This window comes from Benincasa hispida, chromosome 1 (genome assembly GCF_027475165.1).
Source record: "Benincasa hispida cultivar pf3 chromosome 1, pf3_genome.v1.1, whole genome shotgun sequence".
NCBI lineage: Eukaryota > Viridiplantae > Streptophyta > Magnoliopsida > Cucurbitales > Cucurbitaceae > Benincasa > Benincasa hispida.
In genome coordinates this window covers 98,334,277-98,397,052 of record NC_143478.1, presented here as the reverse complement: position 1 = coordinate 98,397,052, position 62,776 = coordinate 98,334,277, and the positions used below count along the sequence as shown (strand labels likewise).

Below are 62,776 nucleotides of genomic sequence, written 5' to 3'. Positions count from 1 at the left end.
ATTAAAAATCAGATCAAGGATTGCAGATCCTACCCATTATACAAATTTGTGAGAGAGGAGTTAGGAACACGATTGCTAACTGGCGAAAAGGTGATATCTCCAGGAGAAGAGTGCGAGAAGGTATTTACAGCTTTATGTCAAGGAAAAATGATCGACTCTATCTTTGAATGCTTGAAGGAGTGGAATGGAGCACCAATTCCTATTTGCTAATAGTCTAATTCTTATACGATTCGTTGAATTGGCCGATGTACTTCAAATGGTTGAAAGATGTAATAACATTTGTATTCGCCTTTTTTTTTTAATAAAAAACTTTTAAATCATTTTTAATCACAACTGATACCATCTTATCGATGATCCAAGGCACGTGTTTGTAGTAAAACCCTTCAAAACAATTTATAGTTCGCGGCCAAATTATCTCCCTATGTAACTTTTATTTTTTACATAATCCCTGTAGTATATTTCAACTTCATTTGAAGTTTGTTTGAAAAAAATTCAAAGATCAACTAATAATTACAAAATGATCGTGGCATATAATTTAAGCCAGACTAAAAATTTTGGGCAATAATTGAAAATTGATGGACGTTGTTATAATTAGTTAATGAAATTTTCATTGTGACTTAATTATACTATTACTAACCATTTTTAATCACAATTTTTATATAGTAAAACAATATTTAGATGTCTATTATAAATATATATGTAAATATTGATACGAGAGTAGAAATTTAAAACAGAAATGAAAAAAATAATTATAAAATAATATAAAGTTTAAGAATATTTTGAGATGAAATGATGCGAAAATTATGAAAGTTTTGGATGGTAAAGAAAAAAGAACTCACATCCATTCATTTTAAGATGAAATGATGTGAAAATTTAATCAAAAAAAGTTTGAATGAGATTAAAATAAATATAGGTTTTTTTTTTGTGTTTTCTTCAAATTCAATTTATTTAGAAATGAAAGTCTTGGGCCGAAAATAAAGCTAAAGATTGAGAAAAGTTGAAAACTAGAAAAAAGTAGCACATAAAAAGGATTAATCATTTGTTTAAAATGACATTGGTGTGCGAAATTAAAGAATTGTGTGTAATCAAGACCATAAAATTTAATAAACTTGGATTGAGCTAACGTAGTTAATTTAAAAAAATAGAAAATTTTCCATATGTCAAAATTTCATCGAAATGGGGGAAATTGGAATATTCTCAAAATTTCGAAATTTCTCGAAATTAGGGGAGAAACAAAATTTCCACATCAAACTTTCGAGCCCTTCGATAACTCGATGGAAATTTTAAACCATGGATCGCAGATGGATTTAATCTAAAAATCATCCCACTACACCTGAGAATAAGTCTCGTCTATACGATTACGTTTAAAAATCATCCATGCATTAATTATCAAACATTTGTATACTTCTTTTGATGTCGGTTTTACAAAATGGATTATTAGAGTAATTGCGTGTGCGATTCTCGAAGAAAATTTTAACTTATTGTCTAAATATTTGATTATTTATGAAAGCTTAGGGATTTAATTTATATTGTTATAATCAAATTTTACACGAGATTTTCCAGATGAAACATAATCATTGGTGTAATTTGATACACTTATTTCAAGTTTGAAATTGATACAATTATTTGTTGAGAGGTTGAAATTGATACAACCTTTAAAATTTATGAGGGTATAAATTAATATATTTTTTAAAAAAAATATACCGACACTGATGTTAGTAATATACCAAAAGGTCTAGTATATCAATTTTATTTATTGATATATTAATGAAAAATACTTGGATGCAATTGGGTTGCATCCAATTAAAAAGTGTCACGTGGTATTTTTTTTTTTTTTTTTTAAACGGTTAAAAATAACTATTTTTCTTGTATATATGAGAAGGGATAACATGAAGATTAGACGTAGGTCTGCACCTTGTATATTAATTTGCATGGACACACTTGTTTGAAGGTTATTTTGTATTTTTCTCAATGTGTAGACACACTTACAATTTCTCATATTGATGGTTAGGTTAATAAATAATCACCCACCTCTATATAAATTAATCGAAATTATAGTAACAATAAAATTAAATCTTCATTATAATACAAATTAAAATAGAAATGCAAATCAGTTAAAAGGTTTAGGTCACCAACCCCATCTCTTTCCCTCTCATATTTGTCATATTTTTGAAAGTGATGATATAATTTTGTATAGTATTGAATGGGTTAAATTAATTAAACTTATGAGGATGTTCAAGGAAGGTGCTTCAATCATACTCCGCATTTCCACCACCATACATGCATTTTATTTAACTAACAAACAAAAATATTGGACTTTCACCAAATTCTTCAACTAAACAAAACAAAACTTGGTTGACGGAGTTTAAGTCAACAGAGGTAGTTGACAGAGCTCGAAATTGGTTGTAAGAATTGGTCGTGCGAAGGTTGCTGAAGCACAGAATTGGTCATCGAAATGGTTTTCGGAGTTCGGAGTTCGTCATCGAAGTTGTCATTGGAGGGGGTTGTTGGAGCCCGGAGTTAGTTCTCGGAATGTGATAGTGGACGATGGGTGAAGCCATTGAAAACGTTGGAAGAATGGAGAGTTAAAGTGAGTCGGTAAAATATACCTAGTCACCTCCACCAACATTTAAAATTGGTGGGCGAAACAATGAGTTGGTATATTATACCAACTCAAATCAACTCATATTGGTGAGCCAAACACCCCCTAAAATCATCTTTTGCTATAATTTTGTATCCACCAACATCCATCTCAGTAGATGACCTTTGTTTCCTTTTTTTTTTTTTTAATTGAATTTTTGTCCATATTTTTCACTCAGCTCTCGATGATTGTTTCTACCAAGTTGTTACTCTTTGAAAATTGAAAGGAGGGAAAGGGAAGTTTTCATCCCTTTTCTAACCTTTTTGTTTTATTAGTTTTTGTTGAAGCAATATGGTACGTATAATGTAAAAAAAAATTTAAAGGTAAAATAGATATTATTAAAAATTTTAAAGAAAAAAAGGGGGAATTAAAAATAATTCTCCCCTCACCCCTTTTATTATACTAGAGATTGGTATGGTTAATAAATAATCACCCACCCGTATATAAATTAATCAAATTATAGCTAACAATAAAATTAAATCTTCATTGCAATACAAATTAAATTAGAAAGGGACAGTTGCAAATATAGACATTAGACCCAAAATATTAGCATATATAACATAATGTAAAAAAAATTGCAAATATGGTCAAATTCAAATAGTCTATCATTGATAGACCATATTATTGGTAGTAATCTATAAGTGATAGATCATATCACTAGTAAAAGTGTATCAACGATAGAAGTCTATCGCTGATAGACTTATCTATATTTACAATTTTTTTAAATGGTTATTATTTCTAAAAAATGGTACCAATTACAATTACCTTATAAATGCAAATCAGTTAAAGTTCACCAACCCTATCTCTCTCATATTTTTCAAAGTTATGATAAGTATTCAATGGGTTGAATTAATTAAACTTATGTGGTGTTCAAGGAATGTGCTTCAATTATACATTTAAGACATGTTTGGATTGATTTTTTAAATATTTAAATAAGTATTTATAAGTAAAAAAAATGTTTATAAATACTTAAAAAAAGTGAATACAAACTCACTCTTATACTATCATCCATGCATTTATTTAACTAACTAACAACATACAACATATTGGACTTTCACCGAATTCTTCCATTAATTCTCTTTTTTAATTTTAATTTTTATCTTATAATTTTTGTTTATACACTCTTTTGATATTTAAAAGTTTATATTTATTGCATATTTTGGCTACTACCCAAAGTTTCCTTTTTCTATTTGTTTGATTATTTGATGGGAAATGTGATAAATGTTTGAAACTATTAAGCTAGGTTAAAATTTATAATTAATTGAAAAATTATTGGTAAGCACTAAAAATATTTTTAGGCAAGATTGGAAATAATTAAGTTTAAGTTCATGTTCGGGAATGATGGCTGAAATAATGATTTTAAAACAATAAATTTTGGAACAATTGGCTTAGTAAATTGATTTTTAGACAATCATATTAATAATGTTTGGTTCCAAATTTTAATTTTAAAGGCATATTTCGTATATTCACTACAAGAACTTTGGGCTTTAATGTCGATAGGAAAGAATGAAACCGGATGTACAACGTCGGTTTAAAGAAACGGATCTTTAATGTCAGTTTTAAACCAACATTGAAGATAGGCTACAATGTCGATTTAAAACCGACATTAAAGATCTCCATTTATTTTTTTTACTTTATTAAAAAATATCTCTTTCATTTCACTACCAAACCTTCTCTCTACTTTCATTTCTCTCTTAGCGAACCCTGTCTTCTCCTTGGCCGTACGAATCACCAGCGTTGTTCCGATTGTTGTCATCACTAGTGTTGTTTGGGTCTCTATCATCATGGGCGTTCTTTTGTTGGTTGGTCATCGTCGTGAGCATTCTTCTGGTGGTTAGTCATCTCGTGGGCATTCTTCCAGTGGAGTTAAGCTCGCCTTGGATCTGTAGATTTAGTTGAGTTCTTCCAATGGGTCCGTGGTGGAGTTCTTCTAGTGGGTCAGTCGAGTTCAGCTCGTTGTCTGTCCATTCATTTTATTTTTATTCTAATGATTAAGTCTCTTGAAATTTTGAAAAGTTGGAATTAAATTAGTTGAAGAATATATACATGGTTTGTAGTCTTGCTTGGTGTGGTTCAAGTGTATATCAAAATCATTTTCTTTCAATTATATATAAACTAATTTGGTCTTATTTAGTTGATTAAGCTTGATTGGTGTCGTTCAAGTGTTATTTCATTCATTTTATTTTTATTCTAATAATTAAGCATCTGGAGATTTGTTAATGTTGGAATGAAATTAGTTAAAAAATATGTACTTGGTTGATAGTCCTACTTGGTGTGGTTCAAGAGTATATTAGAATCAATTTGTTAATGTTTTAGGTCTTATTGTTGATTATGGCTAAATTTACAAGCTTAAGGTTACATAATTTTTCCTTGTTATTGTTTGTCTTTTTTGTAGGTTAAGTTGCATATTTTACAATCATGGATAAGTCATGGATGAAAATGAATAGAATGCCAACTGAGTATGGTTTAGGGGTTGAGATGTTTATTAAAAATGGTCTACAACATTCAAATATATTGAATGTCATGAGTTGTCCATGTTTGAAGTGTGTGGATGCAAAGACTCTAAATGTGAACACAATAAGAGATAACTTATTTTGTTTAATTGTATAGATCAAAGTTATCAGACATGGATTTTTCACGGTGAATAATTACCGATTAAGAGAAACAATGAAAATGTATCTACTAGTGAAAGAGACAAAGTTGATGAGAATGATGTTGATGTTGATGACATGATTGGAATGTTTGAGGCCGCACACAACTATTTTAATGAAAAATTCGATAATTTTGAAGAATTGATAGATGATGCAAAGAAACCATTGTACCCAAATTGTAAAACTTTGACCAAAATATCCACATTGGTAAAGTTATATAATTTGAAAGCTAAATTTGGATGGAGCGATAAGAGTTTCACTGAGGTTTTGGAATTAATTTATGACATATTACCTAGTCCTAATGAAATTCCAACTTCTACTTACGAAGCAAAAAAGATGTTGGGTACTCTTGAAATGAAGTACTAGAAGATTCATGCATGTAGCAACGATTTTTGCTTGTTTAGAAAAAAAAAAAAAAAAAAACTCTCTACTGCAAATGTATGTCCGATTTGTGATACGTCAAGATAGAAGCTTCATAAAAAATTAAAGGAAAGGGCTAAAAATGTCCCAGCAAAGATGCCCTATCGTGGAAAAAATAGACAATTTGTGGCTAGAGTTTGGGTTAAAACATAAAAATTTTCGTCTTGCTCTTTCTACAGATGGGGTAATTATAACTTTGTATTTAGTTTTGTGGTAGAGTATATTGTTATGTTTATTGTTATATTTCAGTTTTGAGTTTAGTGAATTTATAGGTGGAAGACAAAGATTGTTAGCTTGCCTGTAGTAACAAGCACGCATTATAATAAACAATTTTTTTTATATATTTTTTTTAATAAAAACAATGACGGACATTTCCTGACCCAACACGAGACATATAATGTTGTTTTTAACTTTTTGATCGATATTAAAAATAGATTGGACAATTTAAAAAATGAGGCATTTAAAAAAAAAGGGACAATAATTGAAAAAAAATTATAATGGGAAATCGGCACTGAAGATGGTGTACAATGTCAGTTTAAAACCGACGTTGAAGATGGTGTACAATGTCAGTTTAAAACCGACATTAAAGAGCTTTTATAACACGATCTTCAATGTCGGTTGTCAACCAATATTAAAGCCTTTTAATGTCAGTTTTAAACCGACATTAAAGAGCTTTTATAACACGATCTTCAATGCCGGTTGTCAACCAACATTAAAGCCTTTTAATGTCAGTTTTAAACTGACATTAAAGCCTAGAATTTTTGTAGTGATTTGAAAGTATTTTTAAATTACCATATTTGATTTCGATGATTTTAGAACTTACCTAATCCCTAAAACTTAATAACTTTATTATTTTTTTAAAAAAAATGATCCATACATAAGTGAATCAAATTTTAATGAAAAAAAAAAGTTGCCAAATTTTATGGGAATCACCCCACTAAAAGAACTTTTCAATAGATTATTAAAAAAAAAAAAAAATCAATTCTAATTTATTTTATATTTTTGTAAAATCAGTTTTAACATTTTTCAAACATTAAATCTTAAAATTAAGGAAAAATAACTTTTTGATCCTTAGGTTTTGAATTTCTATTTAATTTTCTAGATTTTTGGTTAAAAATATAAAATCTTAGAACTCATAGATCAAATTGCGAATGGCCCCGACATTCAGCTATGTCATCCTTACTCGCCTTGAATGTTTCTAGAAGAGAAAGTTGTCCCCGCTCTAAGCTAAGCACACTTAACTTTGGGGTTTTTATGATTGAGCCATCGTAAAAGAAGGCGCACCTTGTTGGTACAGGTAGTAACTTTCAATTCTTTTAAGCCTTTCTTAATCATACTTTCATGTCCTTAAGATCCCTCTCATTCAGATGTGATATCGATTCATTCATGTACCCCTCTTGAACTCGGGTCGTTACATGCCCACTAGCTTCCGCTTGGTTCATACCCGAACCACATCTTACTGGGAGAGGTTCCGCTCTGATACCAACTGTAACGACCCGACCCCCTCGGATTTAAGTTAGGCCGTTACTAAAATACATGCATACATGGCACTTAAAACGACATTCCTTTATTAAATGCAAACATCGAAAACAAGATTAGGGTACTCATAAATCATAAAAGTTAATAAATAAATATGAAAAACAATTCTTACTAACAAGTTCAAACATCAAAACTAACATAATGGAAATATGAAAAGAACTTTAAATCTGTTTATGCGGAAGCGTAAAAACTAGTCCTAGTGGCTCGATCACGAATTCCGCTTGTCCATCGCTGGAGCATCTCTACCCTTACCGCTTGTCCATCGCTGGTGCATCTCTACCCTTACTTGAAACAACAACATGAGAAAGAATGAGTATAAAATACTTAGTAAGTAACCCCACTATTGTGGTCAGGCTGGGCATCTATGTCCTCTAGATACACACCTATGGCACATATACACATGAAATAAGGAGACCGAGTCCTATCCTGGTGAATCTCGAAGGAAACACGAACTTGTGAATCCCGAAGAAAACACAAACTGGTGAATCCCGAAGGAAACACAAAATCTAATGGGCATCTAACTAATCAGTAAGGACAATCACACGATCTCAACATCAAAATCACCACCGTACGAATCTATGACACACATGTAATCCTCGATACCATAACTCTACCACATACACATATACCTCAACAGTATGTTCTACAACATTCAAGTATACATTAACATCATAGTTCTACAACATACATGTATGCCTCAACATCATCAGATCAGATACAATCGTATGGAAACACATACTATCTCATACTAGCATTCAAGTATCTATGTGTATATTTAAATAATTCAGATCTCCTGCCAGAACATACTTTGGTTCAGATCATACTATAATTTATCATGCTAACATTTGCCATAACATACACCTATCATGCCTGGCCCATGGGCAGTTCCAGTAGTAACTTACCTTAATCAAAATTCCACAGATAAAATAAGACAACCAAACGATGACCGTGATTTGAAGTAACGGCCCTAACATATGAATACTAGTCCAACAAATCTCATATTCAAATCCACAATACCCAAAAGCTTACCCAAAGAACTTAATCAACAACCACTTCTCGAACTAACAGATTTTAAATCCCAATGGACGACGACTTGGAACCTTAAAGATACCAGGGTTAAGTCAAGGGTTAAGTCAAAATTAATTCAGTATTCGAAGCGTGCCCACAAACCAACAATAAGGACCATAACTCTTACCAACACTCTTGCAAACGATCTTGAATCCGCTGGACAGTCGCTGCTATGATTTCCCTAGTTCAAATCTGAAATTAAATAATCCAAAAGTAGAACTTACCAAAAACTAAAAGTCAAGCTGCTGGAAGACGGCGCGGTGCGCGGTGGTCAGAGGGCTGGATCGGCCGCGACTCAGACGGCTCTCCTGCTGGGCGAGCGGTGGAAAAACCGGCTGGGCGTGCGGCGGCGAGGTCGGGTCTGGGCAGTGAGGGATGTGGCGGCGACGTTCGGATATGAGCAGTGAGGGAGGCGGTGACGGCGTTCGGATCTGAGAGTGAGGGAGGCAGAGGCGGCGTTCGGATCTGGGCAGTGAGGGAGGCAGAGGCGGCGTTCGGATCTGGGCAGTGAGGGAGGCGGCGGCAACACGTGAATGGTAGGAAGAAATTTTGGGGGGGGGGAGAGAGATCTCGTGAGGAGAGGAGGTGGGTTTTCTTTTTATTTTAAAATAATAAAAATAATAATAATAATAATAAAAAAGGAAAATAGTATAATTATAATTAAATCATTTCTTTATTCCTCTCTATACTATATAATTCCTTTCCTTTTATAAAGAAAATTAATTCTTACCATTAATTTTCAAATTGGATTTAAAAATTGAATAATTTTCACGCTAACACTTAAATTCTCGCACTTACTTCAAATCTAAAATTCCAAAAATGTCCTCCAACTAAGGACAATTACTGAATTTTCAAATAATAAAGTTACTGAAAATTACATTATTATTAAATAAAAATGTGCGGGGTGTTACAGAAACAAAACATAAATCTCAAAGGTAAAATTATAATATTTTGAAATTTAGAGACTAAATTGAAACAAAACTCAAAACTTAAGTACTAAATAGAAAGTAGAGTCAAAACCTAAAAACTAAAAAGCTATTATTCCCTAAAATAAATCCATTTTAATGATGACAAAAATAAATTTAGCAATATCAAAGTCAATAATCACTCCCAAACAAACTTTGTTTCTTTAATAGAAAAGGAAAAAAAAAAAACTTGGTATAAAAGAAATTGAGAGGAGGTCGTGACCACCAAACATAAAAAGAATAGTCCTGATGATGAAGTTAATATTAGCAATTATTATTCTTACTTTGACCCTTTTATAATTTCCACACCAAACTTCGACAACTATCTCCTTCCTCAATCCTTTCTTTAGTCCTTCATCTAACGCAACCCACTCTTCCCTATTTAAGCACAAAGCTTCTCATTTTCTCTTCACAACTCAGTTAGAATTAAACCAATATACTCAAACCAAAACCCACACATATTCTTAATTCTAATGTCCACTTTGATCATTCCAAACTTTGTTCAGATTCAAATGGCCTAAAATTGTTCAATGGTGGGCTTATGCAGCAACCATCAGGATCCACTCAACTGGGTATGGCGGCTGACTTCATGAAGGGAAGTCATTTGGATGAGGTGAAGCAAATGGTGGAAGATTATCGAAGGCCTTTGGTGAAGCTTGGAGGAGAGACTTACACCATTTCTCAAGTCGTTGTCATTCTCACTCGTGACAACGATGCCATAGTTCAACTGTCCAAATCTTCGAAGGTCGGTGTTAAAGCTAGCAGTGACTGGGTTATGAAAAGCATGAGCAAAGGTATCAACAGTTATGGTATCACTACTGGATTCGGTGCCACTTCTCATAGAAAGACCAATCAAGGTGGAGTTCTTCAGAAGGAGCTTATTCGATTCTTGAAGTCTAGCATCTTTGGAAATGGTCCTGAGTCGAGTAACATTTTACCTCATTCTGCCACAAGAACGGCCATGTTGGTGAGAATCAACACTCTCCTTCAATGCTAGTATGGTATTAGATTCGAGATTTTGGAAGCCATTGCTAATCTCTTGAACCACAACGTCACTCCGTGTTTGCCACTTCGAGGAACAATTATAGCTTCGAGTGATTTGGTTCCTTTGTCTTATATTGCAGGGTTACTCATTGGTTGCCAAATTCAAAAGTAATCGGACCCAATGGAGAAACCCTTAATGCAAAGGTTGCTTTTGAACAAGTTGGTATTGATTCTGGGTTCTTTGTATTGTAACCTAAGGAAGGTCTTGCTCTTGTAAATGGCACCACGGTCGGTTCTGGGTTGGCTTCTATTGTTCTATTCGAGGCAAATATTTTGGTTGTTTTGTCTGAAACTCTATTTGTCATTTTCGCCGAGGTGATGCAAGGAAAGCCTAAATTCACCGACCATTTGACCCATAAGTTGAAGCACCACCCTGGTCAAATTGAAGTAGCTGTAATCATGGAGCACATTTTAGATGGAAGCTCCTATATGAAAACTACTAAGAAATTGCATTAAATGGACCCTCTCCAAAAACCCAAACAAGATCGTTATGCTCTTAGAACTTCTCCTCAATGGTTGGGTCCCTTGATTAAAGTGATTTATTTCTCCACGAAGTCGATCGAACGTGAAATTAATTCAGTCAATGACAATCCTTTGATTGATATTTCAAGAAACAAAGCATTATAGGAAGGCAATTTCCAAGGAACACCAATTGGAGTTTCAATGGACAACACTCTTGGCCATTGTAACGATTGGAAAGCTCATGTTTGCGCAATTTTCGGAATTAATCAATGATTTCTACAATAACGGTTTACCTTCTAATCTCTCTGTAAGTAGAAACTCCAGTTTGGATTATGGCTTCAAAGGCTTCGAAATTGCCATGGCTTCATACTGCTCTGAACTTCAATATCTTGCAAATCTAGTGACTAGTCATGTCTAGAGCATTGAGTAGCACAACCAAGATGTTAACTCTCTTGATTTAATTTCCTCGAGAAAAATAGCTGAAGCCATTGATATTCTTAATCTCATGTCTTCCACATTTTTAGTCGCTCTTTGCCAAGCAATTGACTTAAGGCATTTGGAGGAAACCTTGAAGAGCACTGTTAAAAGCACAGTAAGCCAAGTAGCAAAAAAGGTGTTGACCACATCTTCTAATGGCGCACTTCACCTGTCAAGATTTTATGAGAAAAAGCTACTGAAAGTTATTGATAGAGAATATACCTTTACATTCATTGATGATCCATGCAGTACTACTACAAAAATTAAGGCAAGTTTTAGTTGAGCATGCACTTGAAAATGATGGTAATAATGAAGTGAACTCAAAACACTTCAATATTCCAAAAGATTAGTGTGTTTGAAAAAGAATTAATGCCAATTTTACGAAAGGAGCTTGAAAAGATAAGGTTGGAGTATGAGAATGAAAATTCTAAGATTGAAAATAAATTAAGGACTGTAGATCTTATTCATTATATAGATTTGTAAGAGAGTAGTTGGTAACAAGAATGCTAACGAGAAAAAGGTGATATCTTCTAGAGAAGAATGTGAAAAGGTATTTACAACTTTATGTCAAGGAAAAATTGTTATGAGATATATGATAGCATTTGTATCTCATTTTTATTTTCTTATCCGATTCTTTTTAATAATTGATTTCATTTTATGTAATTTTATTGGTATTATATAGTATTTGAGGTATATAGTTCACCAAATCGTACTATAAGACATGTCATATATTGTTTTGAATGAGTGATTTCTTGGCATGTGTCTATAAGTAAATTCACTCGGCCGTACGGCCATTTCAATTGATTGGATCTTAACAATGCATTGAAATCTCAATGGAGATAAATAGAAAATGATAACGAGCATAATCCATTGGTATAAAGGTTTGAATCATTTATCTCCATAATTAATATCTATTACTTTCTTCTAAGAATTAAAATTATTCTTTTTAAAAAAATAAAAATAAAAATTCTAATGAAATTTTCACTACAAGAATTTTGGGTTTTAATGTTGGTTGGAAAAAGTAAAACCGGATGTATAATGTCGGTTTTATGTTTTTAAAAAAAATGGATCTTTACAGATCCGCTTTTCTTTAAAAAAAAAAACAAAACAAAACCCATTCTCCCCCCATTTTTTTTCATTTCCCGCTCCCGCTCCCGCTCCCCCTCTCCATTTTCTTTTCCAAACCCTATTTTCCCCATCAGCCGCCTCTTCCCTCCCATTACCAGCCATAAGTCATAACATTGTTATTAACACTTTTAAAACCGAATGAATAACATTGTTATTTTTGTTTTTTAGTTTTTAGATTTTGGTTTTGAGCTAAGAACCGAATGAATAAGTTCAATTTTCGCAATAATAAAATTGATGTGTCAATCTATATTTTCTAAAGAACGAGAAACCTTTTTTAACGACTTTTACAATAAGTTTTTATTCTCATGCAAAAGCTTGACTCTTTAACCTTTTGAAAGACAATTAATCATGCATTCTAGTCCAGATTTAAACTTCACTTTTTTCAAGCCAAAATTTAAATCATACAAGATACTTCAATGGCCAAAAGAATAAAATATATGCTCACGTAACATATGAATAAAATTGCTAATAGTATATTAAGAATAAATTGTTAATTCAACCAAAGATAATTGTCCAATCAACTTAAGAAAAAAGAAAAAGTCTAAAAATTGAGTTCAAATCACTCAATACACCATGGAAACATGAATTCATCCAAGAAAAATTATTAAACAAAAAGTACGTGCAAAGTAAAAGGTAAAGAAAGAACACTCTGTCACGTGTCAATATTTATTTTCATCGTGATATGTTGCAATCTCGAGTCTTAAATCTCTTCTATATTTTTTTTCCTATCAATTTGACATACTTCAATTTTATAGGATCCTAACTGAGTGATGGAACATTAAAGTTCTACCACCTAAACGTTGTCCTTTAGAAGGCTTGGCTACATGATTTTATGAGTTGGTTCTCCTTTGCTCCAAATACTCTTAATTCTCATATTAATCATTCACCACTAATTGTTTCTTATTGGCTTCCTTTTCTTTTGTTTTTTTAGTTCTCCGGAGGATGAAGGCATTCACCTGTTGCCTAGGCATTCTCAAATTCCATGAGTATGATAACATTCATGTCAACTCGCTACATTAGATTTTAGTTCAATCAACAATTCACTCTAATAAAGAAAAATAAATGATTCAGTTATAATATCGTGATTCAGTCTCTAATATTTTAAACCTAGCTTGCATATAAAGATTGGCGTGGGAATTCATTGTTGCTTTATTTTGGTACCATGTAAAGTGCAAGTGTACGTTGTCAAGTTTTAGTCTAATGAATTGAATTTGAGCATCGTCTTTAAGATTAAGTTTCTAATTTTGACTAATTACCATAGCTACTTACACGAACTTCTATTTTATTTAGAGAACTTAACCGAAGTGTTTGGTTTATATTAAAATTGCACCTATTCTTACCTAGTGGAAAAAATAATTAGAGAGATGTCTTAGGAAATTGATTTCATGCATTCGATCATAAACTTAACCAATTAAGAAACTACTTTTAACATGCAATAAAAATAAGCCAAAAAATTATTATGCTAATCAACTTTCTTTCGTGAGCTCAGCTAAATCTCTTATTAGTTTGTAAATCAACCTCTTGGTCTATTTTCTACAAACTAATAAGACACATTTAGAACTTCTTTTTACAACTTCTATTAGAACAACCTCGCTCTCATTGCAAATTAATTTTAATAGTCATGCATCCTATAATCTAATCCAAATTTTACTCTCTCGAACTAAAATAATTGAAATCAATAAAAAAATTAATCTTGTCCAAGTTGCACAAATAATTTGTTACAATATAGAAAGCCTCAAAATTAAATCAAGAATAAGAAATATGACTCAAAATATTAAGAATTGAGTTGTCAAAATCACCATATAAAACAACTTGTCTAAAAAACCTAATGGATTATTGTTCAGTTTTTATTGAAATATGGTATGATGCATGTTTGAAAGCCAATGTTGTTGATAGAATGTGTGATATAATTTTTTGGATGAATTAAGTGTATTTCTATCTTTGTCAATCTCTCTCATTCTTTTGTAATTCTTCATTGGCCACCCACTCATAATAAATGTGAGCCTTCATCCTATAATGGAATTAACCTTATGTTTGCTTATATAGTTTTTGTTTAATATCAACTTATTCGTGCAAGGGATTTTCTTATAATGAAAACTTGTTATTTAAATACATGTTTAGAGGTGATTTTAAAATAACTAAAATTACTTTTGTTGTAACGTATGAATTTAGAAGGGATATGAATGAATCGAGATCACATCTTGAGAGAGATCCTTAAGATATGAAAGATGGTTAAGAAAGGCTTAAAACAATTGAAAGTTACTATCTATACCAATCAAGGTACACCTTTTTTTTTTTTTTGTGGCTCAATCAACTCCAAAGTTAAGCATGTTTAGCTTTGAGCAATTCTATGTTAGGTGACCTTGATGGAAATTTCCTAGGAAGTATCTGAATGAGGACAAAACATCCTTAAAAGGAATCGTGTTGGTTTTTGGGAATAGTCTTCACTCCATTGAAAATTGGCTTTAACTAAAAACAAGCTTGGTGACCTCATTTCCATAAAATCAATACTAATCGTAACTTTATTTCATATTTAAAATGGATTCTACTAATATTAAATTACCTAAACAACAAGGGGAGTTTGCGGCAGCAAGCAAGCGCTGCAACACTGTCCTGTAGCATTGCAACACTACGAAGAAGTGAGGCACGCAAAAAGACGAGGTGTTGCCTACTCGAGGGCCCTTTAGGGCATGGCGTCATGGCACTGTCCCTAAGGGTCGCGGTGCTACACAATTTCTATGAATATTCATATTCAATTTTAGGTTTAAGGAGGAGAGTTTAGCCAACTTTTAAAGCACTAGGCTCAGTTTTAGGCATTATTGGCCAAAATCCATGAGATTTGTTCATATTTCGAGTTGTAATATTTATTTTGGCACGAGATTCATGTATTGATGAACAACTAAAGGCCCAAACATTGATTTTGAGGTTTGTTGGGCAATTTTCTATGGTTTAATGAGATTTTATTGTATCGTTCTGGAGGTTTTTTTTTTTTTTTTTGTTTATTCTTGCTTTCTATTCTTTGATTGAACTTCTAGGATGAGCTATTAGATTTAATTGACAATTAAATCGTTAACATTTGTATGTTTGTTCGCCCTAAAGGAATTAGATTTCTTGTGGAAGTACGTGAACATCGTACAATTCGAAATTCAATTTGAAGAACTGTAAAATGCAGAGTAACAGACATGCTAGAAAATTACAGGATAAACATTGCAGAAACCTAAGCATGCTTTCTATTGAGAATTTGAGAAAGAGAGAACTTACCCTTGACGGAAAACCTCTTTACACAAATCCTTTTGAAGTGTAACGAACATTGGAACTCTACTTGCCTCTCTATGAACAATGAAAGACTTTCAATAGGGATACCACAAAAAATGATCATCCTCGTTATTCTTTGGGAAAAAAAAAAAAAGGAATCGGATGTGTGGGCTAAAAGATCTTTTTGGTAGAAGGAATTTGCAAGAGAGAATTCTATTGGAGGAAGATAGAGTTTTTACAGTCTGCTATCACTTCTGTGTTCTATGTCCTGTGTTTTCCCAAAACACAGATAATAAAGAAGAGTGAGGAAGACGGAGTTACAATAACTCTCTCTCACGTTCTGTTGAATTAACTCCCCTGTCATAGGAAGTTAACTTTAATTTTAATAATATTATATTATAATTAATATTAATAATATAATATTTATATAATATGGTTAACTAACTATTTGATAGACCATATTATAAGCATTATAATTACATTAAAATGAAACTCTCTCTTATAACCTACAGTTTTAATATGAATTCTATTCACATTAAATTTTATCTTATTATATAAATAATATTTGAATCTCATTCAAATATTTATCTCTGGCATATTATATAGTTCTAATTATAAATCATATTTATAATTAACTATATATATTATAACGTATCAATATATATTATATTTTATATTAATCATATTAATATAATTAATTAAATATTCTTATTTAGTTTTCTATTCCTAAAAACTCAAGCCTAGCTCATTTGTTACCCTTTGTTCTTTGGTTTTCAATAATAATGTAATGACAACCCCCAGTAATATTTTTTATTTTTTATTTTTTTATTTCAAACATGATAGGGCAAGAAAAGATTTCAAACGATATAAAACTGAGACTAAACTATCCAAAATATCTCTAAATTTTTTACTTTGACTAAAATGTATCCTTAAATTATCGAAAGTTTAAAAAGCACTCTTAAACTTTCAAAAAGAGTTAAAAAAAAATATCCTTATGGTTAAATTTAGATAGAAATCATCAGTATTTATGGTTAAAAATACCCATGCACAAAAATACTCTCAAACTTTCAAAAAATAATTAAAAAATACATTTACCATTATTTTTTCTTTATTGTCTCCTCTCTCTTCTTCAATACCCTCGTTCTCTCTTTCTTTTCTTTTCTTTTCTTTTTTTAATTGTTTGACATTTGTTTATCGAAAAAAAATAGAAATAATAAAAGTACTAATTTAAATTAATGTATATAGATTATACTAAGAAGAAAAAGAATAATAGAAGCAACAAGAGATCTTAGAACTTAAATATTTTAGTAAGGTTGGTCTATCTTGCTATTTATGATTTTGGTATATTTTAAGGGGAGATTTTTATTTGGAATATTGTAAGGTTTTTGTGAGATTTTATGGTTTACCTTAAAATTTTGGTTGTTGAGAAAATTTGTATAAAAATTAGATAAATAGGGAAAAACAATGAGAGTATATATATTTGGAAAAAAAAAAAAAAAAGGACATCTATATCATTTGTTTTAAAATTGATTTTTTTTCAAACTCAAGAATAAAAAAAATAGAATTATTTTTTAAGCATAATTTTTTATCTTCTTTAAAGTTTAAGGATACTTTTTATGCTTTTGAAAATCTAGGAGTATTTTTGAAGCATAATATTAACCGTTTTCATCCAAAATTAATTGTACGGTATTTTCGGACTCTTAAATTTAAGCGTATTTTATAAATTTTCAAAAGTTTGAGGAATATTTTTAAACCAAATAAAAAATTGAAAGGACACTTTTTATAATTCAATAATAAATGAGTAGAAATTGGTAGAATAAGATAAGGAAGGAAATGTTTTAATTATTTTGATAAAAATTTTGGTCTTCCAAGGCCAACAAAGACCAACAACGCCCAAACCAGCCGCCAAAAGAAGTCTATAATATTAAAACTGTATTTTTGACCATTGAAAAAAATGAGAGAATTAAAATATATAAATAATTTCCCAACCACCAATTATATTTGCTTCCTTGTTAGTGGTGTGCTGTTTCCACCAATTTTCCTTCACCTAACACACAATCACACACCAAAGCTTTTCCTATTTAAGGTGCTTCCCACTCGGACTCTCACCAAAACACTCATTTTTACTCGATTCTTCTCTTCATTATTATTTCATTCTTTCTATTCTCTCCCTTTTGGTCCATTCTTTTCCTTCTTCATATCGCCATGGCTCGCCAAAATGGTTCATTAGAGAACTTCTGCACAATCGGTCAGGATCCACTCAACTGGGGTGTGGCAGCTGAGTCCATGAAGGGAAGTCATTTGGATGAGGTGAAGCGAATGGTGGAAGAGTATCGCAAGCCTTTGGTGAAGCTTGGAGGACAAACTCTCACCATTTCTCAAGTCGCCGCCATTGCCACTCGTGATAACGATGTCATCGTAGAACTCGCCGAGTCTGCTAGGGCTGGTGTCAAAGCTAGTAGTGATTGGGTCATGGAAAGCATGAGCAAAGGCACTGATAGTTATGGTGTCACTACTGGGTTTGGTGCCACTTCTCATAGAAGAACCAATCAAGGTGGGGCTCTTCAGAAGGAGTTGATTCGGTTTTTGAATTCTGGTATCTTTGGGAATGGCAGTGAGTCAAGTCATACATTACCTCACTCTGCCACGAGAGCAGCCATGTTGGTGAGAATCAACACTCTCCTTCAAGGCTATTCCGGCATTAGATTCGAGATTTTGGAAGCAATTGCTAATCTCTTGAACCACAACGTCACTCCGTGTTTGCCACTTCGAGGAACAATTACAGCTTCTGGAGATTTGGTTCCTTTATCTTATATTGCAGGGTTGCTCACCGGTCGTCACAATTCGAAAGCTATCGGACCTAATGGAGAAACCCTTGATGCAAAGGCTGCTTTTGAACAAGCTAGTATTGATTCTGGGTTTTTTGAGTTGCAGCCTAAGGAAGGTCTTGCTCTTGTCAATGGCACTGCTGTCGGTTCTGGATTGGCTTCCATCGTTCTCTTTGAGGCAAATATTTTGGCTGTTTTGTCTGAAATTCTATCTGCCATTTTTGCTGAGGTAATGCAAGGAAAGCCTGAATTCACAGATTATTTGACCCATAAGTTGAAGCACCACCCTGGTCAAATTGAAGCAGCTGCAATCATGGAGCATATTTTAGATGGAAGCTCCTACATGAAAACTGCTAAGAAATTGCATGAAATGGATCCTCTCCAAAAGCCCAAACAAGATCGTTATGCTCTTAGAACTTCTCCTCAATGGTTGGGTCCCTTGATTGAAGTGATTCGTTTCTCCACGAAGTCGATCGAACGTGAAATTAATTCAGTCAATGACAACCCTTTGATTGATGTTTCAAGAAACAAGGCATTACATGGAGGAAATTTCCAAGGAACACCGATTGGAGTTTCAATGGACAACACTCGTTTGGCCATTGCATCAATTGGAAAGCTCATGTTTGCGCAATTTTCAGAATTAGTCAATGATTTCTACAATAATGGTTTGCCTTCTAATCTCTCTGCAAGTAGAAACCCTAGTTTGGATTACGGCTTCAAAGGTGCTGAAATTGCCATGGCTTCGTACTGCTCTGAACTTCAATATCTTGCAAATCCAGTGACTACTCATGTCCAGAGCGCTGAGCAGCACAACCAAGATGTTAACTCTCTTGGTTTAATTTCCTCAAGAAAAACAGCTGAAGCCATTGATATTCTTAAACTCATGTCTTCCACATTTTTAGTTGCTCTTTGCCAAGCAATTGACTTGAGGCATTTGGAGGAGAACTTGAAGAGCACCGTAAAAAGCACAGTTAGCCAAGTAGCAAAAAAATTGTTGACTACATCTTCTAATGGCACACTTCACCCATCAAGATTTTGTGAGAAGGATTTGCTCAAAGTTGTTGACCGAGAATACACTTTTGCATACATCGATGATCCATGCAGTGCTACTTACCCGCTCATGCAAAAGCTGAGACAAATTCTCGTTGAGCGTGCACTTGAAAATGATGATAACGAAATGAATGCAAACACTTCAATCTTCCAAAAGATTGGTGCTTTCGAAGAGGAATTGAAGGAAATTTTACCGAAAGAGGTTGAAAACGTACGACTAGCATATGAGAGCGGAAATTCTAAAATTAAAAATCAGATCAAGGATTGCAGATCCTACCCATTATACAAATTTGTGAGAGAGGAGTTAGGAACACGATTGCTAACTGGCGAAAAGGTGATATCTCCAGGAGAAGAGTGCGAGAAGGTATTTACAGCTTTATGTCAAGGAAAAATGATCGACTCTATCTTTGAATGCTTGAAGGAGTGGAATGGAGCACCAATTCCTATTTGCTAATAGTCTAATTCTTATATGATTCGTTGAATTGGCCGATGTACTTCAAATGGTTGAAAGATGTAATAACATTTGTATTCGCCTTTTTTTTTTTAATAAAAAACTTTTAAATCATTTTTAATCACAACTGATACCATCTTATCGATGATCCAAGGCACGTGTTTGTAGTAAAACCCTTCAAAACAATTTATAGTTCGCGGCCAAATTATCTCCCTGTGTAACTTTTATTTTTTACATAATCCCTGTAGTATATTTCAACTTCATTTGAAGTTTGTTTGAAAAAAATTCAAAGATCAACTAATAATTACAAAATGATCGTGGCATATAATTTAAGCCAGACTAAAAATTTTGGGCAATAATTGAAAATTGATGGACGTTGTTATAATTAGTTAATGAAATTTTCATTGTGACTTAATTATACTATTACTAACCATTTTTAATCACAATTTTTATATAGTAAAACAATATTTAGATGTCTATTATAAATATATATGTAAATATTGATACGAGAGTAGAAATTTAAAACAGAAATGAAAAAAATAATATAAAGTTTAAGAATATTTTGAGGTGAAATGATGCGAAAATTATGAAAGTTTTGGATGGTAAAGAAAAAAGAACTCACATCCATTCATTTTAAGATGAAATGATGTGAAAATTTAATCAAAAAAAGTTTGAATGAGATTAAAATAAATATAGGTTTTTTTTGTGTTTTCTTCAAATTCAATTTATTTAGAAATGAAAGTCTTGGGCCAAAAATAAAGCTAAAGATTGAGAAAAGTTGAAAACTAGAAAAAAGTAGCACATAAAAAGGATTAATCATTTGTTTAAAATGACATTGGTGTGCGAAATTAAAGAATTGTGTGTAATCAAGACCATAAAATTTAATAAACTTGGATTGAGCTAACGTAGTTAATTTAAAAAAATAGAAAATTTTCCATATGTCAAAATTTCATCGAAATGGGGGAAATTGGAATATTCTCAAAATTTCGAAATTTCTCGAAATTAGGGGAGAAACAAAATTTCCACATCAAACTTTCGAGCCCTTCGATAACTCGATGGAAATTTTAAACCATGGATCGCAGATGGATTTAATCTAAAAATCATCCCACTACACCTGAGAATAAGTCTCGTCTATACGATTACGTTTAAAAATCATCCATGCATTAATTATCAAACATTTGTATACTTCTTTTGATGTCGGTTTTACAAAATGGATTATTAGAGTAATTGCGTGTGCGATTCTCGAAGAAAATTTTAACTTATTGTCTAAATATTTGATTATTTATGAAAGTTTAGGGATTTAATTTATATTGTTATAATCAAATTTTACACGAGATTTTCCAGATGAAACATTATCATTGGTGTAATTTGATACACTTATTTCAAGTTTGAAATTGATACAATTATTTGTTGAGAGGTTGAAATTGATACAACCTTTAAAATTTATGAGGGTATAAATTAATATATTTTTTAAAAAAAATATACCGACACTGATGTTAGTAATATACCAAAAGGTCTAGTATATCAATTTTATTTATTGATATATTAATGAAAAATACTTGGATGCAATTGGGTTGCATCCAATTAAAAAGTGTCACGTGGTATTTTTTTTTTTTTTTTTTAAACGGTTAAAAATAACTATTTTTCTTGTATATATGAGAAGGGATAACATGAAGATTAGACGTAGGTCTGCACCTTGTATATTAATTTGCATGGACACACTTGTTTGAAGGTTATTTTGTATTTTTCTCAATGTGTAGACACACTTACAATTTCTCATATTGATGGTTAGGTTAATAAATAATCACCCACCTCTATATAAATTAATCGAAATTATAGTAACAATAAAATTAAATCTTCATTATAATACAAATTAAAATAGAAATGCAAATCAGTTAAAAGGTTTAGGTCACCAACCCCATCTCTTTCCCTCTCATATTTGTCATATTTTTGAAAGTGATGATATAATTTTGTATAGTATTGAATGGGTTAAATTAATTAAACTTATGAGGATGTTCAAGGAAGGTGCTTCAATCATACTCCGCATTTCCACCACCATACATGCATTTTATTTAACTAACAAACAAAAATATTGGACTTTCACCAAATTCTTCAACTAAACAAAACAAAACGTTCACACATGGAAATCATACTCTCAAATAAAGAAATAAAAATTAACAATGCATTTTGTGGTAGGTTTTGGAATGCCTTCTTCACCTAATCTTCTACTTGCATGAACAAAAATAATTATCTTTTCTTATTTTTATTTAAACACTATTTTCTATTTAAAAGTTTATATCTATTGCATATTTTGGTTGCTACCCAAAGTTCTCTTTTCTAAAATTTTACATTATCAATCCATGAATAAATAGTTTAATAAAAATTAAAGTTGACATAGATATACCATTTGTTTGATCATTTGATGGAAAAATGTGATAAATGTTTGAAACTATTATGCTAGGTTAAAATTTAGGTCTTCTGAACCTATTTAGAATTTTGTTAAATAATTAATTGAAAATTTATTTGCACTACAAGAATTTGGGTTAATTCCGACGCTGGAGGCCGTTAGTAGATGCTCAAAAGACCGTCGGGACAACCTTTCCCCGACGGTTGGGAAGTCGTCAACAAGACCGTCGTGGAAACTTTTCCTCATGGTTTGGAAGCTCTGCGTAGGGAAAAATAATTATCTCGACGGATAAGGATGGGCCTTTTACCTTGACCCTGAAAAAAGCCGTCGGGAGAAAGAGACAACCCCCTGTTGGATTTTATGTCCTAAAACTCATGATTTGTAAACATTAGAACTTATTCTGAGAATTCAATAAAGTTGTTATTGAATATATTGTTTTTAGAAATCCAATAAACCTAAGTCCCTTGACTATTATATGAGTATTTGAACTTTATGTGGAGACATACAAGTGGATCAGGTTCAAGTAAATAGTCAAAATGATCTATAGTATATGAATAAAGTTGGGTACCTTATTCTAGTAATACTATTGGATGTGACCTACTATGTAGTTGTTACAAAGAGTGGTAAAGTGCTACAAACGAAGTGATCCTAATTCGTTCATGTTGGGACATGAGGAGTGGGGTTGTCCTGTGCAAATAAGTTTTGTACAAAATCGGACCACGAAACCAGTCACTCTTACTTTATAATGTTGTTTACTGTTTAAGACCGACTATTTCAAAGCGATGACCTAGGTAACTTGACCTTAATCCTGAGCTAACTATGAACTCCTGTTTATTCGGGATTATCCTTTGATCTGCAAACGGTGAGAGTAGACCAACTACCTCTGCTCAATAAGCTTACCATTTTAAAGATAAGCCCGGATGAATAGCTGGAACATAAGGTGCAAGAGGGAATTCACTCCTACCCGATTAGGGTTAGTAGAGAGGTTGTTCCCTTCAAGTGCTGATTCTAGGTCTTGAACAAGAGGCCTCACCTTCTCATTGCCCCGAGAAGGATTCAATTTGTTGATTTGATCACAAATCAATTGTTCATTATGGGATCAGTAGGACTTAAGGAACAAAAGGTAATTTCAGGGGTAAAACAGAGATTCGATTATGGTGTCACTAGTGGTTTCGGTGCCACTTCTCATAGAAGGACCAATCAAGGTGGAGCTCTTTAGAAGGAGCTTATTCGATTCTTGAATTCTAGCATCTTTGGAAATTGTGCTGAGTCGAGTCACATTTTACCTCATTCTGCCACAAGAGCGGCCATGTTGGTGAGAATCAACACTCTCCTTCAAGGCTACTCCGGTATTAGATTCGAGATTTTGGAAGACATTGCTATTCTCTTGAAGCACAACGTCACTCTCGGTTTGCCACTTCAAGGAATAATTACAGCTTCTAGGGATTTGGTTCCTTTATCTTATATTGTAAGGTTGCTCACCAGTCGTCACAATTCGAAAGTTATCGGACCCAATGGAGAAACCCTTAAAGGCTGCTTTTGAACAAGCTAATATTGATTTTGGATTTTTTGAGTTGCAGCTTGAGGAAGGTCTTGCTCTTGTCAATGGCACTGATATTGGTTCTAGATTGGCTTCCTTCGTTCTCTTTGAGGTAAATATTTTGATTGTTTTGTCTAAAATTTTATCTGCCATTTTTGCTAAGGTGATGCAAGGAAAGCCTAACTTCATTGATTATTTGACCCATAAGTTGAAGCACCACCCTGGTCAAATTGAAGCACCTACAATCATAGAGCACATTTTAGATGGAAGCTCCTACAAGAAAACTGCTAAGAAATTTCATGAAATAGATCCTCTCCAAAAGCCCAAAAAAATCGTTATGCTCTTAGAACTTCTCCTCACTGCTTTGGTCCCTTGATTGAAGTGATTCTTTTCTCCACGAAGTCGATCGAGCGCGAAATTAATTCAGTCAATGACAACCCTTTTATTGATGTTTCAAGAAACAAGGCATCCCATGGAGGAAATTTCCAAGGAACACTGATTGGAGTTTCAACGAACAACACTCGTTTGACCATTGCATCGATTGGAAAGCTCATGTTTGCACAATTTTCGGAATTAGTCAATGATTTCTACAATAATGGTTTACCTTCTAATCTCTCTACAAGTAGAAACCCTAGTTTGGATTATGGCTTCAAAGGTGCCGAAATTGCCATGGCTTCATACTGCTCTAAACTTCAATATCTTGCAAATCCAGTGACTAGTCATGTCGAGAGCGCTGAGCAGCACAACCAAGATGTTAGCTCTCTTGGTTTAATTTCCTCAAGGAAAACAGCTGAAATCATTGATATTCTTAAACTAATGTCTTCCACATTTTTAGTTACTCTTTGCCATTGACTTGAGGCATTTGGAGGAGAACTTGAAGAGCATCATAAAAAACACAGTTAGCCAAGTAGCAAAAAAAGTGTTGACTACATCTTCTAATGGCACACTTCACCCATCAAGATTTTGTGAGAAGGATTTGCTCAAAGTTGTGGACCAAGAATACACTTTTCATACATCGATGATCCATGCAGTGCTACTTACCCGCTTATACAAAAACTGAGGCAAATTCCCATTGAGTGTGCACTTTAAAATGGTGATAACGAAATGAATGCAAACACTTCAATATTCCAAAAGATTGGTGCTTTCAAAGATGTATTGAAGGCAATTTTACCAAAGGAGGTTGAAAACGTAAGGCTAGCATATGAAAGTGAAAATTCTAAAATTAAAAATCAGATCAAGGATTGCAAATCCTACTCATTTGTGAGAGAGGGGTTAGAAACACGCACTACAAGAATTTTTACCTGTTTTGATACTTTTTTTTCCTGACAAATACAATTTTGTTGGCATAGATGTATTTCTCCCGACGAAATTTTAATTCGTCGGCCAAAATAGAGCAATGCATACATTTTTTTAAAGATATATACCGACAAAAATTTAGACTTATCCCAATGAAAATATGCGTGGCTAAAGTCATTTTTAAAAAAAATCATTATCCCTTTTCTCCACTTTTATTTTTCCCCCCACTTTTCATTTTCTCCTTTTTTTTCCTTTTTTCCATTTTTCGTGTTTTCAATTTCCCCCCTTCCTCCACTTTTCCTTCCCCACTTTCCCTTTCCCTTTCCCTTCGATTTTTTTTGTACGCAAAACAGGTGCCAGTTTTTTCGTCGGCCACCACTGGTCGAGCTCCAACGTCCAACGCTAAACGCCATTTGCTTTAGCTCCGACAGCCGCTGCAAGCTACCTTTGATGCCACCGCACACTAGATCTAACGTCGTCGCACACTAGTTTCGATGCCACGGCATGATTCCCGTTGTTCTCCACATTGTTGTTCCACCCCACCATTCGAATCTCCACCCAACGGTCATAGTTCCCATCCCCACTCCTCCTTGTCGGCGCTGCCTCCTCTTTCCTCTTCTGGAAACTCTCTGTGCTTCTTTATAAGGTTTAACATAGTTTCATATGTTTCACTACAACCATGGTTTTCTAGAGGTTTTACATTCTATTTTTTACCATTTGGTTCTTTTGTTAAATTACATTGAACAACATAAACTTTATTATTATTATTTTTGGGGGTGAATTTGTGTTATTGTTCTTTGTGTTAATGTGAATTGGAGAGTTGGGTGATATTTTTTTCTCTTTTTTTTTTTTTTTTTCGGGGGGGGGGGGGGGGGGGGGGGGGGGGGGGGGGGGGGGGGGGGGGCGAAGGTGAAGTTAGGGAATAATTTTTTGTTCCTTTTTCCCTTGATTATAGTTATAGGTTTTGTGTGAATTATTCAAGTTCTACTTGACTAGCACTTAGAATATTCCAACAAAATAAGTTGCATCGAACTTATTTGTTTGTCTATTTCCCTTTCATTCGAATCTCCCAATATATATGAATGTAGTAAATTAACAAAATAGTTATTCATTGGAGCCCAAGTTATTTGAAATCATCATTCTTTACTATACAACCTTTTTACTAGTACCTCCTAATGACAAGCATGCCCTCCAAGTATGTTAATAATACTTTTCATTTTTCCCTAATATTTTCTAATTAAAGATAAACATATACTAATGAATATAGAGAAACCTTAATACAATTCTTTTTTGAAAGATACATTATTGTGTTGGTTGTTCTTATTGGATATTTCCTTAAAAAACTTTACTTTGAGAGTCAAAGGGCTATTTGGACCTTTTTTAAGAGCTTTTTAGTTTGGGTTTGGGAACTTTTTAGGTTGTGTTGAGAGTAAAAGTATTAATTCAGGCTATTTGGACCTTTTTTAAGAGCTTTTTAGTTTGGGTTTGGGAACTTTTTAGGTTGTGTTGAGAGTAAAAGTGTTAATTCGACACTTTAAAGGAACTTTTTAGGTTTTGTTGAGAGAGTCAAAGTGTTACTTTTTAGGAACTTCTGCAGCTTTTTTTGTGTTAAAGTAACACATACAAGCATTTAGGAACTTATTAATGTTTTGTGTGGTTGTAGAATTATGGTAGGGTAATGTTAAGATCGTCTAGCAGATTAACTAGTTAGGGAAGCCAACACTTTGACTATGAATCCCTCGATAGAGGAAGGCATGACCATCGTATCAGGTGATAGTAGTATGTCTTATGTTGAACATTTAAATATTATTGTAACCTCTAATTGAAGTAGTACATTTGATCTTGTTACAAGAAAACCAGTAAGCGTCTTTGCTACAAAGTTTAGCAACGCCATAGAGACCGTGACTAAAATCACAAGTCAGTTTGTTACACAACAAAAGCAAGGAGATGAACCTTCGAAAAACTATGTAAGTTATGACAACTTTCAGTTATGATTAGTGGATTTAAGAACTTAATTTAGTTGTTGTGTGGCTATCCTGCAATTATGGTAGCCACTTCAAATATGAGTGTTTTAGTGGATTTAGGAACTTCATTTATTTGTTTTGTGGCTATCCTGCAGTTATGATAGCCACTTTAAATGTGTGTGTTTTAGTATATTTGTTGCCACTTTTTAGGTTTAAAGGGCATTTAAGACTATTGAATTACATTCATAGCTTGGGGGGAAGGGTTCACTTTGATGCTTTCTATGTATTGTTGCTACTTTGTAGGTTTAAATGGTGTTTAGGTGGAATTAGGACAAGTTCATAGCTTGGGGGATGTATATGTTCTAATTGTTTTTGAAATTATCTTGAAGGCTAAATGTGCACTTTAAAGGAACTTTGTTCTTGGCTTATTGGTAGGGATCTGAGAGTTGAGTTATATGCTTTTAGGACTATCAAATGACGAGTTTAGTCTTGAAAGAAATTTTGGATTTAGGGGGGAGGGGTTCAGTTTGACATTTTCTATGTAATTGTTGCTACTTTGTAGGTTTAAATGGCGTTTAGGTGGAACTAGGAGACGTTCGTAGCGGGGGGAAGGGGGGTACGTATATGTTCTAATTGTTTTTTAGATTATCTTGAAGCCTAAATGTGCACTTTAAAGGAACTTTGTTCTTGGCTTATTTGTAGGGATCCGAGAATTGAGTTATATGCTTTTAGGTGGATTTAGAGGGGAAGGATTCACTTCGATCCTTTCTATGCATTTGTTGCTACTTTGTGGTTTAAATGGCGTTTAGGTGGAACTATGACACATTCGTAGCTTGGGAAGGGAGGGAGAATGTATATGTTGTATATGTTGCTCGTAATGTGAGGAAGGGTTCACGTCTTAATTATAACCATTTTAATCACTTTTTAGATAGTAAAATTGTTCTTTGTGGTGATCATGTTTTAATTATGAACATTGACAACTTGTTTGTATCTTGATAGAGGGATCATTCCTCATAACCATTTTAAACATTTTGTTTTTCCTATTACAGGTTGTTCGTCTAAATTCTTAAAGATCATTTTTTTGGAGATTGCAAGAAGATTTTGTGAGATGACTACTTAGTTTGGTTTCGTATCTCATTTATTTTGGCTTAGGAAAGATTAAAATTTTTTGGTATAGGAGATTTGTAAGAAGTTAGAAAAGCTCAAATATAATTATATGTACAGTTTTTTCTTAAAATTTTATAGCTTGTGTATTGAATATTAGTCTTATTTTTAAATATATAAGCTTACTTTTGTTATATTTATTCCCGATTGATTTATTTGAAGATTAATTTTTGTTTGTACATAATTCGGTATTAAGAAAATAAAAAATCGGTTATTTAATTGTTACAAAAAATATATAGAATTATAAATAACTTATGCCGACGAAAATAAACGTGGGCAGAAATCTACATATTGAATTGAAATTTTGTTGTTTAGGACTATGCTTTTCCCGACGTAAATTGTATTTTGTTGGAAAAAAACACATGCCGACGCAAGCAGTTGTGTTGCCAAAAATGGTATTTATACCGACGAAAATTGTTTTCGTCAGAGAAACTTCTCTCAACATGGATACAACAACGATTCTACCGACACAAAAATATGCGTCGGCATAACCTATCCTGGCGGTTTTAATACTTTGCCCGGCATTTTTTTGCATGGGAAAATGTGAAAATTCTTGTAGTGATGATTGCTAACTAACGAAAACGTGATATCTCCAGGAGAATAGTGCAAGAAGGTATTTATAGCTTTATGTCATGGAAAAATGATCGATTCTATCTTTGAATACTTGAAGGAGTGGAATGGAACACCAATTCCTATTTGCTAATCTTTATGGCTATTCGATGAATGGACCCCATGCATTTCAAATTGTTGAAAGATATGATAAAATTTGTATTTGCTAATTTTTTGCTTTTACTTTTAAAATCGGTTTTTATCATAATTGATACTATTTATCAATGATCTCCAAGGAACATATACTGGCAGTGAAACCCTTCAAATTATTTATAGCTCATGGCCAAAGTATGAGAAATTGTCAAAATCTCATGGTCAATACCGTCCGAGATGAACTGAGAAAAACTATTTTTACAAATTTTCAAAAAACATGCTAGTTTTGTAAGGTGAAAACCTAACCTTGCTATTTCTGAAAATTTCCTCAAAGTATACTCATTGTAACTTTTTTTTTAAATAATGTCACCGTAATATATTTTCATCCTCATTGAAGTTATCTTGAAATAATTTCAAAGATCAACTAATAATTTTAAAATGATGGGGGCATAATTTAAACCTACGGTTCTCAAGCAATAATTGAAATCTTCTAATGCTTTTAGTAATACATGAAAATTAATTTAACAGGTACTGTCATTAACAAGGATCTACCTAGCTCATATAACAGATGGATATATCCGATCTGAAAAAATCATCTCACCACACCTAAGAACAAGTCTCGTCTAAGTCCCCTAGTCGATCAACAACATAATCATGTCATCGATAGCTATGCCAAAATTGCCACACGTCAAACATAAAAATCAACAATGTAATCATGTCATCGATATCTGTAGGCGATAAACCGTGATCTACATCTGTCAGTATCACAGTCTATTACGGCCTATCATGGATAGATAGTGACATTTTACTATACTTGTAAATCAGTTGGTTCATTTTCCTTTATTTGAAAATAACTTTTTATTAGGAAAAGAGAAATTTATTAAATCAATTTTTTGGATTTGTTTATTTTAAAAAGTGGTTAATCGATTATTTTTTAGACTTCAAAGTTTTCTTCTCAAGAAAATATCTTTTATGAAATTAAACCTCTTTTTAATGAAATTTTGGAGAGAAAATTAGAAAGGAAATATTTTATTATTATTATTATTAAACAAGCTTTTTACAAGAAAACATATTGAAATCAAATCTTGGCATCCCAATAAAAAAAAAAAAAAAAAAATTACTTTAGAAGCTCAAAATATTGGTATCCCAAATATTCTACGTCTCATCAATAGAAAAGCTTACTTGTTGAAAATATTAGATCAAATACTATATATAATCTAAATACATATCATATATTGAATATCATAATATAGAAAAGATATTTAAAGAATCAAACTTATATATTTCTAAAAATTAACAATAATATGAAAATCAAATGAAAATAACATTGAGTACATAAAATAGGGAAATAGAACAATCTTAAGGTTTAACATACCACAAATACACAAGTCAAATATGTGCGAGACTTGACAAATTTGTTATTACAAATAATGAAAACAACTTCAAGGTTATTAAAAATTAGTTACATACAAGCTGTCTTTATATACTTTTATAATTTCTTGTACAAGTAAGAGAGTGAAAAAATACAAAGAGATCAAGATAGCAAATCAAACTTATCTTGTAATAGTTCTTTTGTAACTCCCCTAACAAAATCATCAGCTTCTTCGTGGACGTAGGCTATCTTTGGTCGAACCACGTAAAAACCTTTGTGTTCTTCTTCTTCCCTGATCTTTTTTACTCTATCGTGTACCTTTTGACACCGATCGTGTAGACTCTCACTCGGCCCCGAACCCCATCGTCTAGACGATCTTCAGTAAAACCTTCATCGTCTAGACAAATATTGCCTTATCGTCTAGACGAATCACTGCCTTACCTCAATCGACTAGACGATACTTGCCTTCATCGCCCAGACGATCTCCGACAGCATCACCCTAAGGTTCTCCCTTTCTTTTCTCTCAGTATCTTTCTGCAACAAAGAAAAGAAAGAATAATCATTAAAGTGTCTACAATATTCAGAGTGCTTGAAACTAATCTCGACCATCAAAGTGTAGGGTAAAGATTATTCTTCACGTAGATTGTGTTTTTAGCACACTGTTTTTGAGTTCAGTGCTTTCCATCGGTGGTTTCTGGTTTTCACAGTCGGGCCAGGCTTTCATTAAGCCCAAAATTAACTTTATTTTCAAGTTTACACTGATATCTCACAGCCCATTAAACCTATCAAGCCCAACAAAGTGGTATCAGGGCTTGCAAGAAAACTTCAAGATTAGTCAAGATTCTAAAGAAGCAAAATCTTGGAGCTTTCAGATAGAATTTGAAGCAAAAATGGCAATAGCAAGGTATGACATTGAAAAGTTTGATGGGAAATGAGACTTTGGTTTGTGGAAAGCCAAGATCAAGGCCATCTTGGGGCAACAAAGGGCTCATAATGCAACAGAAGAAGAAAAAGAGAACATGGAGCTAATTGCTCATGGCACACTTGTTTTAAAATTGTCAGACAGTGTTCTAAGACAAGTGATCGACCAAGAGACAGCATTCAAGATGTGGAGCAAGCTGAATGAGCTTTATAAGACTAAAAATCTGCCTAATAAGCTTTTAAGGGAAAAGTTTTTTTACCTTCAAGATGAGTGCTTCTAAATCCTTGACAGAGAACTTAGATGACTTCAAAAAGATTACTGCTGAATTCAAGACTGAAGGAGAAGAGATTGGAGTAGATAATGACGCTTTTGTGCTTCTCAACTCACTGTCGGATTCCTACAAAGATGTGAAGACTGTCCTAAAATATGGTAGAAACTCTCTAACTACTGATATTATCATTTCAGCCCTTAAAATCAGAGAGATAGAGCTCCTAACCAGCAAGGAAGATAAGCCTAGTCTTGAAGGCTTATTTGTCAAGGGTAAGTCAAAGCAGAATAATAAAGAAAAGGGAAAACAAGGCTCAACAGAAAAAGGGAAAGAAAAATCCAAGGTTAGATGTAAATATTGCAAAAAACTAGGATATCTAATCAAGGATTGCAGAACTTTAAAGTGGAACAATGAGCAGAAAAACAAGCAACCACAACCTCAACAGAAAGTCCAACCAAATCAGTCAGGTGAAGCCTCAGTTTGTGAGGATTCTTACTTCTATTCAGATGCTTTAGCTACATCAAATTGGAAGGCAGATGAAGAATCTAATAAGAACCTAGATTGGGTTCTAGACTCAGGGTGTTTTTTCCACATGACAGCCCACAAAGACTGGTTCAGCACTTATAGAGAGTTGGATGGAGGTTCTGTCTACATGGGTAATAATAACTCATGTCCAGTAGTTGGTATTGGCTCTATTTCACTCAAACTTGAAGATTGATCAGTTAAACTATTGAGGAATGTCAGACATGTGCCTAAGTTGAAGAGAAATTTGATTTCACTAGGCATGCTCGATTTCATTGGCTGTGATACAGAGGAAAGCAAGGCTACTGTGAAGTTTTGAAGAACAATAAGCCTATTCTCAGAGGGATCAAGATTAATGGTGTCTATATTGTTCAAGGAGTTCAGAAAATGCATTCAGCCTTGATTGTGACTCAGAAGCAGCCTACTGAAGGAGATCTTTGGCACAAAAGACTCTCACACATTAGTGCCAAAGGTCTACAAGCTCTTGCTAATCAGGGAATTCTACCTAAGGGAATTCATTAGAGCCTATCCTTTTGTGAACATTGTGTGATAGGGAAGGCTACAAGGCAAAGTTTTGTAAAGGCTCAGTACACAACCAAGGCCATCCTTGACTATATGCATTCGGACCTATAAAGTCCCTCACCTTTCCAATCCTTAAGTGGAGCCAGGTACTTCTTAACCTTTGTGGATGATTATTCTAGAAAATGTTGGATTTATTTCCTTAAATCTAAGGATTTAGTATTTGATAACTTCAAAGAATGGAAGATTATGGTTTAAAAATTATCTAACAGTCAAATTAAGTGTCTAAGAACTAACAATGGGCTTGAGTACTGTGTAGAGAAGTTTAATGTTTTTTGTAGACAGCATGGTATTACTAGACACAAGACTGTTAGGTATACACCTCAGCAAAATAGGGTGGCAGAGAGATTGAATAGAACTATTATGGAGAGAATAAGAAGCCTACTGTCAGATGCAATATTTCTTGAAAAATTTTGGGCAGAAGCAGCCTCATATACTGTCTATACACTAAACAGATGCCCCCATGCATCTCTTAACCTTCTAATCCCTAAAGAAAGGTGGATCAAACAATCTCCTAGCCTAAATAATCTAAGGGTGTTTGGTTGCACTGGTTTTGTCCATTAGAGTAAAGGGAAATTAGCTGCCCGAGCTGTGAAATGTATGTTTTTGGGTTTCATAGAAGAAGTTAAGGGGTTTAGAATGTGGCACCCTACAGAGAAGAGATGTATTACAAGCAGAGATGTTGTTTTCAGGGAGTATGAAATGTTTATGTAGGGATCTACATCTAATGTTACAGCACCTCAAATGAAGAATGATATAATTGAGGTGGAGCAAGTTCTCAACCCTAGTTCTTATCCTTCAAGCTCATAATCAACTTTTGTTCAACTACCTCATCTTGAAGAAGAAGTAAAAGATGCTATTTCTGATCCCGAGCAAGAAGAACCAAACTTGAGGGGGTACAGCCTAGCTAGAGATAAGCAAAGAATAACTATTGTGCCACCTTCAAGGTATGATAACTACTTAGTTTTAAATGCTTCATACTTATGTAATGATTCATAACCCTCAAACTTTTGAAGAAGTAGTGAGTTGTCCTAAAGCTAAGTTGTGGATAGAAGCAATGAATGAAGAAGTTGATTCACTAATTAGAAATAACACTTTGGAGTTGACACTCTTGCCAAAAGGTTGCAAGCCAATTGCATCCAAATGGGTGTACAAATTAAAGGAGGGTTTCCCTAATGATCAAGGACCTAGATATAAAACTAGGTTGATAGCTAAGGGTTTTACTCAAAGACCAGGTGTTGATTTCAATGAGATATTCTCTCCAGTGGTCAAGCAGACTTCTATCAGACTATTATTGTCTATTCTGGCTCAGAATAACCTAGAGCTGGAGCAACATGATGTTAACACAACTTTTCTACATGGCTTCTTAGAGGAAGTTATCTATATGAGCTAACCTAAAGGGTATAAGGTCAGAGGGAAAGAAGACTATGTTTGCCTACTTAATAAGTCTATCTATGGCCTTAAACAGTCCCCTAGGTATTGGAACAGAAGATTCAATGACTTTATGCAAAAGAATGGTTTTAATAAAAGCTCCTATGATAGCTGTGTTTACATAAACACTGATACCTGTACCCATTCTATCTATTTGTTACTCTATGTGGATGAAATGCTATTATCAGGAGCAACTATGAAAAAGTTAAATAAAGCCAAAGATCTACTCAAGTCAGAATTTAAAATGAAAGACATGGGCAATGCAAAGAGAATTCTAGGCATTGATATAATCAGTAACAGCAAATCAAGTATTCTCAGCATTGATCAGTCACAATATTGTCAGAAATTGCTTAAGAAGTATCATATAACAGAGGCTAAATCAGTATCTACCCCTATTGCTAACCATTTTAAACTCTCAGGAGAGAATCACCTAAAGAATCTAACATTGAACATCAGAAGGTAATGTCAACCGTCCCCTATTCCCAAGTTGTGGAAAGCTTAATGTATCTAATGGTGTCTACAAGGCCGGATATTGCCTATCTACAAGTCTAGTGAGTAAATATATGGCTAATCTAGGTAAAAGGCACTGGGAGGCAACTAAGTGGATAATGAGGTACCTTAAGGGTACTTCAAGTGCTAAACTAATGTACCAACAGCTTCTAGATAAAGAACCAGAGTTGATTAGGTATGTTGACTCTGACTATGCTGGAGATCTAGACAAGAGAAGATTCTTATCAGGCTATATCTTCCTATATGGAAGGTGTGTTCTAAGCTAGAAGGCTACATTGCAATCAGTAGTAGCCCTTTCTACTACTGTGGCAGAGTTTATTGCTCTTTCAGAAGCAGTAAAAGAAGGTTTATGGTTAAAGGTCTCCTATGTGATTTCGGGATCAAACGGAACACAGTGAAAATTTTTGTGACAATCAAAGCACCATAAATTTATCAAAGCATCCATAGTATCACAACAGAACTAAACATATAGATGTCAAATATCATTTCATTCGAGAACATATTGTAGCAAAACAAATAGAAGTTTTAAAAGTACCTACCTCAGAGAATGCCTCCGACATGTTGATAAAGACTGTCACTCAGCTCAAACTTCAGAAATGCCTCGATATTATAGGGTTTGAGCTGAGAGACAAAGGTTAAAGAAGAAGAGAATCAGTTCAAAGAAGCTGAAGAAACACTTGAAGTTTCTTTCAAGGTGGAGATCGTTATTACAAATAATGAAAACAACTTCAAGATTGTTAGAAATTAGTTACATACAAGCTGTCTTTATATACTTTTGTAATTTCTTGTACAAGTAAGAGAGTGAAAAAATACAGAGAGATCAAGATAGCAAATCAAACTTATCTTGTAATAGTTTTTTTGTAACTCCCCTAACAAAATCATCAGCTTCTCCATGGACGTAGGTTACCTTTGGTCGAACCATGTAAAAACCTTTGTGTTTTTCTTCTTCCCTGATCTTCTTTACTCTATCATGTACCTTTTGACACCGATCGTGTACCTCGACACTCCTATCGTGTAGACTCTCACTTGGTCTCGAACCCCATCGTCTAAACGATCTTCAATAAAACCTTCATCGTCTAGACGAATATTGCCTTATCGTCTAGACGAATCACTGCCTTACCTCAATCGACTAGACGATACTTGCCTTCATCGCCTAGACGATCTCTGACAGCATCACCCTAAGGTTCTCCCTTTCTTTTCTCTCGGTATCTTTCTACAACAAAGAAAAGAAAGAATAGTCATTGAAGTGTCTATAATCTTCAGAGTGCTTGAAACTAATCTTGACCATCAAAGTGTAGGGTGAAGATTATTCTTCACGTAGATTGTGCTTTTAGCACACTATTTTTTACTTCAATGCTTTCCATCGGTGGTTTCTGGTTTTCACATTCAGGTCAGGCTTTCATTAAGCCTAAAATTAACTTTGTTTTCAAGTTTACAGTGATATCTCACAACCCATTAAACCTATCAAGCCCAACAAAATTTAATGTGTGCATATGATTATGCTAGGACATTAAATAATAAGAAATAAAACAACTTACATGAAAGAGAGGGAGAATATTAGAAAACAAGTTGCGGAGAAAAACGAATTATGGTCAAAGAGGAGAGAAATGATTTTTCAAAGTTGAAATGTTGAATTAAGAAAATAGTGTCATCCTATAACTAACCCAATAAATTAAGTCTATGTTTTGGAGTGATTTTGGTACTATTGCCAAAATCACTTCACTTTAAAATAGTTATGTCTGAAAAATAAACAAAATTGATTTTAGAAAATAATAAAAAAAACACTTATACTCTCCGTTTGGATTCAAGAAAGTTTAAGAATGGTTTTAAATTATGTTATTTGAAATCCGAGAAATGATTTTAAATTAATTATTTTATTTGGAACGAGAATGATTTGAAATCAATGTATTTAAAATTTTGTGTTTGAATGGTAATCGAAAAAGAAAAGAAAGTTAAAGAATTTACTAATGTAAGCACAAGCTTAATTAATACATTCTCTCTCTTTCTCTCTCCTATATCTCCATGGCTAAACTGAAGAAAAAGATTGTAAATATTTCCTTCTCTCTTCAGTCTTCTCCCACACCATTACCAATAGTTTTTGTCCATTAGAAGCAGATTTCAAAGTTGTCATTAGCCATGTGAAGAGGGATGGGATAGAATATGAGAGAGCCATTTTGGTAGAAGATAACAGAATCTGAGAGAGGAAAGATTAAGGGAAAATTTTAATTTTTGTATCTTTTACCCACTCATCTAGCATTTAAAAGCATATGGTTATGTAGCATCCCAGGCCCAAGATTCGGATCAGGATTCGGAATCTAGATTTAGCATCTGATGGCTTCGGCATTCCCCCCTGCATCACCTGCGACCAGGCTACGTCATCCTCACTTACCTTGAATGCTTCTTATGATTGAGCCACCGAAAAGGAATGATACTTTCATGTCCTTTAGGATCCCTCTCATTCAGATGTGATATCGGTTCATTCATGTATCCCTCCTGAACTGTCGTTACAGGTTAACTTTTTGTTTAAATTTAATCATTTTTTTTTATTTTATTAGATAAACCTTTTAAATTATTCTTGAAAACTTATGCACTAAATTGTTCTATTTAAAATTTGACATACTAAATACACCTATTCTTCATAATTGTTGGACCAGTAATGTATTTTTTCCAAAATAAATTTAGTAACTAAACACCTGAAACTGTAATTCTATCATCTGCCACAGTGAAAATTATTTTATGTTTAAATTTTGTCTCCACCAACATCCATCTCAGTAGATGACATTTGTTTCTCTTTTTTTCTTAACTGAATTTTTTTCCATATTTTTCTCTCAGTTTTTCTCCCAAGTTGTTACTCTTTCAAAGTTGAAAGAAGGGAAAGGGAAGTTTTCATCCATTTTCTTTAAAACTTCTTTGTTTTATTAGTTTTTGTTGAAACAATGTTGGTACGTATAATGAAAGGATGTGACTATAAAAATAAAATAGATATTATTAAAACTTTTAAAGATAAAAGAAGGGAATTAAAGATAATTTCCGTAGAGATTGATTATTAGGTTAATAAATAATCACTCACCTATATATGAATTAATCAAATTATAGTAACAATAAAATTAAATCTTCGTTATAATACAAATTAAATTAGAAAGGTAAATCAGTTAAAACTCACCAACCCCATCTCTCTCTCATATTTTTCAAAGTTATGATATATTTTTTGTTAGTATTCAATGGGTTGAATTAATTAAATACGTGTTCAAAGAATGTGCTTCAATTATATATTTAGGGTATGTTTAAATTGACTTTTTAAATATTTAAATAAGTGTTTAGGAATAAATATATATATATATATAAACATTGAGAAAGTGAATCCAAACTAACTCTTATACTATCGTCCATGCATTTATTAACTAACTAAATAATATAAGCAGCATATTGGACTTTCACCAAATTCTTCCATTAATTCTCTTTTCTCATTTCTATTTATATACTCTTTTGATTTTTAAAAGTTTATATTTATTGCATATTTTGGCTACTACCCAAAGTTTCCTTTTTCTAAAATGTTACATTAATATTATTTTAGCCGTTGTTATCAATCTATGAATAAATTATTTAATAAAATTAATTCTCAAAAAAATAATTTAATAAAATTAAAGTTGACATAGATATACCATTTGTTTGATTATTTGATGGGAAAATGTGATAAATGTTTGAAACTATTAAATTAGGTTAAAATTTATAACTAATTGAAAAATAGCACTAAAAATGTTTTTAGGCAAGACTGGAAATAATTAAGTTCAAGTGCATGTTCGGAAATGATGGTTGAAGTAGTGATTTTAGAACAATAAATTTTAGAATAATTGGCTTTGTAAAATTGATTTATTAATATTTAATTTCAAATTTTAATTTTAAAGGCATATTTCATATATTTCAAAGTAGTTTTGAATTACTATATTTCGTTTTGATGATTTTAGAATTTACCTAATTCCTAAAAATAATAACTTAAAAAAATGATCAATACATAAGTGAACCAAATTTTAATTAAAAACAAAAAAACAAAAAGTTGGGCAAATTTTGCGGGGGTGATTCTAAGTCAATCGCCGACTAAAAGCACTTTTCAAATAATTATTAAAAGATAAATTCTAATTTATTTTATATTTTTGTAAAATCAGTTTTAACATTTTCCAAACATTAATCTTTAAATGAAGGGGAAAATAATTTTTTGGTTATTAGGTTTTAAGTTTAATTTTTATTTAGTTTCTTAGGTTTTGGGTTAAAAATGTAAAATCTTACAATTCAAGAAACCAATTTGAAATAAAACTCAAATCTTAAAAATGAAATTATAACATTTTGAAATTTAGAGACTAAATTGAAACAAAACTCAACACTTAAGGACTAAATAGAAACTAGAATCAAAATCTGAAACTAAATTCATTTGAATGATGTCAAAAATGAGTTTAACAATATCAAAGTTAATAATCACTCCCAAACAAACTTTGTTCCTCTAAAAATTAAAAATTAAAAAAAAACATGGTGTAAAAGAAATTGAGAGGAAGTCGTGACCACCAAATATAAAAGAATAGTCCTCTTACTTTGTCCCTTTTATAATTTCCATACCAAACTTTGATAGCTATATCTTTTCATGTTGGTGAGGATCACCACTCTCCTTCAAAGCTATTTTGGTATTAGATTCGAGATTCTAAAAGCCATTGCTATTATCTTGAACCATAACGTCACTCTATATTTGCCATTTCGAGGAACAATTACAGCTTCCGGAGATTTGGTTCCTTTATCTTATATTGCAGGGTTGCTCACGGGTCACAATTCAAAAGCCATCAAATCCAATCTTGATGCAAAGGCTGCTTTTGAACGAGCTAGTATTGATTCTGGGTTCTTTGAGTTGCAGCCTAAGGAAGGTCTTGCTCTTGTCAATGGCACTATTGTCTGTTCTGGGTTGGCTTCAATTATTCTATTCGAGACAAATATTTTGGTTGTTTTGTCTGAAATTCTATCTATCATTTTTACCGAGGTCATGTAAGGAAAGTCTGAATTCACCGACCATTTGACCCATAAGTTGAAGCACCACCCTGGTCAAATTGAAGCAACTGCAATCATGGAGCACATTTGAGATGGAAGTTCCTACATGAAAACAGCAAAAAAAAAAAAATTGCATGAAATGGATCCTCTCCAAAAACCCAAATAAGATCATTATGCTCTTAGTACTTCTCCTCAATGGTTGGGTCCCTTGATATTAAAGTGATTCGTTTCTCCACTAAGTCAATCGAGCGAGAAATTAATTCAGTCATCGACAATCATTTGATTGATGTTTCAAGAAACAAGGCATTGCATGGAGGCAATTTCTAAAGAATGCCAATTGGAATTTCCATGGACAACACGCGTTTGGCAGTTGCATCAGTTGGAAAGCTCATATTTGCCCAATTTTCAGAATTAGTCAATGATTTTTAAAATAATGGTTTGCCTTCTAATATTTCTGCTAGTAGAAACCCAAGTTTGGATTATGGCTTCAAAGGTACTGAGATTGTCATAGCTTCATACTGCTTTGAGCTTCAATATACTGCAAAACTAGTGACTAGTCATGTTCAGAGCGTTGAGCAACACAACCAGGATGTTAACTCTCTTGGTTTAATTTTTTCAAGGAAAACCGTTGAAGCCATCGATATTCTTAAACTCGTGTCTTCCACTTTTTTAGTTGCTCTTTGTCAAGCAATTGACTTGAGGCATTTGGAGGAAAACTTGAAGAGCATTGTCAAAAACATAGTTAGCCAAGTAGCAAAAAAAAGTGTGGGCTACATCCTCCAGTGGCACACTTCATCCATCAAGATTTTGTGAGAAAGATTTACTCAAAGTTATTGAGCGAGAATACACTTCTGCATACATCGATGATCCATGCAATGTTACTTACCCACTAATGCAAAAGCTTAGGCAAATTCTCGTTGAGCATGCACGTCACAATGGTAATAATGAAATGAATGCAAACATTTCAATCTCCCAAAAGATTGGTGCTTTTGAACAGGAATTGAAGGCAACTTTACCAAAGGAAGTTGAAAATGTAAGGTTGGCATATGAGAGTGGAAATTCTAAAATTGAAAATCAAATCAAGGATTGCAGATCCTATCCATTATACAGATTTGTGAGAGAGGAGTTGGGAACAAGATTGCTAACTGACAGAAAGGTGATATCTCCAGAAGAATAGTGCGAAAAGGTATTCACAACTTTATGTCAAAAAAAATGATTGATTCTATCTTTGAATGTTTGAAGGAGTGGAATGGAACACCAATTCCTATTTACTCATTCTTATGGCTATTTGTGAATTGGACCATGCACTTAAAATGGTTGAAACATATGATAACATTTGTATTTGCGACTTTTTTTTTTTTATCATTATTGTTATTTTCTTAATCATTTTTAATCATATAATTGATACCATCTTATCACTAAAAAGTCAATAGATAATAGACAGTATTATTGTTGAAAATCTCTCTCCTTCAATAATCCTTCCATTTCATTTTAATTAATTTCGGAGTTGAGAGTATTTGTGAATTATGGGTCCACATAATGAGAGATTTGACTCATTTCAAATCACCACTGTTTTCTAAGCATTGGAGGGGTTCTAATTTCAAACTACAAACATTTTTATATGAAAAAAATATATTTGGATGTGTTTTGAAAAATGAGTGCATTCAATCTTTATATTGGTCATTTTAGTCTTTGAAGTTTAAGAATAGTTTTAAAAGATCTCTCTAATTTAAAAAAATTATTAAATAAGAAAAAAAAAAATGACTTTACGTTGAGGTGACAATAAAAAAATATTATAATAGACCATTCAATTTTTTATCATGAAATTCGAAATGATTCGAAGTTGTTTTTTTAGTTAAAACTCCTCATATTCACCTTAAAATGCATTTTACCTATAAGCAAGATGGTTATGCTCATTAAGATGAAAATTGGTTTTAATGCCTTTAATGGAAAATTTGTAAAAATAATGAGACACACAAATTAACGTAGGAAATGGAAATGGTGAATTTTTTGTGAGAATGATGTGGGAGAGAGAATTTGGAGAGATGGTAAGGACAATTTAGGTATTATATAATAAGACTTTTTGGCAAAATTATCCTAAAAAGATTCTTTTATCTAGGCCACTTTTAATATACTAATTTGATACTATATGCATTACACGTGTACGAAAGTTTAAAAAGAGGATTTTGTTATAAAATTTTGTGATAATTCTTTCTTATTTTAAAATTTTTTTTATTGGATGATTTAATTAGTCTCTTAATTCTAAACTTTAAATTTAAATCAAAATATTTTCTATTTTTCTAATTATTTTGGATTGGATGATTTAATTATTTTCTTAATTTTAATCTTATCTATATTGATTTTTTTAGATTTGGATGATTTAATTATCTTTTATTTCAAACTTTAATTTAAAGTAAATTATTGTTTTATTTATTCTTTCTAAGATGAGTTGATTACCCTTTTAATTTCAAATTTTCAATTTTTAATTTAAACAAAAATATTACTTTTTTAGGAGCCTTAAAACTTCATCTCTTTTGTTTTGCAATGATCTTCTCCTTGATTTTAAATTTTATTTCAAAGTATGAATTGATGTGTATATATAACTGTTCGTAGGAGATTTCAGAAGAAATTTATTTCGTAGAACTTGAACTTTGTATTTATATTAATTTTGTAGAAAGTAAGTACGATCTCTAATACACGGTATCTTGATGCTTTCAAAATAAACTATAAACTTTAAGTTAGTTGATCTTCTTGAACGATCGGCCTTTGGGCTTGTTGATCTTCTTGGGTGATCGGCCTTTGGGCTTGTTGATCTTCTTGGGTGATCGGCCTTTGGGCTTGTTGATCTTCTTGGGTGATCGGTCTTTGGGCTTGTTGATCTTCTTGGCTGATCGGCCTTTGGGCTTGTTGATCTTCTTGGATGATTAGCCTTTGGGCTTGATGATCTTCTTGCATGATTGACCTTTAAGCTTGTTGATATTCTTGGAGGATCGGCCTTTGAGCTTGTTGATCCTCTTGCATGATTGACCTTTAGGCTTGTTGATATTCTTGGAGGATCGGCCTTTGGGCTTGTTGATCCTCTTGGACGAATAGTGTTCACACGAGGCTTCTGGAGAAACTTGTTTTGTGGAGTTAAACTTGAGTTGGTGTTGAAGTTGATGTTGATTTGATGCGATGTGGTTCAATCTCTAGTACTTGATCCTCTAATTCTCTCTCGGTTAAATGCGTATGCTTGATGTATAGAAGGGGGGCATGTGAATGTTCTTGAGCTTCGAGTCTTTGAAGAATGCTTGAATCTTCAAAAGACTTCAGTCTTCAAGCATGGTCAGATTGTTTAGTGTCTTCTGATCTTCAAAGTTTTGGAGGAGTTAAGATATAAAAGACTTCAGTCTTCAAGCGTGGTCAGATTGTTTAGTGTCTTCTGATCTTTAAAGCTTTGGAGGAGTTATGTTCTTCAGATCCTTGGAGCTTCATACTTTAGATCTCCAGAGAGCTTTTCCCTTCAATTCTTCCAACCTCCACCAAATGAAGAGATAATGTCTCCATTTATAGAGGTTTCTCATGGGCCTTACATGGGCTTGAGCCTAATTACTTTACTGGGCCAAAATTGGGTTTGAGCTAAAATTAGGCTTGGACCCATTTGTTGTTGGGCCAAAGTATTGGAATCGAGCTTAATCTTTAATTTAGCCCAAAATTTCACCACAGGTTTGAATTGGGTTGGGCCCGGGCGATCTTAATTACTCGGCCCAATCCAACTTATAATTTTTTCAATAGGCTCGGGTTTTCATTGATGATGTGGTGACTTGTGATTCGCCGAAATTTCTCCTTCAACAAATTTTCCTTTTCAAGATTTACACACGTCTATACGGTGTGTGAATCTCGAAAAAATAATTTGGAATCAAAGTACGATTTTGACTCTTTTAATTTAATGCATCATCATGATCAAAATATGAAAATTTAGCTCAAAATTTTGATTTGAAATTTTGTTTGCTTAATACACTTTCGCCAAATAAACAAAAGATGAATTTTAGTCCTTGACTTTCTTGCTCCCAAGTAAACTTTAATTTGAACTAAAATAGAATTTATATTCCACTTTAATTGCAAATTGAATTTTGAGTAGTATCCCAAATTTTAACAACTTTTTTTTTAGTTTGGAAAAATCTCAATTTTTCATGCAAATTTGAAGTATAATTTTGAATTTGCCTTTCTCTTAGCTTCAATTTTGATTTTGAGTAGAATTTCGAGTTCGTCTTTCTCTTTTCTTCAACCTTGATTTGGTGAAGCTCGGAATGCGCCTATATTTTCAATTAAGGCAACACTTGAGTTATATAAAAGTTTCAACATTGGATAAAATTTTATTGGTACCCAAATAGTATTTTTGTCTCATTCCAATTTGGATTTGACATAAACTTTGGAATACGCCAAATTTTGTGTTAAGAAATTTTTATTTCGACTATAATTTAAATTCAAATTCAATAATTTGGTTCGCATCCAACTCTCACCAATGCAAAATTTGAAATATACTAAAATTTTGAGCTAAAATTTTGATTTAATTTGAATCTTGATAAAACTTGACAATTTCAAGTAAAATTTAGGTATTTAGATTATTGTTTGTTGTGTCCTTTAACTTAGTGAAATATGGATTTCAACCAATTTTGTTAACTACCCCAAATAATTGAAAGAATCTTCATTGAATTTGAGATAAATCTTCCAACCGTTGTGATTTCTTTTATATATATTTCTTTAAACATAACCACTTTTTCCTCATCTATAAATAGAGGTAAGTCTTCAAAGAGATCATATCCAATTAAAAAGTTTATGATTCAATGAATTTGTATGGTTGCAGAGTTTCTGTTAGATCCATTCGATGGCGAATTGATGGAAGCACTTGAACTTTTTATGAGAGTTTTTCCTCATTTGGATTTCTATTTTCATTGAAACTTTTCTTCTACTGTCCTCTTTAATTGATTTGTTTTCCCTACTTCTTGTTGCTTTCCATAATAAAAAAACTTCAATTTGATGAGGCAAGTTGAGTCAATGGATGAAACTACCGATAGTTAAAAGAAAAAATTTCCCTTTTTTTCTTCTTCTCTTGTACTTTTTTTCTTTTTTTTTTCATTTTTTTCTTTTATTTTCTTTTTTTCACATGTTTTTTTATTTTCCCTTTTATTTTTCTTTTTCTTTTTTTGTTTTGTTTCTTTTTCTTCTTCTTTTTTTTCTTTTTATTTTTTTTTTTGTAGGAGGTGATGTTTTATTTATTTTTTTTTTCCAGCAATTCCTCGATACATGACCGTCTCCTTGGTATACAAAGGGATGGCCCTGGAACTATTATATCGCCTCTCGTACTTGTGCATCCTGATCGTCATAGGAGGGACCCCACAAAGGTGACCAGGGGCCCCGCAAAGGCTTACAAATCTCCCATTCGATCACCCTAGGGAGGATTCAAAGGTCTCCCTGCAAGGCTTACAACTCTCTCATGCTTTCACCCTATGGAGGATCCCGATAAGGTCTACCTTGTAACACCGTTCGTATATCCTCCTCGTTATGAGAGGGGCCTTGCAAGGCTTACAACTCTCCCATGCTTTCACCCTAGAGAGCATCCCGATAAGGTCTACCTTGTAGCACTGTTCGCATATCCTGATCATCATGGGAAGGGCCCTGCAAGGCTTACAACTCTCTCATGCTTTCACCCTAGGGAGCATCCCAATAAGGTCTACCTTGTAGCACCGTTCGCATATCCTGATCGTCATAGGAGGGGCCCTACAAGGCTTACAACTCTCCCATGCTTTCACCCTAGGGAGCATCCCGATAAGGTCTACCTCGTTATGTTATGCCATCGAGTATTGAAGATGAGGCAGATATGCCATCAAACCTTGAAGATGAGAAGAATGTGCTATCAAGCTTTTGACCGGAGTTAAGTTGGCTAGAGTCGATCTCGCGTACAAGGCAAAGCTGGACGAACCAGAGTTGTCCTCGCATATGAGGTGGAGCTGGATGGACCAGAGTCGTCCTTGCATATGAGGCAGAGCTTAGGCAAACCAAACTTGATCTCGCATATGAGGTGGAACCACACCCACATTTTGGAGAGGAAGCGAAGCTACGCCAATTTTGGAGAAGGGGTGAAGTTGTACCAATATTTTAGAGAGCAAACGAAACCGCACCACGACTTTGAAGATTGAGTGAAGTCGCGTCATCAGTTTGGAGATGAATTGAAACCGCGCCATCAGTTCAGAGATGAAACGAAGCCATACCACGACTTTGGAGATGAAGCGAAGTCGCGCCAACAATTTGGAGAGGAAACGAAACCGCACCACGACTTTGGAGATGAAGCGAAATCGCGCCATTAGTTTAAAGATGAAGTGAAGCCGCATCATCAGTTTGAAGATGAAGCGAACCACGCCAGACTTTGGAGATGAAGCGAAACTGTGTCATGATTTTGTAGACCAAGTCACTGAAGATGGAGTCGAGTGATAACGGGCAGAAATGCACGTTATCATAGTACTAAGTTCTTAAACAATGTTGGATTGTGTTGATGAAATATGTTAAATTGCGTCTATTAAGCATAAATTTTATAATATTGCGGTCGCATGCTTCCAATGCATTAGAGCCGTTGATCTTTACATTTTTGTGCAGAATATGCGTTAATGCAATGCAAAGATTACGATCATAGGAATACATTGGTCGAGCGAAACTTCACCGCAAGATTTTGCTTTGATCGTGCTTGCAAACATTCGCCCAAGAAGAATCACCGCAACTTGGTCAGTGCAACATGGTGAGCACATCCAAGTGAAAGGATAATTAAGAGCGATGGGATAGAAAGCTGACGGCAGTCAGATCCAAATTAAGTTGACAGCCGATAACGGTCACGAAGTATATTTAGCTTTATCGGTGACAATTATCCGGCGCATCAGTCAGAAATTAAAGCTGCCTCATCTGTACAACCGGGAGAGAGAAGCCGCCTTTCACCATGGAAACTCTATAAAAACCAAGTGCATTCTTCATAGAAGGGGTTAAGTAGTCGATTACTTCATCACTTTACAAGTTCACGCCTCTTTCCATAGTTTTCTTTCATTTTAAGGCAGACGCGAGGAAGAAGGTGTGTCGGTAGATCGTTCCGATAAGCTTGGGAAAGCACTAGAAGCTCCAAGATAAAGAGGGCCAACGCCTGCGAAAGCGAGAACATTTGTAGATCAGAATAGAGATTCAGTGTAAAAAGCCTCGGTCAGCAAAGAATTGCTACCAGGCTCTCTACCTTTACTTTCCATTGTCATTTTGTACTCAACTCAGTCATAAGAATGGAATGTCTTTCTCTATATCTATTCACTCTCTATTATTTATGCATGGGTAGCTAAATTAATTGAATAGGTTGAGAAGTAGTTAGCTAGCATAACGAGGGAATCTTCACGATTATCTTGTTTATGTATGTTTCATTCGTCTATTAAAGATACTCGGGAGGATAGTCTAAAGACAGGATCTAGACTTGGGAAGGTCAAGTCAGAATCTAGGTTTGGAAGAACCAGATTAGAACGCATAAAGGAGAGATAGGCCCTTAGGAATGAGTACTATTTGTTATTAATGCATCGCATGCATCTTAGCAATAAGATATGATTGTATGTGGTCATCTTGCTTTCATGCATTTTGCATCAACGCATAGGACAAGAGTAGAGACTTAGGGATAAGCTCTGTGGACATTTTGCATTCAATACATGCATCTTAGACTTAGAAGCATCGCATTAACATTGGCAAAAGACTTGTTGTGCATGGTTATAACATGATCTTGACGCATTCCTTAGTAACGATAGCTAAAGATCTTCTCAACCCGTTCATCGCATACTCATTGCATCTATCAACGCAACTATCTTTTTCAAATCCGCCGCCTTTATTTACTTCTTTTTCATCAACACAACAACACATCCACACTTTATTTATTTACTTGGTTACCACAAAGTTTTCATAGACATTACCAATGCAACTATTCTCACAAGTCCCTGTGTTCGACCCTAGACTTACCAGGAAACTCAGAGGAATTTACACTTGAATTCCGCTGGGGAAACTTGAGTGCACAACGCAATCCTTCAACGCATATCATCCATATTTTCACTTAATAAAATAACGCATCATCGAGCAATGCACACCGACCATGAACTTGAAGATTAAGAGGAGCCATGCACACCGCCTTTGAGCTTGAAGATGAAGCGGAGTCATGCCACCGACCTTGAACTTGAAGATGGAGCGAAGCCATGCACACCGACCTTGAACTTAAAGATGGAAGTAGGGCCATGCACGCCAATCTTGAACTTGAAGATGGAACAACTTCGATGGAGTCTCTGAACTTGAAGATGGAGAAGCATCGACGAGACCTTTGCGTTTGAGTTTGACAAAGCATCGTAAAATCCTCCGCATTTGAGTTTGACGAAGCATCGATGAATCTTCACATTGAACTCGACTTCGCGAGTTTGAGCATGAAGATGGCATTGCAAAACCTTCAGACTTGAACATGAAGATGAAGCAGTGATGAAGCCTCTAAACTTGAAGATTAAAGAGCATCGACGAAGCCTCTGAACTTGAAGATGGAGGAGCATCTAAGTTTGATTTTAAAGAGGAAGCGAAGCACATTCTAAATGTGTGCCTTTTATTTACTGTGCTGGTTCCTTATGAGGGATGAACATCTTCAATCCATTGTGTTGCCCCCAATAGGGATGAACATCTTCAATCTGAAGTGTCATTTTTTAACGGGGATGATCAACATCAATTTTGTAGTATCATACTTAGGTGGTTGTGGTACCTTTTCTGATGGACTAAACTTAAATTTCTTTAAGTTCCCTTCGTACATTTAAAGAAAGGGATCAAATCATGACGTAGTTCAAGTTTTTTTTTAACTGGACTGAACTTGAAGTTTTTTTCAAGCTGCCTACATACCCTTCATAATGATAGGGATCAAGTCATAATATAGTTCAAAAAGAATTTTTTTTTTTTTTTTTTTGCGCGCGACTGAACGTAAATTTCTCTAAGTTGCCTACGTACCTTTTATAATGACAGGGATCAAGTCATAACGTAGTTCAATGAAGAGATTTTTTTTTTTTTTGGGCCATTCACTTTTTAAGCTCATGCGGGCTAGGAGCACCATGCAATTTAGGCTCTTGCGATAAGGAGCTTCTTCATTTAAACTTCAGAAGCTCTTATTTCATCATGGTTTTGATCATCCTCTTCATTTGTAGGATTCGTCAATATGATGAGTTTTGGCTTCACTATCAAGAAACCTTCTATACTTATGTCAACAGAAAATTTCCTCTTCATGCGTGAAGAAACACAACTGTGAATCTTTTCGTCGTTGTTTTCTTGATGGAAGGACATTGGCTTCAAGATTTTCATCCTTCCTTTACGTTGATCTCTTTTTGTATTGAGACAATCAAAAGCAGATGCTGAAGGTTGATCTTTCTTTGATGTGGATATACTTAGCCTTTTGAAGGCTGAAGTTCGAGCAGAAGTAGTCGTTGGACGTTGGTCTACTTCTTCTACCGTGGCCATACTCAATCTTTGAAAGACTGAAAATCGAGCACTTGAAGGCTTAATAAGATCGAAGACAGAAGTTCTTTTCTTCATTTCTTCTAGGTCATTGATTTCTTTAACAGTCATATGAATGTTGTCGACTTCCACTATGCCGACAGTGTGACATGTAATAACTTCTGATACTTTTTCTGGATGATTATTGAGAAAACTTCTGATACCATGTCATCTTTTTGCCTTTCTTTTTATGAGTTTTGTTCCTTCTTCTATAGTTTTGATAGGAACACGACTCTTTTTGGGTGGAGTTTGGTTGTCTTCTTTTCGACGAGTCGTAACTATCCACCCTTCGTTGTCATCTTCAACGAGCTCATCTTTCTTTTTAGAATTTGTTGTTTGAATCTCTTGCTGGAACCAAACAACTATAAGCTCAAAGACTCCGAACTGGATCAGGCTTTGTCTTTGGGCATGAGACACAGACAGTGTTGGAACACTTGAAGTCGTCGCTACTGTAGCATGATTTATCTAAGCTACTTCATCCAAATCTAGCTCAATCTTCTTTTCATGAGCCAAATTCAGAATGCGTTCCTTCAGCACGAAGCACCTTTCAACTGGGTGACTAATGACCCGATGATACTTGCAGTAGTTAAGATCATCTACTTTTCCTGCTTGTTCCGGCCGCTTGCATTCCAGAAACTGAATAAGTTGCTTCTCTAGCAATTACTCCAACATATCTACCACATCAGAGTCAGGGAATGGATAAATCTTCTCTTGTCTTTCTTTAAGAATTGGATGACACTTCTCGCCCTCATTGTGCCTTCTTTCAAATTCTATTTGTTTTTCTTTGGAGGAAAATTTCTGCGAGTCACATGAATGACCACAGATTCTTTTGTGACACTATCCACGAACTTTTCAGTGCCCTTGGATTCATTCTTGTATTTTCTCCCTTCCGGGACTATAAAATATTTAGTTCCCCTATTGACGATGCTCAGCTTCATATCATGAGCGCATGTTGCCAACTCCTCAAATGTACGAGGTTTTATCCCTTGTAGGATGTATAGAAGCTTCCAATGCATGCCTTGAGTGCACATCTCCACTGCAGATAATTCAGTGAGTCTATCTTTGCAATCCAAACTCAATGCTCTCCATCGGTTGATGTAATCGATGACTGTCTCTCCCTTCCACTGTTTGGTGTTCGTCAACTCGATCATGCTAACAGTGCGCCTTGTACTGTAGAAGCGGTTCAGGAACTCTCTTTCTAGCTGTTCCCAACTATCAATCACTTCTGGCTCCAAATCGGTATACTAATTGAAAGCATTTCCTTTCAAGGTACTGCTTTCCTTTCAAGGTACGGATGAATTGCTTGACTAGCTGGTCTTCTTTGGTTCCTACATTTTCGCATATTTCAATGAAGTGTGCAACATATTGCTTTGGATTGCCCTTTCTATCGAACTGCTGGAACTTTGGAGGTTGATACCCAGCCAGCATTCTTAGGTTGTCGATTCTCTTGATGTACGACTTGGAGTAGATAAAGGAGGACTGTGATGGTCTTCCGTAGTGAACCCGTACGGAGTTTGTAATCATATTCTGCAGCTGTTGAATTGACAGGGTGGCAATAGAAGTAGATTGTTGCTGCTAGTCTTCCTGCAAGATAGTCCTTCCTTTGTCATTGGCTTGTGTAGTTGGAGATTGACTCGACTCAGCAATTTCTCGAGTCTGTATTTGATCTCTTAAAGTAGCGATTTCATGATCTCGCTCTTCAACAGCTTTCGTTAGGAAATTTATCTTCCTTTCCATCTTTGCCATGGCTAACTCAGCCGTTACATCAGTCACCATTACAGATACTACATCAAAATACGATTCTTTATCTGATGGATCAGTAGTAGAAACGTAGCCATCGAACAAGGAATTTTCTCTAATAACGATCCCGCCTTAGTAGATCCCATTAGTTTTTTTCGTGATGACAGAGCTTATGTAAGTATCGCTTGCAACGGTAGCTTTGGATACAACTTTCTTTGGTGCCATTTGTAGGTTTATGGACTTGGATGACGAGAGAGAGATGAGAGGTAGAAAGGTCCCACTAGGCGTGCCAATTTGTTCGCAGGAGATTTCAGGAGAAATTTATTTCGTGGAACTTAAACTTTGTATTTATATTAATTTTGTGGAAAGTGAATACAATCTCTAATACACAATATCTTGATGCTTTCAAAATAAACTATAAACTTTAAGCTAGTTGATCTTCTTGAACGATCGGCCTTTGGACTTGTTGATCTTCTTGGGTGATCGGCCTTTGGGCTTGTTGATCTTCTTGGATGATCGGCCTTTGGGCTTGATGATCTTCTTGGATGATTGACCTTTAGGCTTGTTGATTTTCTTGAAGGATCGGTCTTTGGACTTGTTGATTTTCTTAGATGATCGGCCTTTGGGCTTGTTGATCCTCTTTGAGGATTAGTGTTCGCTTCTGGAGAAACTTGTTTCGTGGAGTTGAACTTGAGTTGGTGTTGAAGTTGATGTTGATTTGATGCGATGTGGTTCAATCTCTAGTACTTGATTTTCTTATTCTCTCTTGGTTAAATGTGTACGCTTGATGTATAGAAGTGGGGCATGTGAATGTTCTTGAGCTTCGAGTCTTGGAAGAATGTTTGTATCTTCAAAAGACTTCAGTCTTCAAGCATGGTCAGATTGTTTGCATCTTCAAAGGACTTCGGTCTTCAGAACTTTGATATGTCTTCTGATCTTCAGAGCTTTAGTGTCTTCTGATCTTCAAAGCTTTTGAGGAGTTATGTTCTTCAGATCCTTGGAGCTTCAGACTTTAGATCTTCAGAGAGCTTTTCCCTTCAATTCTTCCAACCTCCACCAAATGAAGAGATAATGTCTCTATTTATAGAGGTTTCTCATAGGCCTTACATGGGCTTGAGCCTAATTACTTTACTGGGCCAAAATTGGGTTTGAGCTAAAATTGGGCTTGGACCCATTTGTTGTTGGGCCGAAATACTGGGCTCGAGCTTAATCTTTAATTTAGCTCAAAATTTCACCACGGGTTTGAATTGGGTTGGGCCCTAGCGACCTTAATTACTCGGCCCAATCCAACTTATAATTTTTCCAATAGGCTCGGGCTTTCATTGATGATGTGGCGACTCATGATTCGCCGAAATTTCTCCTTCAACAATAACAAATTTTAAAATGAAGAAAAAAAGTATAAAAGCATGTAAAAATTAATGATGAAATTATTATAGACCCCTGAATTCATTGATGTGCATTTACAAAAATTAAAAAGAGAAAAAAAAACCACAAAAACATTAAAAAAAAATGATAAAATACTCTTTTTTCATCACTTTGCCAACCTCTAAATTACTTGAATCTTGAGAAATTTCTTGAACTTCAAAAGCAACGTTTTCTTTTTCATCCTCTTTAATATGTGGTAGAATAAGAGAAAAATTATAAAATCATAAAAATACATTAAATCATATTCTTACGAAACTAAAATTTTGAAAAAGGTGTATGTTAAACAAAAAAGAAAGAATCAATATCTAATGGAAACGAGTCGGAGAGAGTCCGTAACAAAATTAATAAAAAAGAGAAAAACAAAAACAAGAAGAAGAAAAGGGAGGGGAGATATCTAATAAAAATGAGATGCTGAATTTAGTTATTTAAAAAAAAATAGATTTCAAATCATAATTGGATTTTAGTGTCAATCAAATTATATTAAGGTGATAAATTATAATAATATGAGATTCTGTTTTTCAAAAAAGTATTATAATTAAACGTGAATCCAAATTATTACATAATGATTTAATGATAAATTAAGTACGATAACAATTCTTTTAGATAACATGATAGTTTTTTTTTTTAGATTTTTTCCTTTATTTAAGGTGAAGTAGACTTATTGATAAAATACGATTTTTTATAGGAAAAAATCCAATGTGAAGTAAAAATTATTAGAGATAAAATGTTTTTTTTTAGATTTTTCTTTGTGAAGTAGATATTAGGGATAAAATGTGTTTTTTATTTTTATTTTATTTAATGTAAATTAGAGATAAAATGTTTTTATTTATTTATTTAACATGTAAAAGAGGTTATTAGAGATAAAATATGATTTTTTTTTTTTCTTTTGTGAATTCGAGAACAAATGTGGTCTGTTTTATTCTTTTAAAGTGTGAATGTCATAAATAGAGGATTCTTTTTCACGTGTGATGCAAAAAATAGGGAAATTTTTTTAATATTTTTCTTTTATGTGTGATGCTAGAAAATAGAGGGAAAAAAGTTTATTTGATGACTTTAATATAAAATTATCTTATATTAACCTTATGACCATCAACTAAAAGAGATAAAAAATCAAAAAAAAAAAATCAAAAGTTTCTCTCATATAACCCCTTATAGATAGTATAAATTAAACATTATTATTATTATTATTTATTTAGTAAAACTCTAGTCTATAATCAATTTATTGCATCTTCTTGTTCTTTTGGAAAATGATAATAGCAAAAGTATTGAGGGTTTTTAAGTAGTTGAACTTTTGTTTATTGTTTTTGAAGCATAAATTGTTCAAAATATTGTTTTACTGGAAATTTGACATTTGAATCCATTTTTCTTGTCGTTGCTTGTTTAATTAAATTCATGATGAAATTAACATGTAGTTTATCATTGATGGTAAACAAAGTAAAATATCACTTGTACACTATTTTATCTTCCATTAATATGGTATACCAGTAGTAATAGACGCCCACACATACACAAGATCAAAGAAGCAGATCTTGCAATTTTTTTCTCAGAAGCATAATTTTAGCAATGGAGATGTCATCAATATCAAAAGTCAAGGTTCACATACTATTTATGAATCTGGATAAATTTAATATTATTCGCAGCCAATTTGATTCTTTCTGAGAAAGACTTTATTGTATTGATTTGTCAACATTTTTTTTCCCCTAAGAAGGACTGATTGCATTCCTCAATCACTACAAGAATTAGACCTTTTGCCGATGCTAAAACTCGTCAGCTTAGCTCCAAATACTCGTCGAAAAATTCTATGTCGGCGCTAGGTCACCGTCGGTGGGAACCATGACGTATGCCCGTCATAAGAGCTTATGCCAGCGCATAAAAGAGAAGCGTTGGCATATGTTGGAACTACCGACGGTAGTCATCAAGTTTGGTCTATGTCAACGCTAGCAATATGGCGTTGGAAAAATGTATGTTTGCCGACACAACAATGTGGTCTCGGAAATTCTTTAATGTTGACGCTTTCAAAACATTGTCAGCGTATCCGCGTAATGCCGATGATGTATAATTCTCATTGGTAGTTCTTCTATGCCGACGATCACAGTTTATCGTTGGCATTTTCTTTAATGTTGTGAGAGCTTTTGAACCTAACTTAGATGGCCAAACAGAACGCAAACAACCAGCAGAATAAAACAAAAACAGTAAAGAACGAACACCAAGATATATAATGGTTCGACCAGTTTGGTCTACATCCACTTTGAGAACCAACTTGAATTAATTTTATTATGAGCAATAAGGAATTTACAATTACAGATAATCAATAATAATCATCAATCTGTAATTCTAATATCCACTGATACCGAGAGATCTACACAAGACGTCGTCTCTGAAACCGAGAACAACCCACTGCAAAATAAACAGCCTAAAACCATGCACTACCGCCTCTGATCGGCGAACCATGCGCAGACCCATGCGTCTCTCTCTCGCTGACAAGCTGCCGAACGAAAAACACCGGACCTGACCAAACCGGACTACACACCTGTGTGGACGCCCACACTCGAACGCCGACAGACACCCGCCGAAACCGAGACCACCCGACTCACCTGTCGATCTTGTCGGATGGGAACAAGTGTCTGCTACCCACTGATCTTCAAACATACCAGATCCGACTTCGTCTTCCACGGAAAAAGCCGTCTCTATTTTCTTCCTCGAAAAACCGGCGGCCTCACCTTTTTTTTTTTTTCGTTCCAGATGGCTGCACCTCTTCTTCACCCAAAGAGTCACGATTTTCAGCCCTAATTGAACAAGATGGACATATTTACAAAAATGTCTTTTGTCCATAGTTAACAGAATGTCATTAGGCCTTTAATTTCACCAAAAACCTAATAAAAACCACTTAAATACCTTATTATTTTCTACAAATCTCCTTCATAATAAGAATATTTAAGTGCAAGTTGATTCTTCAATCTCCCTATCATCCAGACTTAATATCCCATCTAATAGGTATTTAAATCTATGGGCGGGAAGAACCTTGGTTAATATATCAAACAAATTCTCAACTGTGTGAACCTTGACCAGTTCAACATCTTTCTAGACCACAACTTCTCTGATAAAATGAAATTTGACATCTATATACTTAGACCGTTAGTGATGAGATAGATTCTTCGCAAGATGAATAGCATTCTTGCTATCACAACGGACGATAAGAATGAACTCCTGCGACAACAACTCACCAACTATCTTTTTCAACCACACTGCCTCTTTCACAGCTTCACCCACTGAAATATACTCCGACTCAGTAGTAGACAAAGCAACAATTGACTGTAGAGCAACCTTCTAACTGACCACATTACCAAACAAACGAAAAATGTGACCTGATAGAGACCTTTTTTTGTCAAGGTCTGCAGCGTAATCTGCATCTGTGAAGTCGTCCAACAGTGCTGATTTATCATAATCCCTGCTAAAACACAATGATACACTGACACGACCTTCCAAATATCGAAGCACCCATTTAACTGCATTCCAATGCTCCTTCCCAGGATTTGACATAAACCTATTTATCATACTCATAACATATCCCAAGTCATACCTAGTACAAATCATCAAATACATAATACTTCCAACAGCATTACAATAGAGAATATTAGCCATCTCTAATCTTTCTTGTTCAGTAACAGAACACTGAGGTGAAGAAAGCCTAAAATGAGATGCTAAGGGTATCCAAACTGCCTTTACAACCAGACATATTATACTTCTCAAGCAGTTTATGCACATAACTCTCCTGCGAAATGGTTAACAAACCTTTCTCCCTATCTCTTTTCACATCAATGCCTAGGATCCTTTTCAGTTCACCTAAATCTTTCATCTCAAATTCACTACTCAACCGTTTCTTGAGATCACATATTTCAAAATAATCCTTAGACACCAGGATCATATCATCTATATACAGAAGTAGATAAATATATGTACCTTTCTGAGATAGTTTCCAGTACATGCAGGCATCATATGAGCTCCTGTGAAACCTCTACTTCAGAATAAAGGTGTCAAACCTGATATACCACTGTCTCGGCAATTGCTTCAGTCCATAGATGGACTTGTGAAGATGAAAAACCATGTCTTCCTTTCCTTTCACCTCATAGCCCTTAGGTTGAGCCATGTAGATCACTTCCTCCAATTCACCATGAAGAAAAGTTGTGGTGACGTCCATTTGTTCAACAAACATATCAAAGTGAACAGCAATAGATAAAATTAAATGAATGGACAAATGCCTCACAACTGGAGAGAAAATCTCATGAAAGTTAACTCCCTCCTTTTGAGTGTAGCCCTTGCCTACCAGTCTAGCCTTATACCTAGACTTGTTGTCACCTCCTGTACCTAGCTTGATTTTATAAATCCACTTTGACTGAATGAGTTTCTGATTAGGAGGCCTTGGAACCAATGACCATATCTGATTCTTCTGTAATGAGAACAACTCTGCTTCCATAGCATCCTTCCATTATTCCTTCGAATTAAATACAATAGCCACCTCAAAAGTAAGAGGCTCTATTTCAATACTGTCAGTTGCACAAGTAAGAGCATAAGCAACTAAATCAGCATAACCATACCTCGTAGGAGCCTGCCTCACCCGTTGAGGCTTGTCACGTGTACTGATAGTTTTGTAGGTCACTGCTACTTGAGCTTTCTTTACCGAAAGCTCCCTTCTCAATCAAAGTCCTCTGCAGTTGAGGCTGTCTACCATTAGAACTGGATGACTGATCACTAAATTCGCCTGAACTAACTGATGGTCGTGCATTAGAATCAATTCTAACATTTGCCTCAACCTGATCAGCTGTCTGCTGTTTCTACTACTCTTTGACATGAAATGGCATCTCTATTTCATTAAAAGTCACATCTCTGCTGATAATACATTTATTTCTGCCCTCTTTCAAGCACCAAAGTTTATATCCTTTAACACCCTGAGGATAGCCAATAAACATACATTTCAGTGCCCTCTTATTCAGCTTCCCTTCTTTAACATGAGCATAAGCTGAACATCCAAAAACTCTGAGATGATCCAAGCTTGGAGCTTTTCTTGTCCATATCTTCTGAGAAGTCTTTAGACTTAAAGCGGAAGATGGACTTATATTAATAAGATAACAGGCTGTTTGGACAGCTTCCCCCAAAACTTCAAGGGTAATGAAGCATTTGTCAAAAGACATCTTGTATGCTCCATAATTGTTCTGTTGTACCTTTCAGCTAAACCATTCTACTGTGGAGTGTACGTAACAGTGAAATGCCTCGTAATTCCCTTAGATTTGCAAAATTTATCAAATTTGTGATTCACAAATTCTAAACCGTTGTCTGTCCTCATATACTTTACCTTCCTACCTGTTTGGTTCTCAACCTACTTTTTCCATTCAAGAAATTTCCCAAAAGCTTCATCCTTCTGTTTCAGTGGATACATCTACACCTTCCTTGAAAAGTCATCAATGATCGACATAAAGTATCTCGAACCTCCCATGGAAGGTACCTTTGTAGGACCCCACAAATCTGAATGAACATAATCCAAAATTCCTTTGGTAGAATGCTTCCCTTTCCTAAACTTCACTCTGGTAGACTTTTCCATTATGCAATGTTCACAAAATGGGAGTTCAATGTCTTTAACTCCTCCAAGTAAACCTTGTTGTGAAAGAGCTTGAAGACCTCTCACTCACATGAGCTAGTCTATTATGCCATAACATAGATTTATATATTTCTTTCCCAGATGCAACAGCAGCACTACCTGAAACTTCAGTACCCTCCAACACATAAAGGTCATTCCTCAAGGTCCCCTTCAGCTTAACCAAAGAACCCTTGATAACCTTCAGAACTCCATTCTCAGATTAATAGGAATAACCTGCTCTATCTAATTTGCCCAGAGAAATTAGATTTTGTTTGAGTTCTAGAACATACCTTACATTTGTAAGAATTCTGATCATCCCATCATGTGTTGCAATTCGAAATGACCTAATTCCTTTTATGTCACAATCACCATTATCACCAAGCAAAACTGATCCCCCATCATTTTCCTGAAAGTCAATCAAGAAATCCCGATTAGGAGTCATATGAAACGTGCACCCTGAATCCATGATCCAAGCATTCTGAATGTCCCTGTTGGACACCATCAAGACCTCTACTGAATCATACCCATCAGTAACATTTGCTGCACTAGAAACCCTTGCATACATGCTACTTGATGCTTCCTTGCTCTTATTCAAATGGTAATTTTTCCTAAAGTGTCCTTCTTTATGACATAGGAAATACTTTTTGGTTTTTCCCTTTGATTTTGACCTGGATCTCGACTCTTTTCCTTTTCCGTTCTTTTTATCACTTCTGCATCTAGCCATGAGTAACTCTACATCCTTGCATTCCTTTTTAGTCTCGAGGTTTCTCGTTCTCGAGGCATCCAACACTATATACATGGACAATGATTCTCATCCATATTTAATAGCTGCCTTAACTTCTCGATACGATTTAGGCAAAGAATTCAGAAGAATAACTGCTTGATTTTCATCCGACATCTTCTCACTGATGTTATTAAGACCAACTATAATCTTCTAGAATTCATCTAGGTTCTCTTTTATGCCTTTAATAGAGTCCATCTTATATCCAAAGAATTTCTCTTTTAGATATAATTTATTTGGCAAGACTTAGTCAAATAAAGACTTTCTAATTTCTTTCATAACTCCGCTGTAGTAGTGACTTCATCTACTAGTCTAAGCACTCCATCTGACAGATACAGAATTATCGTCGAATAGGCCATCTCATCCATATCCTTTTTTCAGTTTCTGTTACTGTTGGTGGAAGGTCATTTTCGTCTAAGATTTTGGCTACCTTTTGTTGTACCAAAATAGCTCTAATCTTTTTTCTCCATAACCCGAAATCACTTTTCCCATAAAATTTAACAACTTCGAACCGTATAGGCATCGAAGCCATATGTCAAATTAAACCCAACAAAAAATATCATGAACAAAGAATATGTCAGCACACTACCACACACCCTCCTTGGATCGACTAGAGCTCTGATACCACTTGTGAGAGGGCCAAACAGAACGCAAACAATCAGCAGAATAAAACAAAAATAGTAAAGAACGAACACCAAGATATATAGTAGTTTGACCAGTTTGGTCTACATCCACTTTGAGAACCAACTTGAATTAATTTTATTATAAGCAATAAGGAATTTATAATTACAAATAATCAATAATAATCACCAATCTGTAATTCTAATATCTACTAATACCGAGAGATCTGCACAAGACGTCGTCTCTAAAACCGAGAACAACCCGCAGTAAAACAAACAGCCCAAAACCGTACACTACCGCCTCTGACCGGCGAACCACGTGCAGACCCGCGCGTCTCTCTCTCACTGACTGCCAAACGAAAAACACCGACCTGACCAAATTGGACCGCACACCTGTGTGGACGCCCACGCTCGAACGCCGACAGACATCTGCCAGAACCGAGACCACTGACTCATCTGTCGATCTTGCCGGACGGGAACGAGTGTCTGCCGCCCACTGATCTACAAACAGACCAGATCCGACTTTGTCTTCCACGGAAAAAGTCGGTTGCGCGTCTCTCTGTTTTCTTCCTCGAAAAACCGGCGGCCTCACTTTTTTTTTCGTTCCAGACGGCTGCACCTCTTCTTTACCCAAAGAGTCACGATTTTCAGCCCTAATTGAACAAGATAGATATATTTACAAAAATGTCATTTGTCCATAATTATCAGAATGTCATTTGTCCATAATTACTAGAATGTCATTGGACCTTTAATTTCACCAAAAACCTAATAAAAACCGACTTAAATACCTTGTTATTTTCTACAAATGTCGATGCCTTATAATGTATTGTGGTGTCGGATAGACCTATTTATTTAAAATATATATATATATATATATATATATATAATTGTATTTGTTTAATTTTTTCACTTAGATCATTTGTTCATTACTTTGGTTTGTACCTAAGCAAACAAATCATACCAAATATGTACTAACAAAAATTCATTCAATAGTTTTATATAACACCTAAATAAAGTATCAAACACAAAAAAGTTTTGACATACAAAGTTACATGACAAAAACACTAAATTGGTCCCCAGGATAAACACATTACAAAGAAGTTCATACCAGACTTCTACTTTGCTTGCTATGAAATGATCTTCATCCAAGAAACAACTAACAAAAACAAAAGTTAAATTTAGATATAATTGATAACAAAAGAAATCAAAAACACATTTAATAAACTAATATGGCGCAAAAAACAACTTTACATATATATATATATATATATATATATATATGAATATAAATAGAGATTTATAATAACATGCATGTAAAAGTATAAAACATCTCAACCCAACTTTAACACAAATAACAACCCAACCCACATAGAAATAACAAATCTAAACATTCAAAGTCATTGTTGTCTTAATGTTCAAAGTCATCTCAGCCCACATTTATCAATCCCAAATTTAAGAAAAAAACATCTCAATCTACATTGCACCTTACGTTTAAGACAAAGATACAATATAGATCTAAACTTACAAAATAAACTATCAATGAACATCTCTCCCTATCTTTAAGACAAATAGCACATCCCAACCCCGTTTATAACCCCACATTTAAGACAAAATAACATGTAGATGATCAAAACTTATAAAATAAACTATAAAACTTCTCATCCCAACTTTCAACCCATATTTAAGAAAAATAAATAACATAACTCTAAACTTATAACAATCAAATATCTCCCATCATATTTAATACAAAGAATATCTCAATTGTTACCATAGTTGCAAAATAGCAACAAATCTCAAACAATAGTGTATGTAAGCACTCCCTAAAATATGAATGTATTACAATTGCTACCATAGTTGCAGGATAGCAATAAATGTCAAACAATCTTCATACATAAACACTCCCTAAAATATTAGCAAATATACAAAAAAGAAAAGAGAAATGATAGTTCATACCTATTTTGAAGTTCCTCCTTGTGAAGCCAAAAATTGTTTGATTAAATCGTTTAAACTATTTACCTCTACCTTTGTTGCGATAAGTTCTACCCTAGTTCATAATCTTTTTCGATCGAGGCCGATGAGCTATAATTTCTTAGCTTTGGTTTTGAACCCAAATGAGATCTATAAGAATTACACAAAAGATCAAAGTTAGTTTTAACTAACATATAAAGTTGAGGTTAGTGTTGGAAATAACTATTGAGGAGTTTCAAATTCTTAAACATCTAAACTTACATTATTCTTCTTCTTCATTCTTGTTACTATTTCTTTTGGCTAATTTTAATTTTGATTCCTAAAGTCCTAAATTTATTCCTTTTGGTGAGAATTAGAGTGAAGAAATGAGAATTTCTCTTTCTAATTATACAAATTAGGAACACTTCATTCCTATTATCTCTCCAACATTATTAAAAAAATTAGTGTGTTTTTAGGAAGTACACACTAATTCATTAAGATCACTTTCTCCCTTCCTACAATGCCAAATATAAATATAATAAAACAAAAAAATAACTCCAACATACACAACTATAATATTAATCAACAATAACATTTATCTATAGAAATAAAAAAATAACCATGCCAAAAAAATGTAACTCAAACCAATCATAATATCATAGACAACCAACAAATATTTAGTAAATCACATCATGAACCATAATCATAAAATATATAACAATTAAAATCAAAACTCAAACCAACAATAATCATACAGCAACAAAACTTAAGTAACATCCCCAAATCTTTAACAAAAAAATAATAATAATAAAGAACAAAACACAACCACAAGATATCAAAAAAAATAAAAATAAAAACTGAAAATCTAAAAATATTTCATGAATAGTAGCTACCATTTTTGTGAAAGGATTAACGAGAACAACAAACACAATAATGCCAACGAAAACCAACCCTAAATCCAGAAAATAAGAATAAATAAAACAAATCTGTTTAGATCTATTTTAATAATTAAAAAGATATTATTTTCAATTTGCAAACAGGTAAAAGATACCTAAGCAAATCATAAAATAAGCATAAATAAAGCAAATTTGTTTAAATCTATTTCAATAATTAAAAGATACTATTTTCAGTTTGCAAACACATAAAGATATAATATACATCTAACTTAACTTAGTGTTAATTGACTCTGGATGTCGAAGGTTTGATCTCCATCCTACAATTGTATTAAAGAAATAGAATACACCGTAAAAAATGTAAGAGATTTTTTTTAATTAAAAAAACCATCAAAATTGGTTTGAAAATTAGAGTATTGGGTAAGAAGAAGAAACCATCAAATTATTACATACCTATTCAAAAAGTTAGACATTTCTCAAAGAATTCTTA

At 33.8% G+C, this 62,776-nt stretch overlaps 2 protein-coding genes, 1 long non-coding RNA gene and 4 pseudogenes across 4 annotated transcripts in view; 6 read left to right on the top strand and 1 right to left on the bottom strand.

The window, feature by feature from the left end:
* The window catches only part of LOC150038896 (phenylalanine ammonia-lyase-like), a 2,344-nt gene extending 2,011 nt beyond the window's left edge, over positions 1-333 (top strand). Inside the window, exon 1 of the mRNA XM_090315762.1 lies at positions 1-333. This exon is cut by the window's left edge and continues 2,011 nt beyond it. Within this exon, the coding sequence (XP_090171888.1) occupies positions 1-210 (210 nt within the window). The 3' untranslated portion in view covers positions 211-333.
* Positions 334-7,257: 6,924 nt separating this feature from the next.
* LOC150038895 (uncharacterized) lies at positions 7,258-8,947 on the bottom strand. The gene is made up of 2 exons (XR_016531885.1): positions 8,544-8,947; positions 7,258-7,536 (listed from the first exon to the last, which is right to left on the bottom strand). It is a non-coding gene; the product is annotated as an uncharacterized LOC150038895 (long non-coding RNA).
* An 867-nt stretch (positions 8,948-9,814) lies between these two features.
* On the top strand, positions 9,815-13,381 carry LOC120069068 (phenylalanine ammonia-lyase-like; annotated as a pseudogene).
* Positions 13,382-17,754: 4,373 nt separating this feature from the next.
* On the top strand, positions 17,755-20,106 carry LOC120070359 (phenylalanine ammonia-lyase-like). The gene has a single exon (XM_090307589.1). The coding sequence runs from the start codon at positions 17,856-17,858 to the stop codon at positions 19,980-19,982; it is 2,127 nt and encodes a 708-aa protein (XP_090163715.1). The 5' UTR covers positions 17,755-17,855; the 3' UTR covers positions 19,983-20,106.
* A 1,520-nt stretch (positions 20,107-21,626) lies between these two features.
* Positions 21,627-25,015, top strand: LOC150038894 (phenylalanine ammonia-lyase 1-like; annotated as a pseudogene). Its single transcript, XR_016525653.1, has one exon. The product of XR_016525653.1 is annotated as a phenylalanine ammonia-lyase 1-like (transcript).
* Positions 25,016-39,012: 13,997 nt separating this feature from the next.
* Positions 39,013-40,706, top strand: LOC150038893 (phenylalanine ammonia-lyase G4-like; annotated as a pseudogene).
* Positions 40,015-42,707, top strand: LOC120080301 (phenylalanine ammonia-lyase-like; annotated as a pseudogene).
* The last annotated feature ends 20,069 nt before the right edge of the window (positions 42,708-62,776 follow it).

Coding starts and splice junctions, on each gene's coding strand:
- LOC120070359 (XM_090307589.1), top strand. CDS start 17,856: ATGGCTCGCCAAAATGGTTCATTAGAGAACTTCTGCACAATCGGTCAG.